Here is a 63,845-nt window from a genome sequence, read left to right on the forward strand (position 1 = left end):
GTAGGCAAACAAGAAATTGGCGAATCTAAAGATTTGAGAAAATTAGAACTGTTCTGTGCGCGTGCAGTAGCCTGTTATTTATTGTAAAATAATAACAATAATAATTTTGTATCGAGGTCTTTTGCTTTTCAGTCGGCCCATTTTTAGGTATAAAGGACGTTTTCGTAACGAATCGGAGACGCTATAAGCCCACGTGGCCTATAGCCCAGCATGTACCCACAATGTGATCAAACTATTTTAGGCCTAATCCAAAGTAGGCGGTTTAGAAATGTCCTTATTTATGCAAGCAAAGTGTCGAAACGCTTGGACAGAAAATCTGTGATTTCTGTGATTGTAGCTCTTGTGACTAATAACGTTAATAATTACCTATATAGCCCGCAATGTAAATGGTTTGACAGAGATTAAATATGTGTGCTATGGGGATTCTGCGCTCTGCGATTAAGCCCATAAGTGGGTCTAATCAATGGTATAATGGAAAATGTTATACCCACATTTGTTTGCTCAAAAATATCTAATCACTGCCTTATTATTCCAAAAGACTTTAGACGTCTACACGTATAACATTTTATAAGTAAACGGCATGAACTTACGATATAGCTTCCACCAACATCCCTGTGAGTCTATTTTGCCGCCAATTGATCCAATAGCTTAGCCTAACATTCAAAGATGTGGGAATGGGCGGCGGCTGAAATTTCATTGAAATTAACTGTAGACCTATAACGGTTATTCCTTTGTGCCAATAAATGCTTACACGTGCTGCTTAGCCTTCTATAGTTTAGCACGCCATTAACGCAGTATTTAAGAGATAGGCTATAGGCCTACCTCGGAACCAGACCGACTTCTACAAAGACACTATATATGCACACATCAAGTTCACCTTGTGATTGTAAATGTCCGCCTGCTCTCTGGGCCTACAAGTGACTTCGAATGTGCATCGAGAGAGGGAGAGAAAAAAAAACAGAATTGAGTTTGAGCTTTGTGCAGTTATGCCGCCCTTTATACATTTGAGCTAGAGAACATGGAAATGTTAAGTTTGACCGCCCTGACCGCAAAAACATATTGGCTGTTATTGCTTTGGCAACTTGTTTGACAGCCAATCTACTTTATCTCCCTAAAAACAGCACGTCGCCGATTGAAATTTATATGGACCCCGGTCTGCAGTTCGTAAGATCTTATGGCAGCACATTACACATCACAACTAACGCTATTAAGTATAGCCTACAAAGACAAAGTTATTGCAAAGCATAACTTTTATACAGCTTTCCTCGAGTTTCTGAATGAATGCCCCCTCTTTATGCGTTGTGTCGTTACGTTCAAGCTGGGGGGGGGGGGGTGAAATTGTTCCTGAAAGCGTTCGCCACGTAATTTGAACGTCCGTCAGTGCTGGGTAATGACTAGAGAAGCGGGCGGTAGAATGTCTGGCCATTGTTTTGACGCTCAGCGGTGGTCTACTGGTCTTGTATCCTACAGTGTCTGGCCTGACCGCTGGGCTGAGTGGCTCACAACACACCACCACTTGCATGACGGCTCTCGTGTGTGTTGTGATCGCAATATGTGCACTTATGTTATGGGAGTGGGAAAAATGGGTTTTGGAGAACAAAGTCAAAATGATGTGTCTGTTGTGTGTGACAGAACCACGGGTTAATTCAACAATTGACCGCGAGGCCTTTTAGCCCATTGTTTCCCAAACAGTGGGTCGGGACCCATTTGTGGGTCGCGGACACATTTTATGGGCACCTTTATCCATACATTTTGTTTTTAATTGTTATTATTTCAAAACCTTTTCAAAAAACATTACAAAAAATAACAATCTTGCATGATTTTCGGTAATTACATGAAGTAATAAAAGACAAATCTAAGACATTCCATAAATGATAAAACAAATGGTATACAAGCTCTCAACGCGGCGGGGAAGCTACGTGTTGTGAGCTTGTAGTTCTGCTATTTTCACTAGTTTGGGTCCCGGGCAAATATCTAATTTCTCTTTTGGGTCTCGAGACTCGAGCTAAAAAGTTTGGGAACCACTGTTTTAGCCCATTCATCCGTCATCATGAATCATAATGACCAAGTCTGGTGTCACTGATAGCCTATATAGCCACCAGAATCAAAATCATATCAAGGAAATATACAAGCAGATATACAAAATATACACCAGGCTAAATGTAATACATTTTTTATTGAAAACCGTCATATGCTATACATAACGCACAATTGATATAATCTGAAGGTGGCAAATGCAATCCTTTAAAATATAAAATGGTAAGCTACGTGCAGGCTAGTTTCATATCGCTTATATAACCTATTGTGTTAATTAAATCAAAACAACTTGCTATGTGCAATTGAGAGGTAACAGGTAACGATCACGGAATATTATATGTATCAGTGCTTACATTGTATTAGGCCCATTCTATTATAGGATATTGCTGAAAATAAACCTGATGAAATGTTTTTAAAGTTTTATGCAATCATAGCTCTTACACTATTACTTAGGCCTATTTCCATTTTTGTTTATGCAGATTTTATAGATGTTAATCGGTTGATTGGGGATTAAACAATGACGTGAATTCTGCGTGGAACTCATTCCTTCGTTTTATCATTTAGTCAGTATCAAGGGCATCACCATGCAGCTCCCAGAGTACACAACTAGCAGAGACAAAACACCTATACAACACCCTTGCACTGCCCATTTGCCCATCTGTCGACAGATTGAATATTGCTCTAACTGTTGAGTTTTGATATCTAGGCTACTCTCAATCGTCTTTTGTTGCACATGTAATGTTGATGCTTTTCCCCCTGCACCACTGCTGTCTCTGCAGCATCAAATGCTAAATATGTGCTAAAGCCCAAGCTAGCTATAGCACGTGAACTACACGGCTGTAACGCCTGAAGTGGTTGAGAATATACATGAACAAATAGCACCTGTCAGCAATAGGCTATAGCTTTAACTATGGTTAAAGTAACATATATAGGCCTACTCTCCCTATAGTGTATCATTGATCCGTGCGTATTGGGTTCATGCAGCTTAAACGTGAGAATTTTAACTGATTTATTCTATTTTACATATATTGTGTGAATATTTTTTATCATTACAACGTCAATTGGTGGGGAGTGGTGCATTTGTTTAGTTAATTAGGCAAATGCATATTGTTATTATTGCTAGATAGGAAAATAACTGAGTTGGCTCTTTTACGCATTGCATCGTTCGGTGCTACTGGTCCCGTCAAAGTTGAACCTTTCAGCACCACAAATGCTGTAAAGTGTGAAAGGATATCTGAGCAAGCCCAATCTCATGTTGCACTTTGACAAGGTTGATCACAAACCCAGTCAAAGATAGGCTACCAGTTCCCGTTTTTCGTCAACACGGTGCGGTCACAGAGCCACTGGTCGTAAACACCAACACGCACCAGACAGCACACAACGACACTTCTATCCCGCTCCTTCTTCTTCACAGATCACATCGTTTTCACACGTATTCGCCAAACCTCCTCTAAAACCCTGCAAATGCAAAAAAAACATTCCGGTTATATATTTTCAACGCCGAGGCACACAAAAGTGTGCACCGCCCAAGTGCAAGGTTAGCATGGTTTGCGAGAATAAAACGTATAGGAGAAAACAAAATGCCTGTAAAATTTAATGTCTTCCAAAGCAGGAATTCTCACCCCTCTTCCGTCCTTTTCAAGCACTCAGACGGTCTCTTCAAAGACTGAATGGCCCAACAGGCTTGATGGCGAGACAGCAACTTTCAACTTGACCTTGGCCTCTAGCCGCGACTACCTTGTATGTAAAAACACCGCACGCAGTGCCAAGCTATAAGGGCTGTTTTCTGTCTTTGCATATTGTAAACATGTCGGAAGTTGAGCGTCTGGAATAGTCACCAACCCGTGACGTTATATCCGAATTCACTCATTTTGTTCACTTTATACAGCCTGCCAGGTGAAAGAGTGGGCCCTTTACTATGAATGTTTACTTACAATATTTCCCATCTTATAAGGACACACAAGCAATGCTTAAACTATCCAGATATAGAACAGATTATTTCATAGTCTGTTGTAGATCTGGTCCGCGCAGACATGACAAATCATATATGTTTTGTATCGAGGCAAGGCACCTGGTTATATTTTGTTCATGTGTCCATTGTTTGTGCAAGATTAACATTACACAATGTGTTATGCTTTGGGGAATGTGTGAAAATATCACGGACAGTAGAATATATGTACATGGCCTATATACAAACTAAAGGTATTGTCAATTTGGCACTGCAACAGACAGTGCGCATGAGCAATGCCCATTTGCTTTGTGATTAGCATGAGTCGTCCATGTTTGGGGAATTATAGGCTATATGGTATGCATTTCAATGACTATTTCAAATGTGTAGTCCAACATTCAATGCTGTGAAACTGCACTATTATGATATTATAGATATGTTCATGCTTAATTACGTTTTTTCTCTCAAATCTGTTCAGTGTCGTCTCATTTGACATGCATAAGGGAAACTAATTGCCTTGATAGGTATGTTCACCTTACTACGCCGCATTTTTCTACATTTAATTATCTGCTGTGGGAGATGTTTATCGTCCTCTTTGCATAGCCCTGTCACGTGGTAAAGCCCTGTCCAATGAGCACGCAATCTTGGTGCTCCCGTGCGCGTCAGAGTCGCTTACACTCTCGGAATCAGTATCTCCTTTTTTCAGTCTCTGAGCTTTTTAAAAAAGAGCCAGAAGCCTCAATGTTGGATGTCGTGCTATGACAACGTCACTGCTCCTCCGTCCTCGCTGGGTCGACCCGTCGGTGATGTTCCTCTACGACAACGGCGGCGGTTCCGATGAAGTGAGCAAGAACATGGAGGGTTTCGCTGGTGGCAACTTTGCGGCGAACCAGTGCAGGAATCTGATGGCGCACCCTGCCTCCTTGGCACCGAGCACCGCGTACTCGTCCAGCGACGTGCCCACCTCTGGCATGGGCGAGCCGGTGAAGCAGTGCAGCCCTTGCTCGGCAGCCCAGAGCTCGTCAAGTGCGTCTCTTCCGTATGGATACTTTGGCAGCGGCTATTACCCGTGCAGAATGTCGCATCACAGCAGCATAAAGTCGTGCGGAACGCAGCCCCCCTCTGCGTACGGAGAGAAATACATGGACACGTCCGCCTCGGGTGACGATTTCGCCTCTCGGGCGAAGGAATTCGCCTTCTACCCGACCTACCCCTCAGGCCCATACCAGCCTGTGCCCAGCTACCTGGACGTACCCGTGGTGCCAACTATCAGTGGGCCGGTGGAGGCCAGACACGAGCCACTGCTGCCCATGGAAAGCTATCAGCCGTGGACTCTCACCACAAATGGATGGAACAGCCAAGTCTACTGCGCTAAGGAGCAGCCCCAGCCCAGCCACATGTGGAAGAGCTCGATACCAGGTAGGCTACATAATCACCAGCCAAGCTTTTACCTTGTTATATAATAATATACTGGCAAAATTGAGTAATTTAAAAAAGATATACGTGTATATATATTAATATATTAAAAATTTCTATTCAGTAAAATATGTAGACCTGCGGTAGTTATGTTTTGCTAAATGAATTAAGGGTAGTTTTAAAATGTATTTTCCCCCCTTCTTTTATCGCTAACTCTTTTGTCTTGTCCTTTACCCATTCAGACGCGGTCTCTCACGTTGGAGGGGACGCGAGTTCATACCGACGTGGAAGAAAGAAGCGCGTGCCATACACCAAGGTGCAACTGAAGGAACTTGAGCGCGAGTACGCCGCCAATAAATTTATCACGAAGGACAAACGGAGGAGGATATCGGCTCAGACCAACCTGTCCGAGAGGCAGGTCACGATATGGTTTCAGAACAGACGCGTAAAGGAGAAGAAAGTTGTCCAGAAAGTGAAACCAATCAGCTAGTTTTTTTTAAGGACAACATTCGTGGAAAATAAACTATTTTACACACACACACACACACACACACACACACACACACACACACACACACACACACACACACACACACACACACACACACACACACACACACACACACACAATATAACACTTTTGGATTGAAACAACGAACTGTTTCCTGACTGAACATGATTCATATGTGTATGTTGCCAAATGAGTTCCCGGAGCTTTTGGAACAAAAAAAAATGTTGAGCCTGTAAATGCTTGGAGAGCCCACCATTTCAACCATTGTTGTAAAATATTGTTCACACGGACTCATCAAGTGGGGGGAGAAAAAAAAGAGAATATTTGTGACTGTTTTTTTCTTTTTTTGCATGCTCACTATCAGCTCAGGAAAAAAAATCAGAAGGAGATTCAAAAGAAGTGACGGACACAGTACGTGAACTTGTTGGAATTGTTAAATATTAATCCATTCCACGTCCTTTTTAAGAGCTATACTCACATGCTTATATGAAGTTTAGACTCATCGGATTCATTCTTCTCAGCCATACCAAATCCCATGGTGCAATTCGTATTATAACGCTTAGATAATCGTCTGGGATATGTGTGTTCATATCAATCATAGATTCTTTTTTTTATGTGTGCGTATTAATGTGGTTGTATATAGAGTAAACTTTCCGGCATGATATCAAGACCATTTGTGTGTCACTTAATATGTCGGTGTTAATGCCCGTCCCTTAATAAAATATGGACTTGGTTGACTCCAATTTGCGTTTGTATATAGGCCTATTAGCCTACAATTGCGACAGAAATTACCAATTTATTTCACATTTTATATTTAATCCGACCTTAGTTATGATTATTTTAGCTACAGAATTAGACTTAATTGTTCCACCCTCAGGCGTTAATAATGGTTTTCACTGCATCGGGCTAATAGGCCTAAAGCTTGCAGTTGAAGTCACTATAGTCTAAATGCTTGTTTGATACACACACTATTGTTTTGGATTGTGGTTCTGAATTATTAATCCTGGATGTGGCCTTACATTCCACTTGACTGAAAAGTGTTAGTCAACAGTCAACGCCAGCCTGAGTTGTTAGAAATATAAGCGGACATCGCCATCTAGCGACCAATTTGTGTCATACCTCGATTAGGATCTTGTTTCACTTCAAAACATTCCATACTGTAAAACATAGCATATATTAATATTATTATAATAATACAACATGGAGATGTATTCTGACAATAGGCCTACTGTGTATCTACAAATTATTATGGCGGGATGAATGATAAGTGTAGTAGACCAGTATTTTATTTTATTTTCGCTTAATAACATTTTCAGACACTTATAATCTAAATCACATTCTTTTTTTACGGAGCCTATGGAATGGACACATCATCTTAATGAAGATTATTACATCATTAGACCCATTCAAAATCAAGACATTGAGGGATTAAGTGGGCAAATCTAAAACGATTGTCACTCCCAACATTCATTTTTCTACCAATTGTGTTCCTCTGATTTTGGTAGGTAGGTAGAATATATATAATAATATAATTGAATATAATTCGACTCTGAGGAAGACTAAACGTCGAAACGTCAGTCACCCTGTCGCTCTAATAAATGAACGTGCAGACCAGTTGAGTGCTCCATCTTTTTTATCTGGGTAGTCATTTTTGAAGTGCCCAGGTAATATGTCTTTTTGATAATTCGTAGCAGGTCTGAGCAATTCTTATTCTTTTTAAAGGTAAAACCCTTCCCTTCCGACGAATTATGTTATGTGATTTAAGGCCTTAGGTTGGCTGTTGATTGTTGTTGTTGACTTCTGTAACCCGAGTCACAATACATAGGTGGTTTATTATGCCTATACCATTTTCTGAAATAAAGAGTATAGATTACACAGACTCCAACAAATACATTCAAATGATATTAAAATAAAAATCTAAAATATGGAATCAGAAGATTTTTGGTCAATTAAAAAGAGAAAGAGAGAGAGCTGCGAATGTGAGGCGAAAGGCGCAATACATGCAATAATCGCATGACGGGTTACTAAAAACATATTTGTTTTGAATAGGCTGGTTCATTACATTTCAAACTTCAGAAAGACAAATTAATACTTTGTTCTACAGGCATGTAAACTCCTGTCCAGTTATGGAGGCTGCATTGCTTTGAACAGTATTTTGAAATATAAATAATCATAAATTGGATTAGACTATTGCATAGCGGATAGCTGATATCATGGTCCGCTTTTGGATGAGATTAAAATACCACATGGAGCACATGCAGGTGATATTTCACTTAGAAGGCTTATTGCTGCAGATCAACATTAGCATACTCTTTCATAAATGTGAGAAAAATATACAACACATTGTATGAATATAAAGAGAAAGCACATGTCTAATAGCTATGGCTTCTCCCCAGCAGATCTACACCTCAGTAATTTAACAACTTCTTCAACTTCTCCCGAAATAAAAACGGCACCAGGACACTTTGTGGGCCTACATTTGCTTTGAATTAAACCATTGTATTAATCCTTATTTCTGATCATTCGTATTTTCCAATTGTTAAGGAATCGGTATAATTATTAGTAATTGACTAGGCTATTAACTGACCTATTAAACTATAGGTTTAATGTAAATTTAAAAATAAACTACACACACACACACACACACACACACACACACACACACACACACACACACACACACACACACACACACACACACACACACACACATTCATTTCTATAAATAAAATAATGAAACACAATAAAGGAAGATTAAATTATGAATATTCAAAGTGTGACATTTGTTGCCGGTATTAAGAATATATTCCACGAAAACATAAATAGCCATGACCATGATCTAGAATGGAATTATTGACAAAGAACATAATAGTGTTTTTTTTTAGCCTACATCGCATTGTGCGCGGCAGGTCTATTGAAAGTCAAACATGTTAACCGGTCACCGCCGTGTCTGTGTTGTTTTGGCCCATACGTTTTATGTGTTAACAGCCCATCTATTCATTCTTAACTGGTATAGCTATAGCATTGGTCTATGTTGCGCTTATATGTCTAAACCCAACCTCAGCCTGTGTTTACTTTATTTAGATCCAGGCTTCATATAGCTTTACAAATGTAGAATAGTCTGTTTAGGCTGCATGCAGCTCAAATCCCTCGCTCGATATGATCACTATATTGTAGATTACAGCCGTTCGATCATAATTATTCCTGTATTTTCACATACCACAATTCAAACATCCTTATCTTGAAACTTATACAACTAGGCCTACATACTATTTCATTATTCTTATTAGTAGTATATATCATCTATATATCAGCAAGACCTTATTTAACAGTTAGCACCTGGACTAGGCTACAGCCTACTGCCCTACAAAGTCAAAAACAATGTTCTTGGACACACCGACTAATTTGTGTAGCCTATCTCAAAGGTCAAATTAGCATTCGTGATTTTGGGGGATAAAGAATTACCTCAAGAACAGGTATACAATTAGTGTAATGCCGATATTTCATTTGGCTGACCAGAGACACTTCTAAACCCATTTATCAGGGTTTATTTATCTTTCGTGGTTAGGTCTATACTGCACTTTGGTTTCGTTGGTCAATATAGGCTAAATCAAAGTGCTTCCACAACATTGATTGATTGAATATTTTTATTAGTCGTAAATGTAAACACAAGGAGGTACAGTAACTTGGGCTAAAAGGATAACACACAAAAATGGGGATTGTTTCCATTGTAGGCATATTACATGTAGGCCTATTGCATGTGTTAGGCCTACATGTATCACACCAAGGGCATAAGACACTTTAAAAACATGGTCTTTAGATAATAGGAGGATTTTTTTTAAAGTAATGCCTAATTAATAGTAGCTAGTAATAGCAATAGCAGCGGTAGTGGTAGTAGTGGGAGGATAACAGTGGCAGTGTCTATAGGCTACTTTCTTAAAAGAACAAAATGTAGCCTTTGTTTTCAGCATCTTGCCTGTTGCTTTAATTAGGCTATATGTTAAACGTGTTTGAGAGCATGAAGGCAACGTCAGTGTTTTTGTACTGAGTAAATATTGAAATGCACTACAGGCTGTCGGAAAAGGAGCATTAAATCACAACTAAACTTTGGATTTGTAAATGTAGTTTCATTATATCAGGATGTCCCGTCTGTACATGATATCCTTCAGATTCTGACCATGTAAATGGCAGACTGTGACCAATTTAAGCCATGCATGCACAAGCGATATCTGAGACATGGCCATACTACGTATGCGGGTGGGGGTGCAACGTCACCGCGTCCTCTGACGCAGCCACGGCGGCGCGCGCACGTGTTGTAGAATGAGACGCGAGATCCCCTGCGAGATTGGTAACTTCACTTCCTGTAATCCGAAAGAAACGGCCTGACCTTGTTGGTTTGTAGTGAAAGGGCTCGCAGCCCATTGGCTGCAAGAAAGCAAAGCAGCGCTTCATTGGCTTGCTGTAGACCAAAACAAACCTGAAAAGGCCGCCCCCTCTATGGTCTGTCTGTACACAATGGCCATAGCCATTGCCATTGTACAAAGGCTCCAATGCGCACAATAACATTCCCCCGCCCAGCCGACGGTCTTCGCAAAATACTACCATCTTTGTCTAGATCGGCTTTCTAGCCTCTGATTGGTAGAAAACTGTAGTAGGTTGGATAAGATTTCATTATGGTGTAGGCCTATATTTACCCCTTTGGCAGATAAGGTTTTGCTGCCACCTTAAGGCAAAATATGGAACGACGCTGCTAAAAAAAATGCTGCTAAAATGATTAATGAAATTGTAAAATTATAATTATTCATTTCCCTTATACACGAAAAGAAAAAAGGACCCGCGTACACTTTTGGGGAGCTCCGTACATTACTTGCGGGCTTGCTGATTTGAAGTTAATGGCAAATGGGGAAATGAAAGGAGTAGGCTAATGCATGTTCACTTGTGAATCTTTTTTGCTGCACTGTCAAATCATCCTGACATTTTTAGAGGCTGTGCCATTACACGATTCCATTTCTTTTCATAACTTGAATGAAATTGGCCGGTTTTCATTAAGGTCATATTGTTTTAATGCATCGTGGTTGAATGGATGTTGCATTCTCACATGCATGCGCCTATATTCCCACAACAACATACACCACTTTATTCCTATATGTGAAGAAACTTCACCATGCATATATGCTTAGCTATCTTTCTGATCTTGCAACTAGTTGAAATGGCCAAAAAGCTGATGTGGTCCGGGGTCCATCTTTCTCGCCGGTCTGTCACATGCATAAATAAAGGCCGCGGCCAATAGGCTACCATGCTCTTTACATTGACCTTCGCTGTCTCTCGGCGTAGGCTAATGAGGGCCAGGCTGCAACCTCCAGTCAGTCGGCGGCAATAATACCTAGTATAGCCTATAGCTTTCTGTCCAAGCCCCACAGCACGGAGCGTGGCCATCATCTTAATACACCAGAAAGACCTTAGACAGAATCTGATCCAAGGTCATAACAGCGGTCAAATAGAAGCACTTGACCGAGATTACATGAAAGCCGCCTCCGCGTTGCATACCATAATCTAAGCAGTTCCTTGAGCCAGTTTGGCTCGAAAGTAGCCTAATTTTAATGGATGCACGGATTGATTTATTAATATTAGCCGATAAGCCATAATTTCACGCCCATATTTTTGTTAAGATTATTATAGAAACTCGAATATTATGTGACCATAATAATCATACAAACTAGCCTATACCACAACAATGCCAATGCGAAAATTACTATGCAAACTACACAAATTACTAAGCTTATATGGGTTGTTTCCCCATAACATAATAATGAAGGGAAACAAGGACTCTTCAAACTGCTCCACGGACACGATTCACGCGAATCAAAGTTATTTTCTATTTAGTGTTAAAGTTATCTGAATATAAATGAGTTACATATTGTATTGAGTGATTGATTGAATACTTTATTAACAGTTCGTATAGGAAAAGCACAGGACAGTACAGTTCAGATACAAGGTCTATAAGGATTTAAGCCGCATGAAAGCAGACTTGACTTATTTGCATTGAGGTCCTTTCTTATTCATTTAATCGAGACATTAAATTAAACAGCAATATATGCAAAAAACATCATATAAGAGTCAGAAATAACGTAGCTAATGTTAGATTATGCTATATGATGTGGGCAAATAAGAGACCACGAGACGGTGTGTTCAATAGGGAAATGTTTCATATGTTTAGTTGTTTACTAGACAAGATTTTTGTATCTGCTGTTTTATCGGGCACCATGCACGGACAGCGTTGTCCGAATCACCTTCAACTAGTTTTTAGAACGATAGCCAGGTTGAATGAGCGATGTTCAGTCATTCGCCACTATTTGCTTTTCTATAATGTACATAGACTGTATAACGCACTTTATACCACATGTGATTGTTGGCTTGAATTAAAAACAGGGCATATGCTTTCGTACAGAACATTGTTCCTTGCATAGCCTATACTGTTTATTTGTTCATCATATACGCTAACTTACATGCTGAGGGTGTGATCCTAAAATAGGCCTATACACGACTGCTGTTACGCAGTTTTAGCCTTACTGGCGTTATAATGTGTAAACCAAAAACAAAAGCCGCTAAGTTGCGCAATGGGTTGATATCAAATCTATGGCATAAATTATTGGAAATGTAATGCTATAATATAAACATACTCGAGTGGTATTGCATTTGCGTATTATTGAAATTGTATGCTTTGAATCGCCAATTCATTTAAACAGTTGCAAAAAAGAGGAGGAGACACTTGTGGGGAAAAAAAAGTTAAAATGCCTTTAATTGTTTGGCTAATGCAATAATAAAAACCCCACCTAGGCCTACTACCCGTTGCGGCAATTGTCTTCTTCTGTGACATGTAAAAAGATATTAACCCAGTAACCTAATTGATAATACAATAGCCATCTATCCATTATCCTCTTTTTTCCCCTCCCATGAAGCAACTTTGAGTACTTAGAAAAGCGCAGTATAAATCTGATGTATTATTATTGTCTTATTGTTTCCTCCACACTTAACGCCCAAGCTTTAAAATCCAGATATTATCTTTTTGTTTGTCGACACTGGCCTACTGCCATCCTCAAACAAAAATCAAAAGAGAAAACACGTTAAGTGCATAACTTGAAAGGCTGTTATTTACACAAATATTCTCCTGGAATCTCTTTTCTTTATTAAAATTGCACAGAAGAGGGTGGAAGTTGTTATATAGCACTAATTGTCAATGGTTTTTCTGAGTAGACCTTTCCAACACGACGCACCATCAAATCCTCGCTTATATCAAGACGTGTTCACCGTCCTTGATGAGATATTAGGCAGTAGTTTAGACATAGTGTTATTCAGCTCATTGAGCATTCCCCCCAAAAGTATTTTCCTCGTTAAAGACTATAGTGTGGTTTTCTTCAGCTGGCGAATCTACAAACCTCGGATCATCCTTTTATGTCCAACCACATTAGTCCTTAGGCCGTATTTCTCACATTTGACAATTTGGCAGATAACAATAATTTGGACTTTATCCATTGGTTTGTCAAAGGTCCTCCCGTTGACCATGGAGTTGAGCTGTCTTTCCTGTCCGGCGCCGTACTGTCCTCCCCTGTGTGGTCCCTCCTCTGGCCTTCTGTCGTCGCCATCGCACTCGCCCCACATTTCTGTCACCTGTGGATAAATCAACAGTTTTTCGCTGATTTAAACAAGTTAACGCCTATGGGCGTATTGCCTTATACGTTAATTTGTACCAATATATCTGCGACTATTTGTTTGACGTTTCCCTCAAGGTGATTTTAGGTGTAGGCCATATTATATCCCCTAGCTTCTCCGTGCTCATACGCAACCCGATAACCGGCTAAGTCTCATCAGACAACATTCAAGTTCAAAAGCATATTTCTCAAATAGCCTCAATATGCTTATAGCGGCCGTGCGACAACTGTAGGACTAGAAATTGTGTGATATTATATGAATAATAGCAAAATGTGGCTAGTGTAGCCTATATGCCTTGTTTTGATATATGTGTTAGGCTATGCGCTCATCACGCGCATCACGTAGGCCTATAGGCTATAGCCACAAGCCAGCACCTTTTCCATTAAGTGGCTTTATTTCATATTCCGTCTTTATATATAGGCCTACATGGTGTATATTTCTATCTTTTTTTATGGGCGTGGTAAAGATTAAATAGTTGCTCTGATATATTCCTATATTCCTTCAGTTGGATATATACGCTCTTTTGATTTCAAGATTGGTAGCTTACAATTACGATATGAGTGGTAGGTTACACATTTTTACCATTAAATGACAAAGGGGCCAAGAAGGGGGATACCGTTTTTTTTCCATCTTGGAAGTTTTAAACGGCAAAAACATTGCTTGCAAGATAGCGAAAGGTCTATTAACCGTAGAAGCTGCCAAAACACAGTTATCGTCTTACAAGGTTTTACTTTTATGGTAACCTGCACGGGTAGTCTAAATGTTGTAGTAGCTTAGTCATTGTCATAAACATTAAGCTTTCCCCCCTCGCCAAGGCTGAATTCGAATCTTTCTTAATTCACTTGTAAAGCCTAATAGTTTTAACCACTATGAATTGAGTACAAAAGGACCCAGTGTAAACAAGCCATTGTGCTTTCTTGGGTTTAAATCCTATTAGTAGACCTTGTTGTAACTGTGCTTTTCCTATGCGAACTTCCAATAAAGTATTCAATCAATCAATCAACATTAAGCTTTCCCTCCTCGCCCAGGCTGCATTCAAATCCGTCTTAATTCATTTGTAGAAAGCTTAATAGTTTTAGCTCAATTTATTTTTTTGTGTCGTAGACTAACGCCTTTCATAAGAACATCACAGCGGATGGAAACGGAAATTAATACAAGGATGTTTAGGCCAAAAGTGTCACTACAGAAATAACATTTAGCTTTTCCCCTTTTGGCAAAACTCTTTCATAAAAACATTCATGCAGCTCCTAGGACCATTGCGCTTTCATTTCATTCACATAAAAAAAAAATCTGATCTTGTGAAATGTTGAACGCAGATGTTATTGTACAACAGAGAACACTATAAATTCGGTGTTTAATCATAACAAGCCTCCGATGTAACACGATAGCAGTGTGCTGTATCACTGTCGCTTATACTGTTCAAAGGAGGTGAATTGAGACAGCATACACAGCCTATAGGCCTGAATGTTAGACTATGCTCATTTGAAGTTCATTAAACTGCACCGTCGTCTCTAAGTTTTTTTTCCCCCCCCTTTTCATTTCTTGGCACATTATCGATCCAACTTGTAACCTAAAGCCTAAAGCCATGCGCACTCTTACTTTCCCCCTTGTTTGGTACATGGTAACTGCACGCGGGCAGGGAGCGTAAACGCAAAAGCAATCGCAGTAAGTCCATCCGGGGCACACTGTGCCCTTAAATGGTCAGAGGCTCTTCAGAAACAAGGCCCTCCGCCGCAGGCGGCGACCCTCTCCCTCCCCCGAACTTGAAGTCGACCGCACAGACAAAACGCTTTGGCGTTGAGAGCATTTACGCTGCGCCATATTGTCTCTGCTTAACTTTTAAACGACAAAAAAACTATCGGGACGATCGCCTGTGGACCAGCAAAACAGAATCTAGGCATATGTAAAAGTGCTGTTAACTATTTTGATAGGTATATGGTCAAACTTGAACTATGTCTAAGTTTTTTTTACATTTTCTCAAATGTCTACACATGCAGCATAATGGGTTTATCATGATATACATGGTAAAAGTAAGTTAAGCTCTTACCTGCATGTTTGGATTCGTAGTGTCTATTGTTTTTTTATTTTCTACGTTGCAGGAAAATCTCGGCTGCTGACTTTGAGTCCGTGTAGGTGGCGACTTCCTATCACGCCTGGCCAGTTTTGTGGTGTCTGGCCGAGGAGAAAAAAAGACGCTGTAGAACACTATATAGGAGCTATAAAAACGCAGGTCTGTGCAGAGCTGGCTTTGGTTTTCCAAGGCACCCTGTGCTCAATTACAGCTTAAAAGCTCCAACACAAGTCGTAGAATTTGTCTGGATTGACTGAGAGGCGGAGCGTGTGGTCGCATAGACTGCAGTTGTTTGTGACCCTACAATTTATCCAAATAAAATGGCCTATCAAAGAAGACGACGGATGACACAGATTGCATGGTAGTCCCCCCCGTTCCTGATACAGTCACCGGTTTAATTTGTACCTGGAGCTTCATAGCAAAGGGGATATTTTAAGATTATGTTACATACAGGCCTATGTGTGCCACCAAGGCACAACTTGCAGCCCCATGTGCACCGGCTGGATTTGGGTAAAGCGCGGTGGGGGCACAGAGAGTCCCGGCGGTCCTAATCCATGCGCAGGTCTCTCATTCACAGCACATTAGCGTCAGGTTGCAGGCTTTCCCAAACAAGCTCGGCGGTGGCCTCTTGGACTGAGGTGTTCATGCGCAAAGTGATAGGCCTACATCTATTTCTGCAAATACTACATTATAAACAGTATATTTATTAGACAAATGCAAAAAACTAAAACAACGTATAGTAACACTTTTATAAGTGTTGTAGATAATAAGCGAGGTTCAAAATACTACTACTTTCCGTTTGAAATGCATGCTCATTTATTGTGCTGCCCTGAAACCTCAAATCTACACCCACCCCCATATAGCCTATAACCAGCCGCATATTTCCACTAATGACATTACAGATTAAAAATTGATTTTAAAATGGCTCACTGGATGAAATGTTACTAGATTATTTTGCGCAATAACTGTGAGATATAGCAGCGGTCGTTTTTAATTTCGGTGCAGCATTGCCCTCGTTGAAATGATGTTCCGCCTTTGGTCTTTTTCCTATATATCACATGTTTATATCTACAAAACAGGATTAAAGGCATTTTAAAATACTGGGTAATAGAAGATACATGACATGGATGGAAAAATCACTAGGTGAACACCTAAAACATGTCTAGTGATTTCTAGTAGGCTATCTTTTTTAATGCATATTACTGGTGCATATTCAAATAAATGTTTGCACCCAAACAGGGTGGAAATGGAGCCATATACTGGTCGATTGATGTAGACCTACTTTCGGGGCACCCTATAGGCTAGCCCACGTGCGAGTCTAAAAAGCAAAACGGGAGTTCTCAACATGGAATAGAAGACTATTTAAAAAAAAATTGCAGTAAAGTAGTGGGAATAGGCCGTAGACTTTGATCATCAATTCATGTAGATTGTATTAACCCATGGTTTTCCGTGGTATAGGACATATTGATCTCGTATTCTTCCACTGCCGTCGTAAACAAAAAAATTACGATTTTTAATTTTTTAGAAGCTGTTCAACTCCATTGATTCGATATTTTAGAACCTGGTTGATAATTAGGTGAATTAATCTGAGATAGGAATAGTTTTTGCCGAAAGTTTTGCCGTCTATACAGCCAGGGAGAAAACATCAAGCGTTACTTGAACATGACCATGATAACCAAATGTTCACTAAGCCAAACGCAGTGCTGTAAAGCCTTAACTAATGATGGCCAAACATTTCAAAGACAGACTTCAAAACCGACCGGGTTGTTTACCTATGCGCCTATTGCCTATTGACTCATTTGGTTGATGTTGTTTGATATGTCTCGGACTAATCATTTGAGCCTTTAGTTTCAAATTGTAGGCTCAAAATGTGTATTTTATGAAATGGCCACTAATGCGTATTTTGTCCACGTTTATCGTGAAATAGGCTACTATGACATTAAATAAAGCACTAATTAGATGCATTATCAAAACGCACACCCCATAATAGGGGGAACTGACATTCAAAGTAGTTAAACCTTCGATTGCGATTTGTCATAGGCTATCCATTTTAACAACCGTGCGTTTATATTTTTCTCTGACTTGCTGCATGTTGAGGAATTCATTTAGGACCTACATAGCGATAAACCACCAATGTCAAGCTCCAGGACATGCAGTAGTACGTCTCTTACTCATTCACTCACACACACACACACACACACACACACACACACACACACACACACACACACACACACACACACACACACACACACACACACACACACACACACACACACACCTAGGCTACACCTTCAATGAATAACTTCATTTAAGATCACACACACACACACACACACACACACACACACACACACACACACACACACACACACACACACACACAGCACGCACACACTGCACGCACACTAGCTGAAAATCTGTCAATTTCTGCCGTCGGTCACGTGACCTACGCCTCCCTGGAATGGATGGAGATGGCCCTCCACGTCAGCTTACGTCTCAAAATTTCTGCCTCGCGAACCTGCTTCAAAGAGGCACGAGCCACGGCGCTTCAGAGCCATGTTCAGGGCGGCTATAGAGGCGAACCCCACATAGAAAATAGTAGTAAGTGAAGGAATGATGGATTTTGACGAGAGGGTCCCCGTCGGATCGAACATGTATCTACCCAGTTGCACCTACTACGTGTCGGCGGGGGCTGACTTCTCCGGTCTGCCCTCGTTCCTGTCCCAGACCCCGTCCACCCGCCCCATGACATATTCCTACTCCTCTAACCTGCCGCAGGTCCAGCCCGTGCGGGAGGTGACGTTCAGGGACTATGCTGCCATTGACGCGACCGCTAAATGGCAGGCGCACCGGGGGAATCTGTCCCAGTGCTACCCCACCGCGGAGGACATGGTGCACAGGGACTGCCTGTCGGCGCAGGCGACGGCAGTCGGCGACATGTTCGCCAAAAACAACCCCGCCGCCTATCACCACCACCACCACCACACGGGCGCGCCGGGCTCCGCTGCCGCCGCGGCTGCTTCCAATTTCTACGGGAATGTGGGCAGGAACGGCGTGCTGCCCCAAGCGTTCGACCAGTTTTTCGAGACGGCGTACGGGAACACGTCGGAGAGCTCGTCCACGAACGACTACACGGGGGACAAAGCGGCCAGCAAGCAGCCGAGCTCCGCGCAGGGGGAGAGCGGCGCGCCGCAGTGCCGGGACACCGAGGGGAAGGAGCCCCGGGAGGAAGCCAGCAGCCCAGAGTCATCTTCCGGCAACAATGAGGAGAAATCGAGCAGCGGCAGTACGTATTAAAGTCAGCGCCTCGGTTATGAGAGAAAGTTTGCAATCTAGCGCGCTGCTGTTAAAATTTTTATATGCTGTTTTATAAGCGTATAAGGTTTATTGAGGGCCTGTAGATTTCCCCAACAAAACTTTGTTATAAACTGCGGGATCACGTGCTTGGAATTGAAATTGGCCGTGAAAGACATCAGGGCCAGTGATTTTTCTAACGCTCCCTGATGTTTGCAGGAAAAAAGAAACTATAGTTATGGCTATGTATCATAATACACCGTGGTCTTAATTCCGTGTATCATAAATGTACTAGTTTCACGGTTTCTTAGCGTTAAAGGAGCGCTTGCATGTAATGAGGGTGGTGCCTCTGGTTTAGGGTTTAGCACATACTAGCCCTTGTGTTAAAGCCATTATGGAGTGTGCATAATATTCTAGCATTGTACATTATGCATGTCCTCTTGATTTCATAAACAGAACGTTTCTTTAAAACAAAAATCCTAATAATATATCATCCAATCGCCGTGGCCACTAGTATTCGAGGGAAAGCTTGATGTTTTGTTTTGTTTGGGAAAAGGTCAATGCTACAGTGTGTTGTATAGCAGGCCAATCCAATGGTTTGTACTGCTTTGTAAAGCTTTCAAATTGTGATTATATTTTTTTCACATGTCTCCCAAAATATAGAAATAAGACAAACCTGATTAAGCCTTTATGGAGATGTTTTTCGTCCATGCGTAATATGGATGCATTGGCGCATAACCCCTTTGACTAACACATAGCCATGGCTAATTTGAGCTGTTTATATTTTCTATGACCGGTATATACCCTTCTCTTTTCTCCCCGCAGATGGACAGAGGACACGCAAGAAACGGTGTCCTTATTCCAAATATCAGATCAGAGAACTTGAACGAGAATTCTTTTTCAGTGTATACATCAACAAGGAGAAGCGTCTACAGCTCTCCAGGATGCTGAATTTATCTGACCGTCAGGTGAAGATCTGGTTTCAGAACCGTCGCATGAAGGAGAAGAAACTGAACAGAGACAGATTACAATATTACACGTCCAATCCTCTGCTGTAGGGGTGTGTATGGGGGGTGGGTGGGGGGGAATCAAACGCCACAGCTGCGATCCTCTGGTGTGGGGACTGACGGAACTGATTGACGGGCGGTGTCTTTTGCCTCAACAATGGCCGCAACAGCAGCAACAACATGCTCGACGGTTAATTTCAAGTTCGAGGACAGCTGTAAAACATGATTTGAATCATTTAAAAGGACGAGCATGAATCGAGGCCCTCTAATGACTTTATTTCGCTCCTCAGATTTCATTTGAAAATGTTAAAAGCGGAATTAGTCTTTCACTAAAAAGCTATGCCGCTTTGTGAAGGCTCGTACTGTTGTGAGTCACAGACGCCTTGTTTAATTTTCCTTTCACGCGGGCAACATTACCAGTTCTGAAAATGGACTGACCCAGTGTATTTTGTAATCAAAAGACGTATTTTATTTTTTTATGTCTTTAAGTCAGAACAAGTTGTAACGTGTGGTGGGTTTCGTGATGGTAAATATGGGACTTAACTGAGACTAAAGACTTTGGTGTGACCAAATAATGCGTCTGCGCGGATGAGAATGTAATGTGTTTTCTGTTTGTGAACTTTATTTATTTTGTAGCCACTTGTTTACTATGTCATTTAATGTCACGGCTAACCAAGTTTAAAGTCCACCAGTAACAGGCTGTTGGGAGTCCCTGTTCACTTTGGGCTTACCACAAGTTGTATTATTGACCTTCGGTATTGACCGATGAGGGCTGATATTTCTATTTGTGTATAGCTTTCATCACCATTTTCCACATTTGTTTTGAATTTGTGGATTCTATTAATACCAATCATTTGATAATTAGTTATACAGGCCAAACCAGAGATAAGCTTGTAGTAGATCCACGGGTCGACTTGCACTGAGATACAGGCCTAACACACTCATACAGGTTATATGCAATGGCCTTCTCGGTATGTCGACATTGATTCAACACGACAGAATATTTTTTCATTACTCAGTGATCCTTTGGTACGTTTATTGTCTAAATATAATACTTTAAATACATTTTCAGACGTCTTGTCATTGGTCAGGGTCATCGCATTGAATCAGTTGCAATGAAATGCCCAAAATATTCTGTATTATCATATATTTCGAAATTAAAAATGAAAAGATTATTGAAACAATTGACATTGTGCCTGGTTGTTGTTTTATAAAGCCGCATCCATTCCGTTTATTGTGTTAACGTAGGCCTATAGGCTACGTTTGTGGAAAATGGGAAGGGAAATTCCGCGCCGCCGTATACATTTACGCGCGTAGAATATAAAAGGAAATTCATCTTGACCAATTGTGTAGCATTCATATGTTTGTACATAGACACAATGTAAAAACGGCGTAATTACCAAATCCTATAGTGCCCAACCTATACTGCATTATTTGAATGTAGGCCTACGCAAATACGAAAATAATGCGTTTGTGTTTGTCAGGCAAAAATAAAGGAAGAACATTTAAAAAATAATAATCAGGTTTATATATGAACTTGTCATCCTCATCTCAATGTGTGTTTTAGCGACATGCTTTCCTAAAATGTAAAACACAGTCCACAGTTACACTGTATAGTTGGCCATTTTTTTAGGAAACATAACGGCTATATATGAACTTTCCTATAGCCAACCTTATGTAACTGTGTGTGGACTATGTTTTAAAAGGAATTTCACTAGGCTAAAATCAGTGATATAGCCTACAATGTAGTGAAATTCACTGGCTTTGAACTTCTTTCTCTATTCCACTCTTAATAACGTCTGTTGTAAGCATTTATATTTTGTGTGTGTGTGTGTGTGTGTGTGTGTGTGTGTGTGTGTGTGTGTGTGTGTGTGTGTGTGTGTGTGTGTGTGTGTGTGTGTGTGTGTGTGTGTGTGTGTGTGTGTGTGTGTGTGGCTGGGTGTGTGTGGCTGGGTGTGTGTGGCTGGGTGTGTGTGTGAGAGAGAGAGAGAGAGAGAGTGTGTAGATGTGTGTGTGTTTATAACCTGTCATTCACTCATTGGGTTTGAAAATACTTTTCTAACAACGTTCTCCTTTAGCGCGGACCGCCATATTTGCTGTTGTTATCACTGTGTTTATGGGAGCTAGCCGCAGCGCATTGGCGTTCATATATGACAGTCAAAAGGGCCATAAACGCGGGGAGAGAGGCTGAAGTTTATGGTTGCTTCTCTCTGCCATAGTCCGGCCTTGCCTCGCGCATCCTTTACTGCGCGCTGGAATTCCGTCCCTAATTACGGGACATCCTCCCCGTTGCCGCAGCAACGCAACCATAAAAGCTGTCTGAGAGTCTGGAGCATTTGTACAATTGGAGTGCAGTGCAATAAACTGTCTGAGACCCAAGGTTATTAACTGTGTTACCAGGGAGGCGAGAGCGACAACAGGGAGGGGACGGATAGGAAAAGCTTCTGCTTGCCCATCGACTTCATTTGAGAATGTTTTCCCCTTTGCGCGGTTTATCCATGCGCCTCGATTCGGGGGTGGCGGTGGTGGCGACGACTGGACTGACGACTACCTGCTCCTTGCCGCCGGGCGGCGCTAATGGGACCAAAGTCATGGCCGTGGATCTTTTCGTCTGCAGGCGCTCACAAGAAGAATCCCTCAACATTCAACATTCATGCATGCAGGTAAAAGTTGTTTACGCGCAAAGCAAAGGCTGTGTGAGTTGTTCTGTGCCATCAAACACTGTCTGTGCGTGAGTCTGCTTGTTTCAGTATAGTGAGACTGATATTGCACGTGGAGGCAATGTGTTTGCCCCTGACAATAGCAGCTAATATGGTGTTTTAAGGTCCGTGTGGTGGGCTATATAGTATTACTGGAGTGGAGGCCCTAATAAGGCAACACATCTGTGCCAAGCCTCCATGCTGCATGTGCTATTCATTTTGCTGAGCTCGGGAGTATTTATGGTTGAGGTACAGCACGGTATACGCGTGTACCTGGCTAAATCCGCAACACAGCGGACAACCCATGCAGCCACGGCACGGCTGTTATGCGTTTGGGTAACTGTGCCCTAATTATTTAAAATGAAAGTAGTTAATGTCCGTCTTAACGACAGAGCAGTGAGCGGTTTGGATGTTGGATACAAAATTAGGCTAATGATTCCATTTTCTGATGGTCTCCTCCGTGCTAATGCACCCTCCTCTTAAATCACAACAACCCCGCTTTGCGGGGCCTTTGCTCACTCACTGGTCCACAGGCTTTTCATCAAGAAATCCGTCTCTGCAGCATTTGGTGCCCTTCCAGAACACATCACTCTACGCGTGTGCCAAGTGTATGAAGGATGTGATTGAGAAAGTAGATTCGATCACCGATTGTGATATGGCAGATCGTGTCTCCCTTTCCTTCCTGTCTTTCAGAGGAATAGCGAGAGGGGGGAGGAGGGGGTGTGTGGGTGTGGTGGGGGGGTATTCGGTGACAGTCCAAGGCGTGAGGGGTTATATCTGGACCTACAAGCGTGTGGACCCAGAGCCTTTCCTTTTCCTTTGTCTCTTGTGAAAAATAAATGCTTCCGCTGGATGTAATAAAACGCCGCATTATTGTTCATAACTGCACTCGGGACGAACATGATCCGGCTCAAACGGCCTCTCCGGCCACGATTATATGGGCCTGATCAAAGCCAGTGGTCAGAGTAAACTGTTTTAAGGAAATAATAGCTGGGCAGCTGTGAAAATGAAGATTTAATAGGTGCAATTAATAACTGTAACACAAAGATATGGATAGGCCTCCGTGCCAATACAGCACCGTGAAGTGTGTGTACCAAAACAATTTAATACTGGGCGCACATAATTAATTGATGTATTCGGTTTCCGTAGTGGCTCAAGTGTCTTATATAAGTACAAGGACCATTTAGGAATTTAAACCTATTGTGTTTGATTAGTGTGTGTCTGTAGTAGTAGTTTTCCTATTCAAGTTTAAGGGAGTTTATTACTAAAGCACAAATGGTCAGCGCGGCTTTGACTATATATAAGCCTATGCGCACGAAACCCTTTAGTCCCTTTATCCCCCTTGTGAAACAATATAGCATATATTGAGCCTATATTGTGTTATCTACATCTACATATAGTACAATTATCATATGTAGTATCAAAAAATTAAACAATAATATATTGTTTTGGATTTTTTAAAGTTTTAGATCCGATTTGTTAATTTCCAGCGCCAACGCGCTAATGGACAAGCCAGCGTACTTTCACTGTCAAATGACCTGCAAATTGACAGACTATTTGAAAACTCAAATGAGCCTAATTTACGCATTTCTCCCAAATTTTACCCTATGTGGACTCCAGGCCACAAACAAACCCGGAGGGCTCGCCGCCACCTGGCCCTGGTAATGGCAAAGCTGGGTGAGATTAACTTCAACCTGGAGCGAGCACATGGCCAAGGACACTGCGAAATAGTGGGAGAGTTTTATTGTGGTCCTTATTGCACCAAATTGGACCGGCAGGATGACTTGTATGTGTGTAAGCAGTCTGTCTGCATTGCTGTGGCACCCTGGACCGCATTGGCCCTTCCAATATGTAATAAGTTTGGCGCGCAAACAAATATTAGTTTCCATACACCATGGCGTACTAAGTCTTGTTTAAACGTGGCTCCCCGGTCATATAGGGCAAAGCTTGTGGTGACACGAAATAATATTTACATGTTCTAACAGTCTATAAACGAAAGTAAAGGCTTTTACTACTTCTTACCACGCTGTGCGTAATGATCAGTTTGGCCCGCAAGGAACCATTATCATTTTTAAATAAACACTGGAACTAAACTGACGTAAAATGTAAGGACATGTCTTGTAAAGCGAACTGTACATATACCTGAAGTATAACGTATGTACATTTTCCATTTATTGTCATACACATTTACATTTGTCGTGTGACTATCACTATGAAATTAAAAATGTAATTGGCTTTAGCAGCTTGCGATGTCAACATCGACGTAGCTATTGTGTTTCTATTAAAGCATATAATGTTGAATTAACACAGTACGTTAATTGATATGCTTTTGCATAAGATACTATCGAAAATGCAACATTTTGCAGACTTTCAGCATTGGTCTTGTTTGCTATATACGCACGACCCTATTTATAATTATGAATATTCCCATAAATCCTAACCTCCGCGCTAGAATGGCAAATAGAGTAAAACTGTGCATATGATTATAGTTTACAAATTACAAGTTAATACAATGGTAATAATATGAGGACGTCAACTGAAGATCCGTGTACAATTTTAGCAACTGTTTGTCTGGAAAAATACTTGATCGCCTGTTATTCAGTCGACCAGGTAAAATGTCAGGATTATCCTTAACACCACTCCTTTTTACTGCAGAGGGACGCATAGCTACTATCTTTATCTTCAGGCAAGACGATGCGCCACAAAAAGTATCTCGCTAACTCCCATGCCAAAGGCGAATGTTCTACAATTAAAACATTTTATCACCATCCACTTCAGTGGCTTGTTATTTTATGCCTTTGTTGTTGCATGGCCTTCAGTAACCCACTGCTTTTAATCTCAATTGGCTAGTATAATGGGATGCTTTATTTAACCTCTGCTGGCATTTTTTTATGAGTTACAGTCATGTTTGAAACGAAGGGGATTTGGTTTTGGGGTTTTCGGACTTGACCACAATCATGTTTTGATTTATTTAGAACTATATCGGTTTAACAGAAACTGATTGTATATCTTTTAGCATTTAACTTTTTAGCATTTAGCCTGTAACATGGTCTTTATGGCAACATTTGAACTACAAATGGGGACAACACAAACTTATATTCACTGAGGGGGTAAAAATAGGTGGCATCTGCAGTCTGTGTGTATATTTCGCCTCTTTGCGGGCGTCCATGAGCGCAATTTTAATATGTTCTTAAGTTTATATTGTGGAAGACTTCTCTGCTTTTATATAGGGTAATGGTGGTGCATTAAACCGAGGTGAGAGAACACACTGATTGCTGTGCTGTCTGCTTTCTCTGCCTCAGCCCCATGATGGATATGACTACGTAGCCTCGGAGTGGGAGGGACTGCCCGTCTCTAAGCCTCTCCATTGGCTTCCCAGGCAGCACAGCAGAGAGGGGGGTACCTCTAATCATATCCAGCATGTTTTGCACAAGAAATGTCAGCCAGAAAGGGCTATCTTCTCCCTTCGCCAAAATACACCACAATAATGTCATGTTCGGACAGTCCGTCAGGAAATGCGTTTTTAGTGGATTCTCTGATCAGTGGCCGCACCGAGGGCGGTGGAGGGCACTACCCAGGGAGCGCCGTGTGTGTGCCCCATAGCACTGCCACAGATGTGCCTTACGGACTACACAACTATGGATACTTCCCAGGTATGGGTAAGCGGACCGAGGTCGGACCCCAGACCATGGTGCCCGCTTCGGGGGCATACATGTCCAGCATGGAGATGTGGATGGACGCGCAGAGGTCATGTCGAATGGAGCAAGAGCAGTCGGTGGGTCCCCAGGTCGCGCCCTGCTCCTTCCCGCAGAACATTAAGGAAGAGAGTGCCTACTGTCTGTATGAGCCGCAGAAGTGCCCCAAAGCCTCCACCGCCGAAGACCTCACGTACTCCCGGCTAACTACAGCTGGCGCCGGCTCGGGCTCGTGCACAGTCACGGATGGAGGTGGCGGGGGCTCTGTGCCTGTGCCGGGCTACTTCCGCTTGTCTCAGACGCACGCACATTCTCATAAACTTTACAACGGCCCCCAGCCGAACCCTCCTTCCCATTCTCATTTTGGCCTACACCCCCCTGCGCCCGCTCGCTTCCACACTCCGCCGACGCCGACCTCCGCTGCACCAGCCACGGCGCAGGAGGGAAGAAACACCGAGGAGCCCGTCTCCTCGGGGAACGGAGCCCTGCAGGCGTCGCACGCACGGCCGGCGGAGGACGAGGCACGGGAGTCGTCGGATGCAGAAGCTTCCTCTGCTGACGAGGCAGACGAGGCTGACAAAGAGAGAGCGACAAAGGCCACCAAAGGTGAGCGCTGGGATCATTTAAGGTGTGGTTCTTCACACAGTTGTTTGGATTGCATGCTATGCAGGTATGCGACGCTTGAAGGATTGCCACGCACCTGTCAAGTGAAGTTTTTAGTCAACTTTATGGCTCCAGCAACAATTCAAGTGGTGTTTTTTGAAGGCTGTGTGTATATAAACAAGTAGGCTATTACTGCCATTGCACCAATATTTTCTAGTTGTTTTGTATTATTTGTGTATTTGTATTGTATTTTTCTACAAAAGCAGGGCTATGATCTGTTAATCTGTTAATAGCATATTAACATCCAAATAGTCAATGCGCCTTTAACCCAAACATTACACTTAAGAATAATGAGTCAAAGTGACAGGGAACTTTTTACCTAAATTCAAACATTAGCAAAGATAAATGTGAAACGTTAATATAGGCTAAGATGGATGTAAACAATATGTAGTTTGAAAGATATTTTTTGCAGCTGCGTAAAACTGCATAGGGCACATACATAAATAGGCCTAAGTCCATGAGCCATAATGTCTTTATCTTCTACCATGTTTTACCATGGCGTTGTTGTGCCGTTTAAACTTTAACCTTTGTTCGACCACTGGTGTAAAAATATAATTGACAATTATTCTAAATTATGCAATAGTTAGTAGCACGTTTCAAGTTTGTACATGATTCCAGCTACAGGCTAAAGTCAAGGGAATCAAATGGGGAGGCCTATATTTTACGCATACCTTCCACACACACACACACACACACACACACACACACACACACACACACACACACACACACACACACACACACACACACACACACACACACACACACACACACACACACACACACACACAAAGGGAGGTGGTATAGGAAGAGACTATATGGCTATAGTCCTAGACAGTAAAATGCTACACAATGTGAATTTAACTCTTGAGAGCTAAATTGACCCAAATGGACCCTTATATTCTTTAATTTTGAGGAATTTGCTATGCATATTACATATAATTCCCCATTCATGTCATATAGCACATATAATAGCAGTCATGTAAACAACTCCTGTGTTATTATCATGTTATCTGCTATATTTCCCCCTATAGGAGACTCAAAAAGTGAAAGCACGGCCAACTGGCTGACAGCAAAAAGCGGCCGGAAGAAACGTTGCCCTTACACCAAGCACCAAACGCTGGAGTTGGAGAAGGAGTTCTTGTTCAATATGTACCTGACTCGCGAGCGCCGCCTAGAGATCAGTAAATCGGTGAACCTCACTGACAGACAAGTAAAGATCTGGTTCCAGAACCGCAGAATGAAACTCAAGAAAATGACGCGAGAGAACAGGATCCGCGAACTCACGTCCAATTATGGCTTTTCGTGATGAACAAGAAAAAGGGGGGAGAGGAGAGGGGAGGTGGATGAGATGAAATTTTGGTGGAAAGTATAATGACTCAAATGACTCATTTCATTTGTGGAGAGAGAGAGAGGGGAGGGGGTGGCATATTTTCAGGCTAAGCTAACATAAAGCCCAATGCATCGTCCTCTGAAGCTACTGAGAAAAACAAACACAAAAAAAGAAGAAAAAAAAAAGAATCGTGAATGTTATGGGTTCACCCTGTCTTTATGATGTTGTGTTTTGTATATTGTTGGTTCCATTCTGTTATTTCTGTCGTCCAGTTGGATATTATATGTCGTCAGTTGAATTAAATGAATGCAATTCAAAACAGTCGTTCCTACGGAACATGGCTCCAATTCAAATACCTTTGCCAAAATAGTCTTATTTCTAAATTGAGTTATCCTAATATAAAACATGTTTATTTTGTTTCAATTGGAATTGCATGGTTAAACATTTAAGCAATTTTGATCACTGAAACATGATGCCTATATACACACACGGGATTAATAATTCCCCATTGGTCATTGGTCATTAGTTAGTACCATGATATAGGCCTATTCTATGTATGAGCTAAATGTATAAATTGAGGGGAAAACTATTGATTTAAGGGCGTAAACCGAGGAACATGTGGAGGAATGTTTTTATTGTACATTACGGTGTAAATATGACCTTGTGTTTTTGTGTAATGCTTAATAAATTATCAGTTCGCATTTAATGAGTAGCATCTTACATTTTTACCATTCATTTGTACTTATAACCGGCATTTGTTTATATATTTGGTCTGTCTGAAATTCGCAAACAGAGATACAAACAGCTTTGTCTACAGCGCTATATTCTATAGGCCTATCCTATATTTCTGGGTATTATTACATGCATTTGTGACCAAGATAGCTGCAATAGCAGCAGCTATGTGTATGTTGTCTTGTTTGGAGGTATAAGCTAAACATGTTTCCAGGGCCACTGTAATGGCTATCGTTAAATAATGAAGGTATTTCTCCTATAGCCAGGGAGGCTATAACGTGTCTGGGTCGTCCAGCTGCATGCCTAGCCGGCTATTGTAGAGTTTTATGACTCGTCTGTATATGACGATTCTCGCTCTCCTCAAAGCCCAGCTTCAGTCGTGAGAGAGCCTTTAGGACGGAGAGGAGGCCTGACACGGTACCGTGCTAGAAATGTGGACTGCATAAGAGCCGAAATGTGGATAAAATAGTCATTTCTGTGTTAGTTTGGGAATGCTTGGATTCACTGTTGGAACAACGGGTAAGTCGTTTTACTATTGTGAATGTGGGATTTTGCGTCTTGCTACTCTTTAGCATACATCACTAGCGTAAACAACGTAATTGCATTGTACTTATTTATTTATTTCAATGCTGACTGTTTTGTGCACTTGATGGTGGAACCCACGACGCCGATGATGCATTGGGACTTGTCTGGCGTGTTTTACGCGAGGCCCTGGATATCGACTGTCGAGTGGTTTAGGTAGTTTCATGTTGTTGGGATCCATTTGAAACCCCTGCAACACGAAACTGTCTTAATTGCCCCAGTTATGTACACCGAACCCTGTCAGGCGAGCAAATCTGGAACATAAATGTGATGGGGAGTTGTTGAAAGTGGAGGAAAGGTAGGCCTATTTTGTCACCATGCTTATAAAAGCCATGGGCTTAAGTCGGAGAGCGTGGCGGCATGCTGTGGATTTCTAACCTGTCTCCTCTAATGTGTGTTCTCTTGTCCTTTTCGACTTGGCTTTTCTCTCTCCTTTTACATTAAGCCTCGGTAGACGTGTATCCTATATGTTTAACTTGGTCGAAGCTATAGCTATAATGCATCGTGGACTTGGAATTAGCGTAAAGGCTAAGATGTTTTTTTTCTCTCTCTCTCTCCTTCATGGCAGTCGTGACGCAGACACGTCAGACAAGGCCTCGGTTACGACCACTGCAGTGGAGGGGAAGGGGAAGTTGAGTGGGCAACAGCGACCTCAGTGGCGCGCCAGAGGGTTAATAGTACCGGATGCTTCCACTGCGCAATAGTGTGGCCGACACAAAAGAGGGGAAGGGCTTTATGGCGATATTTAGATCCGCCAGACAGGCTGTTATCTGCGGGCAAAAGAAGTGAATAGCCCCTGCGGTAAACCGGGTCCGTGTTAAAACACCCTTTACTTTTACTGCCTGAGAGCCATTGGGCTGTGTCTCCATTTTCCCCCCCTTTTGAAGGTGTTTGTCTACTGTGTTTAGTGCACATATAGTGTGTGTACAATCCTTAGCCTATACTATTTCCCTGTGTGTTTTGATGTCTCTGGGACACGTGATGGCTTCATATCAACATGGTGATAGAATTGTATGGCCCAACAAGACGTACCTTTTGTATTTGCCCTTTAATCTAAAGGCAAAGCCAGTGAGCAGGATTCCTTCGAGTTGAATTGCCTGTGGCCTTGTGGGGTGTTGGCCCAACTCCCTGTTTAGTTGCTGGTAATAAACATAGCACACACACAGCACAATGTGCGAGAACTCATTGGTGGTTGTTTAGTATGCCAAATTAGCTTTGATCCAGTTAGCTTTAGTGAACGTAACTTGATAATTATGTCTGATCCTCGTTTACGCGCGCAGTCTCGGTCACCTTTGGGTGGATTACTCTTAGTAGGCTTCTTTATTTCTTTTTTTAAGGCATATGTTTAGGCATTGTAATGGAAATTCTAACTCTAAAGTTGTTTAATATAGGCTGCATTAGGTTTGTTTGGTTCCCATATTTTATGCAGAATTAAATATTATTGTCTTCGCTGTACTTGAACAAAAATACGTAAATAGCATTAAAGAATCAAAATGGCGAGATAGACGTATTTTTTGCAGTACAAATCCATATAAACTCACTGCTCATTCATTCATTTATTTTCGTTGAATTTTAGGCTATAATACATACATTTTAGTAGGCTACTAATGCTTGTTTTCTTTTTTTCCTTTCTTTTTTTTTCGTGTGCGCGCTTCCCCGGCACCTCGCAATTTTAAAAGTAGGTTAACCACGTACACCACATTAAATATGTTTATCTTTTATTTTACTACCACGTTAAATTGTGTAACGTGGCTGCCTATTGGCATATAATTATTTGTTCATGTAAATGATAACAGTATAGCCCACACCATTATACGGCCTTGCAAATAAGACAACGGAGATGTCTTGATAAGACAATTAGATCCACACATCTATTAGCTAGTTTACACCTTTTAAATAGTTAACATGTTTTCCCGTAGTCTAAACTGTAGGCTGGGTTGATATGCCGTATTTTACGATTTTATATTTACATTTTTTAAATGTTTAGGCAGGGCGCACTTTCTTAATCTATAAATGTTGGTAATTTAGTGTGTTCTCTTGCATTATTGTGTACAGTTATAATTGAGGTTAGAATGGAATGAGTTTTATTACAGTTGTTTTGGCCGTCTACCCGTGGAGTGATGGTGTGAATGTCTAAATCTGTCCATTTCAAGTACACAGCCAAACTAATATCCCAATGAGGATAATAATACTAATACTACTACTAATAATAATCAGTAATAATAATTGTTCATTGAATTAGCCTATTATAAAGCCGATATAGCTTGTATCTCTTAACTAAACATTGTATAACAATAGTTTAATCCCAAATGCTTACTGCTATGCTATATACATGCTATGCGTGCATATAGGTCAAATTATAAAGCCTATATAGCTTGTATCTCTTAACTAAACATTGTACACCAAATAGTTTAATCCCAAATGCTTACTGCTATGCTATATACACGCTATGCGTGTATATAGGTCAAATTATAAAGCCTATATAGCTTGTATCTCTTAACTAAACATTGTACACCAAATAGTTTAATCCCAAATGCTTACTGCTATGCTATATACATGCTATGCGTGCATATAGGTCAAATTATAAAGCCTATATAGCTTCTCTTAACTAAACATTGTACATCAAATAGTTTAATCCCAAATGCTTACTGCTATGCTATATACATGCTATGCGTGCATATAGGCCAAATTATAAAGCCTATATAGCTTGTATCTCTTAACTAAACATTGTACAACAAATAGTTTAATCCCAAATGCTTACTGCTATGCTATATACATGATATACATATAGGTCAAATGATGGCTCTTATGATGTAGCCTATACGTTATTTGGCTGGTTGGATATACATTTTCTTATTGCACGTATAGGCATCATATCCCTATAATCCCACATTAAAATGAAAAGGAAGTATGTGTATTATTAAGCATAAAGAACCAAACATGCAGCAGATTAGAATATGCCTCATGAGTCATGGCTTAAGAAATGGTCCAGGTATATTAGCCTACAACTACTATTTATAAATAATTTAAAACCCTGGCGCCAGCTTCATCATAGCACACGCACTCTTGTGTTTTGGGTTTCTTCAATATGGCGGTGTTTTTAAAAAAAGAGAAAAAAAAATCCATGTGTTTTGTGTGAGCAACGTTGGTAGGGTGCTTACGTGTCTTATAAAATACCTCGTAAAATAAGCCTTCCAAAAGCACACTGTTTCGTTTTGGATAGATACGTGGGCAATTTAACAATTTCACTGATTGGAAAAGGGGTATTTCCAAATCTGTGCTTTGCTTTACCTTAATTATATACAGTGTTGCGTATATCTCACGGATTTGCGTGTCAGATGTTAGTCGTATATGTTAATTCTTTGCTTTAAAACTAGGGGTTGTTATAGGAGAGCCCCGCGAGCGTTTAATGGCCAGAGGGATTGATTTATCCTTTATTGTTCAGCCTTTATGATCACGTGCGCCCCGCTGCCCAATGGGATGGCAGCCTGTGTCCCCACTACTAGTCGACTGTAGTTCTTTGAGGAGCCAAGTTGCTACTTGATTTCTTCACATTGTTATTTTGTAAGGTCGGGTTTAGTGCATGTGTGTATGTGTGTGTGTGGGTGTGTGTGTGTGTATGGTGTGTGTGTGTGCGTGTTTTGTTTTTTTGCATGTATCCGTGTATGAGTGCGTAGATGCGAGAGTGTTGCTTTTTTCCCATTTGCCATGTCGACATCCGGAACACTTAGTTACTACGTCGATTCCCTCATCTTGCCCGAGAGCGAGGAGCTCTCGGCGCCGAGATACTCCTCCGGCCCGGGGGGGCTCCAGCACTCCAGGCAGCCCCCCTCCATCGGCGACCACAATGAGCTCGGGGCTTGCACCTTCCCCACCAAATCCCCGGTCTTTAGCCCGTCCTGGAGCCACGTTCCGACGCAGTTCCCGGGCACCGTCTCCTCTGTTTACCATCACCACTATGGGCACCCCCAAGGCCCGGTCGGCGGGGATACGGACGGCCGCTACATACAGTCGTGGTTATTGGAGCCTATGTCCGGCTCCTTGCCTATGACAGGATTACCGGCGAGCCATCACTACGGCATCAAGCCGGAGGGGCTGGGGGCGCGGGCGGACAGCGCGCTGCCCGGCTCCCACACCGCGCTGCTGCTCTCCGATTACGCCAACGGGACGGTGGCCACGGCGTCCCCGGTGGAGAAGGACACGGTGCCCAGCGGCCAGGCCGCGGACGTCGTTGGGGAGGTCGAGGAGAAGCCGAGCCTCGATCCAAGTAAGTGGTTACTGCTTTGTATTCAGCCATGCTAATGCGTAAAAGTTGTATGTGTATTCAGTTGCATGTGTGGAGTGACGGGGGTGCCATTCTAAACGTGCCATTCTCTCTCGTGGGTGGTAGTTAATATGCCAAGGTCTCACTCACTCTCACTATATGACCGAGACACTGTAGTAGGTATCACATTTAAGACAGCTGAGGGAGGCTCGTTTCAGCAGCGTGGGCCTCTATTATAGCAGCCCCGTTTACGGCGCACAGCCATTTTCACTCTTCCAAAATGGATGACCATTTTAACATCTGTCCTGTTATGTGTGAGTGATGTGTTTTGATATTTGGGCCGTCAGTCACCGGACCTCACCCCAAGCTCTCGCACCCCCTCTTTCCAGATAACCCCGTGTCCAACTGGCTCCACGCAAGTGCCACGAGAAAAAAGCGCTGTCCGTACACCAAGCATCAGATTCTGGAGCTGGAGAAAGAATTCCTCTTTAACATGTACCTGACGAGGGACCGTAGGTACGCATTAGCATGGCTGAATACAAAGCAGTAACCACTTACTTGAGGCTCAGCTTCTCCGTAGGATAATTATTATTAACTAGTATAGAAGAGATCCAGTAGAACTAAAACACAAGTCATTTTATGTTTGGTTTCGCTCGTGTGTTCTACTCTGAAAATAGCAGATCTACAAGCTCACAACATTCTGAGCTTGTAGACCGGCTACTTTCAGCGCCTGAGGTCAGGCCCGCTTTCAAAGTTATAATAATAATATGATAATTAGAAATACTGTTCCTACGAAACAGTGTGGGCTCGCTCGTTACTATATTCTGCAGCGTGCTAACTGTCATGTGAAGCTCAACCAATACTCCGCCTTTCAGGCGAGCCCACACGCCTCATTGGCTGACGGAACACGATATGTGGCGGAAATAATGACGAATCCTTAGTGTTTTCGGCTTCGAAATGTCTGCGGCGGAACTCACCATATAAATAATGAGGATAACATAGTGTTCTCGCCTTTCAGGCGAGCCCACAATTATTATTTCCGTAGGATAATTATTATTAATTATTATTTCCGTAGGTACGAGGTGGCGAGACAATTAAACCTCACCGAACGTCAGGTAAAAATCTGGTTCCAGAACCGCAGGATGAAGATGAAGAAGTTTAACAAAGATGGCGGACCGAAAGACGAGTGATTTAAACGTTATATTTCGGATATTTACGGAGCTTTTAGGTGTACGAAAGCTCTCCAACTCTGCTGGACTATGTTTGTAGACCTTTGTCTTTGTTGTTTTACCTTATAACAGAAGCTGTTAGGCCCATTTGTCTTGTACAAAGCATGTCTGGCTTCAGATTTACGCGACTACCTTTATATTGCACAATTTTACAGTGCCCATTCGTTTTTTATGTTGATTCCAATTAATACCTCGTAAAAGTAGCTGTGCATTATTTGACCCTGGTCATTGTGCTCGTTTGTGTACGGATGTTTCTAGCTGTGCGTTCCCTGGTTTGTAGCTGTTTGGTGTCTAGATCCGAGTCAATTGTATTATAGTTTGTAAAATGTACTTAATTTTATTGTTGTTTCCCCCTTATTTGATAGGGCATCATTATTGTTATTGGTAACCATGAGTTTGAATCTAACATTGAAACCATAGACAAACCCCGACATGACAGCATTTTGAAGTAGGTGCATGAGCCACAGAAGCCACTTGAAAATGCATTATGAAATGATCAGATGTTAGAAGCTATTTAACAATGACCTTGTTTTTGACTACCTAGGTATCTCTCAACTACCTACAATAATCCTATTTTTCCCGACGGCAGTAGGCTATATAGATTGCTTGCGAGCTATGTCTCAATTTCAGGGAGTAACGTTTTGAAAGGACATTCTGTTTGTTAGAGAGAGAGAGAGAGAGAGAGAGAGAGAGAGAGAGAGAGAGAGAGGATGGAGAGAGTGAAAACAAAACACTGTAGGCTACTTAAATGAATACCTCATGGTCTGCTGACCTTTCAGATTTTTTTTCTTTTTTTCACAAATGTAATTTGTATTTTATTTATTGAATAAAACAAATTATATATGCGAATGCATGCACGTCCCATTCTTATTTCCTTTAGGTCTTTTGCATACAAATATTTTGATAAGAATAAGAATAATTATCTATTCAAAAATAATATTTTGTATTGACATTCAAATGGCTTCAATTAGGCTACTGTGAGTGTAATGAACGGTCATCCATTTCTAATCTAAAAAGAAATAGTCCATCTAGTCTAGATGGACTATGCTATATCTGCTACATATGCTATCACTTTCAAAATGTATTGAATTTGTATGGTTATTTTTGAATTGTCTGTTTTATTGCTACCAATAGCGTCATGATCTGAATTATATTATGATATAACTGAAATATCTTCACACACACACACACACACACACACACACACACACACACACACACACACACACACACACACACACACACACACACGAGAAAATATATACCCATTCGTATAGGACAACATGGACAATATACATACACATTGGCAGTATTATGTTGTGTCCAATAGGCCTACCAAACTCCGTAATGGCAGGCGCACAGATTGCGTGTTGTTGGACATTAGGCGGGCTGAGGATTACGCACGAAAAATTGTGCATAACCACACACACACACACACACACACACACACACACACACACACACACACACACACACACACACACACACACACACACACACACACACACACACACACACACACACACGCGGAGGGAGAGTGAGAGAGTGAGATCTTTGGCTATTTCCGAGGTGTGGATTTCGGACTGAGCCGAGCAAGTGCGTCTTGGCAGAGGATGTTGTTAGCTGTATACCGCCATAAAAGACAATTACCGCTATAACCGTTTATGGGGTGCAAAGCGCTGCGAGGCGAGAGGACACAAAACAAGGAAAGACGTCGTGAGCTCCAGACAGCTGAGGCCTGAAATAATGTAGCGAATGTATTTCTGGTCAGCTTATGACACGGAGACCTATAGTGGCCCCTTCGCCTTCTCACAGCCAGTAAGCTATAGAGTAGCTTACAACCTGTTTATAAACTGGCATAATCGTTTTCAGCCCTTCGTATTTCAATCCGTCATAATCACATTACCGCATATTGAAATAAAGCCTACTTATATGTGAATACGTGCGAGGCAAGCGTGGTTTAAATTCAACAGTAACTAGTGAGTAGACCCATCCCTGAGTCTGTCTTCTTCATGAACTCTTGGGTTATGGTTCCAGGCTTCATGTCCTTGCATGTTGGAAAGTATGTTTCCAAACCGAAAACAGTCTACAAGCATCAACATAACGCAGCTCTACTTAGAGCTGTAAACGTCCATTGTGGGCCACCATTGTGTATTTAATTGTCACCAGAGCCTTTAGATAAATCAATACACTATTAGGGGTATTAGTAAAGTTGTACTTTAGGGAAATTAAGCCTAGTGTTGTTGTGACGCGTTAGGGGACACAGATGGACCCAAACTTCAAAGACTCGACCAGAGACAGTGCAATAAAACTCCTGGCTCAGCTATACTGTCTGGCATTCCAGTTTTAATGGCTTTATGGCCGTCCAGACACAATTAGGCCGTTTCCAGAATGGCACCCATTTGTTTTTTTTCTCCTCTTTCTGTGGGACTGCACTCAGGACAAAAGGCTCCAGCGGAAATGATAGGCTTTATTGGACTCTAGCAATAGTTGCGCGCTGGACTCACGGTCATTTCGAGCGACCCTTTGTCTCTACCTGCCCTGGGAACCTTACATCCTCTGTTCTTCTGCGCCGAGAGCATTCTAAAGAAGAGGGGGCCATAAAGCTAACTGCTCACGGCTAGTTTCAAACGCTATATAGATCCGGATAACATTCATTCAAAGATTCAGATGTCCAAATCTATTAAGAACCACTCGTCCTTTGCCTATAACGAACAAAAATTGCAACTGAATAAACATTTATGCGTTTTTATTTATTTTATTTCCCCACCTTGCTATTCTTCTTTCCTATAGTAGGGGTGGGTTGGGGTGGCGTGGCAGGGGGAAAATCCTTGCGCATTGCACCGCCACCATGCCGCAGTACCAAGGGGCTACCAGGCGATGGCGACAAAGTTCCATAATATTCACTGGAATTAGAATGAGTGTAACTCTCCTCTAGGATAATTAACCCACTCCCAGGAACATAACTTTTTAAGAGGCCAACAAACTGATTTCACACCTCGTCTTTACTTTACAGTCTCACTGAAAAAGCTCATCATTTGGACTGTTGTACGTTGGCTAAGTGAAGCACCCACCAAAGTAGCCCAAGAGAATAGTGTTTACTTTAGTATTGGAAAAACGTTTATGATTATTCCATATACCTTTCTTCTATTTATAGTCTTTTTCGTGGACTATGTTTTAATGATAGCATTAACTGGTATATTCAAGCCAAATTGGATTATGGTCTAGTTTACTGCATGATAAACCATCTGTATTTATAATTTGGAAAACTATTTAATAGGCCCCAAAACATTTTAATCAATGGGTCTACAATTTGCGTAAGACTAAGATCATACTTTAAGACAATAAATGGAGAATTAATAGTATATGCTTCAGTTTCATAACATGGGTATTTCATGGTCGATTCTTGCAATCACTAGTTTTAGACCTGCGTTTTTTGTTCGGTTCTTGCTAATGTTATTTTGTTTACAAGCTAATCCTATAACAGCCTAAAGAAAAGAACGCCCTTTATTGTTAAGTTCTGAATTACTGAATACAAATAACAAATATTAGAACAATTAGTTACATATTTATATATCATATATATATAAATCCTTAGAACGAGAAAAATACAATTTAATACAAACGCGAAACACACACGAATAAGCATTGTTGTACACAAATTAGACCAACACATCACAAGCACAATTATTGTTGGTGCATGTTAATGCAACTCTAATGGAGGACAAATAAGACGACAGGCTCCATCGCAGCATTATAGGCTACATTAACATTAGTTAGTTTGAATCATTCTGTCATAACACAGGCTACATGTTTTTACATGTCTTCTAAAACTTGTTTAACATTTGTTTTTGTTCACTTGAAGGAATCCAGTGGCCACAAATTCCCAAAATATGAAGTTATAGGCTGTAATAATATTTTGGGTTTATTTTGATAACAGATTCATGCAATTTCTCCCTGATAAATGATTTGATATGTTTTGTAAGTACATTGACACACAAACGCGTGCATGTTTTGGCTATTAATTGCAATGGAATGGTACACATGCCTGGATTTATTTTCGTTTAGTTGACTAGGCCTTGTTTAATCGTATCAACAGCGTGGAGTGTTAGCCACATTTATATTTGGTACACATTTCATTCTTAAATTACATTTAGTCTTTAAAAAGGAAAACAAGAACCACTTTTCGACATGTATTATTACCCAAATGATAAAGCGAAGGGAACCAGAGAAAGGGAAAGACAGAGAAGATGGTGGAGAGTGCAGTGATTTTATTACAAGTTTAATGAAATCGTTGGGATTGTGTAGCACCCCCCTTCCTTTCTCTTTCTCTCTCTCTCTCTCTCTGTGTGTGTGTGTGTGTGTGTGTGTGTGTGTGTGTGTGTGTGTGTGTGTGTGTGTGTGTGTGTGTGTGTGTGTGTGTGTGTTAATTCTATTCTGCAGACTGCGCCATAACGAAATCTATGTCCGCGCGGTGATTGGATAACGGCGGTCAACCCTGGAGTCACGTGGTGAGTCCTTTGGTCCTAGGGAAAATGGGGTTTGGTGTAAATCTAGGCTGTATTGCTGTCATATATCACACTACCTCGTAAAAACGACACTGAGGATTCTGGGCCAACATATCAGAGAGAAAAAAAAAATATGAGTTCTTATTATGTGGATGGTCTTTTTAGCAAATATACGGCGAGTAGTTCTCTTTTCCCAAACGCAGACCGTGGTTCTTGCACCATTGGACCCGGCGGAGAGGACTATGGGCAGGCTCCCGGCGCCGCGGCTCTCGCGTATCCACCGTCCCTGCCGGGAGTTTACAACGTCAACAGTGCTGTGTACCAGAGCCACCCCATGTTTACTGCTGGCTATGGCCAGGCACCGGACGTGCACAGCCTGCACTGCAGCCCGTTCGACCATCAGAGCCGTTTGTTTGGCGACAGCTGCAGCCAAACGGGGCCGGGGACCCTCACCTCGGCCACGGACAAACACTACCGGATGTACCCCTGGATGAGAGCCTCAGGTATGTTCTTATGACATGGTTCTTCTTGCTGTTAGAAACGCTCTCTCAAGTGAAAGTCTTACACATTTTACAAAACATTGGGGATACTTACCTTGGACCTTAATGGTTCAATTAATTTTGTGAAGCCATTGGTATTGCATGGAAAGAATCGTAAAACTTTTATTGCGCAAGTAATGAGTTCTGTGGCCATAAATTCATTAGCGCACCGCTTCTGTAATGTTCATTTCGCAGAGACCTTGCCGCCGGGGTTTTTTACCTGGACTCTTATTACTCTCTCAAGCCTGTTCTCCCCTTTGCGGTTGTAAAAAGACCAGCCTGTTGTGTAAATCAGCTCTCCTGCTCTCTGCAGAGCTGCCTTTTTAATTGGGTCTGCACAGCAGTGACTATTGACGTTTTCAGAAACCTGTTTGTCCACGTGACTTGACTATATGCATGGCTATAGTTTTGCTAAAGCAAAAATAAATTACTAAAAATAAGTAGGGTGAATACCATGCAAACAAAATGAAAGTCATGTTTCCCCCACCGTAATTTGTGTAGATGTGTGAACACTGTAATTGCATTATGGCCTGTTGAGTGTGCAGACCTATATGCAGTCATTTTATTAGAGAGGCAACACTGTGTTTCAAAGGAGCCATGCCATATGGCTATCCCAGCACGACCACTTAAAGAGGTGCAAGCCCTGTGCTATTTCCTCATATGAATTGGGCGTAAATAGAACAAGAAATGATGGCTGGGCTAAAATAAGCAATGCACAACGTTTCCCATGCAAAGTATTTATTTGATACAAATTGCAGCACTTCAACAGTTACATAAAATACAATTTACAAGGGTTTCCAAACTATGATAATGCAGTTCACAAACACTCAGACAGCTGTAGCATGCAAAGCAGAGTAAAATGGCCACACACACACTCTGAAATCTTTTATCTCTCACAGACCCAAATCGAAAGCGCGGACGGCAGACCTATTCCAGGTATCAGACCCTGGAGCTGGAGAAAGAGTTTTACTCCAACCGCTACCTGACCCGCCGGAGGCGCGTGGAAATTGCGCACGCGCTTTGCCTGTCCGAGCGTCAGATAAAGATTTGGTTCCAGAACCGGAGGATGAAGTGGAAGAAAGACCACAAGGACGAGGCGACCTCGAACGACAGCACTGCTAGCGGCGAGGCCATCGCCGTCCTTGGGGACGTCAGGGACGGTGATCTGGGAGTCAGCGGCCTGTCCAAGGCCGAGGAGGACACCAAGGGCAGCGGCGTGGAGCCAGGGACGGCTGCCAATGGACAAGAGAAAGACGTATAGGGGCAATTAATATAAGAAACACTCCATAAATGTTTGTTAAAAGGTTATATAAAGAATGTATTCAACATGCAATCGATACAGCCTCTTCGACCATGCTATTTAGAGCTTCCTAATTGAAGGAGCGACTACTGAAGGCACTTAACAATATTTAACAGCAAAGCCTCTTTATGTCAGTCAGGGATGCCTTTTCCAAATGACATAAAAAGGCTGTATACACACTTGAAAGGCAACAGTTACTACCTATTGAGACTATAAGATGTTTTATATGTACAGTGGTGGCAGTCTGTAAGGCTACACCCAATTACAAATTATTTAGCTAGAATATTTTACCTACAACATTCCTTGACAAATAATGATTGCCCACTTATAGACAACAAACGTAACTTTAATTGCAGATTATTATTAACAGAGCCAAATATTAGGGAGGGGATTTGCCGCAGGCGGTTGTATTTAATAAAGGAACGAATACAAAATTCTGCGTGCCTTATATCGAATGTATGAAAGGTTAATTTGCCGTTATTTGAGTGAGTTTCCGTTTTCGAATTCCTGACTTTAATATAGCATAGATTATTGTAGATTTCGCAAGACGTAAAACCGCTAATATATTATTATTACTGATGTAATTTGAATATATACATAATATTGTCTTGTGTGTAATGTACCAAGAATGACAGAACCATTCCCATTGTTTGGAAAGGACACATGTAGCCTACCTCAGATCCTATGAAAGCCCAGTAGCCTAATGTATTGTCTGTGATCTATCAGTGATAGCTTGAAGTGATTTGAAGTCTTGTAATGCAATATAGTAATAATAATAATACAAATTATTATTATGTTGATTCATGGTCTTAATTTTCCACATTTGTTTTTGTTTGTCAATTTTGTCCATCGTAAATGCACGCTCTTATGTTTTGTTTATCATGCATTCCAGTTATGCGCACCCATGTGTTCAATAAAAAGCCTTATTTTTTTATTGACTGTACTCATTTTAGTTCAACAGAAACTGTTTCATGTAGGCTATATGTACCCTGATGTGTAAATAAACATTTCAGAAATAAATAAATATTTATTTATTTTCTTCACACCCACCCACTCAACAAACAAAAAGAAAAGACAATTGTGGATAACTTATGATCAATCATTATTTGATATTATAGCTTGGCTGAGTAGAATAAGCTGGTATCTGGCTATGTGCCATTTGATTTCAATGCATTATATGTATTTTAACTGGCTATAATACTGTAATAACAGGCTATGGAATGCATTGGCTTTGTAGCCTAATACAAATATTATAATAACGAGGATAATAATGATAATAAAAGGTTCACATTGACCAGTAAGCTAATGGTTAACAGTGAGTTTCAACATGTGTGAGGAAATACGTCGAAATCCATTAGACTTTTAGGTAAACAGAGCAGTTGAGGAATTCGAGCTATGAGAACACTAGATGGGGCAGGCCGCACATAAGGGAAATTACTGTTGAACTCTGCATGCATTCCCTCTTCCCTCGGTAAGATGGCGTCTCTCTGTGACCTGCCCCCTCCCTCCTTCTCTCTCTCCCTCCCTCCCTCCCTCCCTCCCATCGCCTCTCTCGCTCCCCCTCTCTCTCTCACTGGGTCATAAATCCGTTGTTGTTTATGAAAATTTACAACATAGCAATACAACTTTACGACTCGTCCCGGGTTACGATTGGCCCCAGTTAGTCACATGGCAAGCAGCCGTGAACATGAACTTTTTTATATATAATTTCCAATACCAGAATAGAGCAGCCTTCATTTAACAGTCTCGGTGTGCCACAACGCACTCATCCTTTCTCCTACTCGGTAGCCTATACTCCTCTACCTCCATGTTTCTATACATTCTCCTTCTGACCTTTGTTTTTGTATAGTTTTCTTCGCCCTGGGACCTCGGCGCATCGTTTGGTTACATTATCGCCCGCTGTCCTGTTGGGTTTAGCACAAGGACGGGAATGATCTCTCGAGTGCGTCACGGACCCCGGGAGCTCCTGCGTCCATGCCTTGGCTCAGGAGACCGTCCCCGCCGGTCACCGTGCGCCTGCACCTGCGAGGGAATTCGCAGGTGCATCCTTGCCATTCCCAAGCCTCAGGACCCTGGAGATGCCTTCACCAAGGTAAGACAATTCGTTGTTGTCATTTGTTCCGCTGGTTATTTTCACTCATTTATCAAAGAGCTGCGGGTTATGAAATTAGAGAAAAAAACAAAATACTTTTAGATGAAGTAGCCTATGACAATAGTCAATTCAAATACCCATGGAAAACGTAATGCTTATGAGGAATGGCATATATTTGCATGTTGGCTATTTGATATGGATGGCCTAGAAATTGTGTGACAAGTAGGCTTATGCAGTGTGTGTGTGTGTATGCTCTCTGCAGTGTTCCTCGTGTCGGGATGCACGCTGTCCAGGCTTAATTTGTTTGTTGTTAGATTTAAATGAGGACGAGGCGAGCTATCAGCTGCATGATTCATTGGGTGGACTGAGGCCAAACATATGCGCTTTGTCGCCCTCTTGTGGGAAAAGCTAGACATGATGTGACAGTGGCTGCTGCTCAGCCTCTCACACATTGCCCTGCTTGTAGTGTTTAACGAACGTTACACAAGCCAACCGGTCTCTGTCTATGCTGCTGTATGCTGGCCCAGTGGTCTGTTTTTTACTGTTTTATTCTGCCTGTGTTCTGTTTTTATCCTCGTCATCTTATGTTCTGGTAAATCTTCAATCAATGGATGTTTGTTTGCGCGGGCCAAAGTTTAATATAAACTCGATTGGTTTAACGATGTCAAATCTCAGAATATCATATTAGTAATCATAACATAACAAAACAAGACAAGACAAGACAATAATTTGTTTTCAGAGGTGATATGAATTGACGCCTTATATATAGAGATAGGGTTGGATATTTGATTATTCTGTGTGTGTGTGTGTGTGTGTGTGTGTGTGTGTGTGTGTGTGTGTGTGTGTGTGTGTGTGTGTGTGCGTGTGCGTGTGCGTGTGAGTGACATATAGTATTTTCTCTTTACACTGCAATATCGTGAAAGAATAGATGACTGTATTATAGGCCCAATCATGAACATTTGTTGTAGGCCTATTGATTAATGGAGTACAAACGATCATATTATTTGGTTCTATAGTTCCACGACATTTACAACGTTTACAAGTTTCTTACCAAATATTGTGAACGCAACTTGCACTTGTCATTTTCGTTCGGTTGTTAATTCATGAATTTAAAATTGTACTGCTTTTTGGAAACGTAGCACAAGTTCTATTTTCTGCGGTTCAGACGAGGTGTTCTAAAAGTGTTGTTTTGTGGCTTCAGGTCAACCTGCATGTAAAACTGCAATGTTTAATTATGTCTTCTGGAAATAATGGGTCGAATTATCACTGCCCCCAGTATAGGCTAAAGGCTAATCCATAATATGTACAGTATTGCGTTCGCTTGGTGTTCACACGTTGCAGATTGTCTCTAGACGCGCCTGCAGTGCAGATGCCTCTTGCTCGAGGCCCGGACGTCGCACCAGATGTTGGAAACTATTTGAGCAACCACTAAATCTTTTTTTTTTCTTCTTCTTTTTTTTTGTGTGTTATTTTCTTCTCTGCACCAACAAGAATGCTTGTAGTTTCACCCCGCGGCACTCCCAGGCTCCCCTGGGGCAAATAATTCTCGTGAGAACTTGCTTGCTATTGGCCAGTGATAAATCAGCTGTTTTGGGCCATGGCTATTTCAACTAACACCCTCTCAGAAACAACGCATTAAAACACGTTCACGGGCCAAGCTGCATGCCAGGCAGGAACACATGTGAAATTCCAAAGTGCATGGAGTATATTGAATCATTGGGACTATGTGCACACTCAGATGCGGGGCGCATATAGTCACGCTATGGGTTATTCTCACCCCTTGGTTGGCACATCTGCGCACAATAATGCCCTGTGCCATCCGGTCTGTAGCACGGAGCGCCCACAGGACCAGAGCCTACAGAGCCAGCCAAGCAGCTTGCATGCGGCCTATATATGTTGTCAGGAGGAGAGGAGAGGTGCTGGGTAGAGCGGTGCTATACAGCGATAACATGGGGGAAGCCGAGGCACAAAACCAGCCCTCGGAAAGAAGCGGTGCCATAAAAATGTCAGCGAAGAGAAGGTTCTGATGGAATGCACTGTGGAAACATTATCTTGGTTTTATATTTAGGCTGTGCGTGTCTTTTGCTCGGCTTTCGGTTCAGTTCACCTCTCTCTTCCCAACATTTTAGGTTTCACAGACAAGGACACATGAACTAACAATATAATTATTTTTTATAGACTAATCTTTTTAATGTGTGCATCTATCTATTCCATAAAAATAACATATTCATAACTAGAACATATGAGAATATGTTACATTTTGATTCCACTATACAGTCAAATGGCATAGGCTAGGCTACTAATATGATCGTTTTATTTAATCTTTGTAGACAAAATATTAATTCTACAATTGTATTTATTATACGCATATTTTTTCCATTTGAAAATGTAGGCCCACTGCAATATCACTAGCAGCTCTCTAGAACAAAGACGGAACTCTGCCGAGCAAGGCCAAATGAAATATGTTTCATTCATTCATGTTTCGAAAATGTGAGAATGTGGTCTGTATTTAGAGTTTATTTTCTAAAGACATTAGACATTTGGAAGTAATATAACATGCTTTAATGTATTTCTTAGGTCTCGTTTTCATGAATAAATAATTCTTGCGCAAAGGGAACATTACATGATAGAAATATTATTCAAAAACTCTCTTTGCTCCTGAGACAAAGAAACGTATAGGCCGATCATGCGCAAAGTAACCAGCATGATCTATAAATATTATTCAATCAAAACTATCGTTGCTTTTAAGACAAAAGATGTTGGCCTATCATTAATTTTTTCATCGACTCTCACAAAGTGCTATAGAATAACGTTAAGTGTATAGTTGGATAGGCCATACCCTGTCGACTGTTTAAAACTGTGAAAAAGTTTAAATAACAAAATGTTTCCTCTGAGTGCGACATAAATGATCAAAGTGCCATATAAATAAGGTTTGTAAACCCCCAATAATGTATTATTTCGCCACAATAGATGGCCATGAATGTCCGTTCGACGTGTGTGTACAGTGTATTTACATTTTTTATTAACCTTTTTATTAATTCCACAGCAAATAGTCATGAGCTTTCTTCTACATGTGAAATTAAAAACAATAAAATCACGTATAGACCTATTGTTCAGATGAGTTTAAGAATCTCCCGAAATGTTCAGAAGAACCGCAAGCCTATTGATTAAGTAATTATCTGGAAATCTCTGCACATTGTCGCTCATAGCCTGCTTTTTTTGTTTGAGGTCTCTGTACACTAGGACGATAAAGCTTGCATTCTCAGCACGTCACTTGTTGTATTGTTTGGGAACCCATTTTCTTTGCCGCAATGGTCGTTAACCTCTGGATGACCCTGTTTGGAGCCCACGCAAAAAAAAATGGGCGCAGACAGGCAGTGTTGCGATTCAACCAGAGGATGGCGCACGACGACAATTCAAAACATGGAAACTTGGCTTGGAAGAGCCCCTCTTCAAGCGCGCGAGGATGCGCGTACCCTTTACATCCCACCCAGATTTCCTCTGTGCACGAGTTTACCTCTGGAGGTCATCAAGCAGGATTTACGACTGGTCAACAAAAGCACGTGATACTCAGCCGTACCCCATATTTGGGTGTCTACGTAAGAGAGAATCAAGTACATGTCCTACTCATTTCCATAATTCATCATAAATTGTGCAAGGGTGCTATAGACCGCGCTAAACCATCAAGAGCCACAAATCAAAGCACACACGTTTATTATTTTCCCCACCAAAATAAAAAAGAACAACACCTACAACGAACAACACTGGAATTGTCAACAAATGAGCTCCTATTTTGTGAACTCATTCTGCGGTCGCTATCCCAACGGCGCGGACTTCCAGTTACATAATTATGGAGACCATAGTTCGGCAAACGAGCAATACAGGGACTCAACGACCATGCATTCCAGCAGGTATGGCTATGGCTACAACGGGATGGACCTCACGGTCGGCCGGGGCGGCACCGAGCACTTTGTGGGCGGCGAGCAGCAGCGGACGCCGGGCTTCTCGCCCGCTCACTCGGCGGCTACGACGTCCTCCGTGGAGCCCGCCAGGTACACCCAGGGCGCCGGCAACACCGGGACCTCGTCTCTCTCCCCTCCACCTGACCCTCTGCCGTGCACCCCGGTCGCCACGAGCTCGTCTCCGGTCACCGAGTCTCAGCAGCAGCAGCAGCAGCAGCAGCAGCAGCAGCACCGAGCCATAAAGAACTCCATCGCGAGCCCCTGCTCCACCCCGATCTGCTCGAGTTCGAACGGAGGCAGCACGCTGCTGAACCGGGACTGTGTGTCCAACAACAAGGCGCCCAGCCTGGAGGAAGAGAAGCCCGCGGGAAGCGCACAGACAACTTCCCAAAATGTCAGCGACTCGAGTCAGCCTCAGATATACCCGTGGATGAGGAAACTACACATAAATCACGGTAAAAAGAAAATCGTTTTGGTGATTGCGATCTACGATCTTGCGTTTTGTTTTGCTTTGTTTTATTTTGTTTAAGTGCATTGACACCGTAAGCTATGTGTAAAGGACGTTTGCCCATGTATTTTTAGTCGGTGTTTGTTTTTGCCATAAGCAGGGCATAACTGGATGTGACCATTTTCGATTATAACTTAATGACGACAATAAAGAGTCAACAATTTGCTTTCCATTTAGAGCATTGCACCTATAGGCTGCGTGCCACTGGTTCACCTGTTTGGGGTTATTGCTATTCCAAATGATCACACGCACTGAAAGAATAAGCATAATAAAGGATTAATATAATCGCACTTTAGGTCAAATTATTGATTGAGCATTGTTCTCTGAAATTTGGGGAAATATCCATGAACTGATCAGATTTGGCATATAGTTATATTATCAATGAAAATGTGCTATTCACGTTCGCAATGTGTCTTCGAAAGGTGTGTTTTGAGTTCGTGAATAGATCAGTAATTCCTTTTCAACTTTACCACTTACTTTTTGGCATTCTTGTATAGTTTTTTAACATGACTCTGTGCGTCAAGCATGTAACCAAAACATTACACACACACAAAAAAGTCACATTTGGCCTAAATATTGGTGCACTAATCTGTCCATAATGTGTGTTTGTTTGTTTGTTTGTATGTGTGTGTGTGTATGTATGTATGTATGTGTGTATGTATGTGTGTTTGCCCTTATCAGAGTTAGCAGGACCGGAGGGGAAGAGGGCGAGGACTGCATACACACGCTACCAGACCCTGGAGCTGGAGAAGGAGTTCCACTTCAACAGATATCTGACCCGACGCAGGCGGATCGAGATTGCTCATGCTCTCTGTTTGACTGAGAGGCAGATAAAGATTTGGTTCCAGAACCGGAGGATGAAGTGGAAAAAGGACAACAAGCTAAAGAGCATGAGCATGGCGGCGGCTGGCGGGGGTGGATATCGGCCTTGATATTGGGTTGACTGATGAGCACTATGTAAAGAATAAAAAGATACAATAAAAAAGTAAAAAAAGAGAGAAAAGATTACAAAGATTGTGTTATCTTCCCTCCCAAGTAATAATAAAAAAAAAAAAAAAAGAAGTGAGAGACTCGTTATGGGAAGTAATGGGCAGAGGGCATCCCACACGTGTCCAAAGTACCAGCCCTTCAATTCCGTTATATATATTTTATTTTGTTTTTGACCGCGCCTAATGCATAAGTGAACAAAAACATGTATTCTGTACAGTTCTGTCTAGATTTAGAAGGAAAAACAATAAATGAAAATAAATGTTTGTTTAACTTATTTCTTGTTCAGACAGGGGGAAAAAAATAAAAATAAAAGACGAATGCTTGAAATGTTATACCGCAAATAAACCTGTAAATGTTGTGTAATGCACTCAGAACAATAGCAACCGAATAAAAATAGTGGGTTGGAGAGGTTGAGCTGCCTTTGTGTTTAGCCTTCGTTTTATATGTATGTAAGTATGTATTTATTTGTTCGCTGTATTGTATCAAACTGTCAGATAACTTGCTTCCTATAACGTAGAGACCATTGAAATGAGCCTTGTGTGGTTATTGTGTGCGTTTGTGAACACGTAAAGAAAGGGACGGTGGTTCCGACCCAATGATGTATGTATAGTATATACACGGCCTGTTTTGCGTTGTTCACCTGGCGCAGCATCTTAGTAAAGCCATGTTTTGTCTTGTTTTCTTATATATTTTTAAGTGGACAAACCCCACAGTGATTCCCATTTGCATATATAATATGTGTATAGCTCCATCGTGATAAGCTTTTTGTAAATGTTTTTAAATGACTGGAAATCGAGAAAATACTATAATGATCATGGCAATTATAATAAACTTTTTACTGGACCGGCAACACTGCATCGTGTGTATGATTGTTGTAAACACATATTTATTATATATTTATGCCCTTTCTATCGTGCCCTTTTTTCTTTTTCCTAATGTAAATGGAAAAAGCAGAGCCATAAGTTTGAGTTCAACATTTATTTGCAAGTTAGGCCAAGCAGCATGGCAGGATATAGGCCTATATATTGTACGCTTAAATATGTGCCCCATTAAATGATAACCATGAGCGTATAGCTTTTAAAACGTCCTTAACAATCCAAGTCCGTGAATTCAACAGGTAGCCCGAAACAAATGTTACTCACCTTGGTGCGTGCCGTGGACAATAGGTCCTTTGGACAGTGCAGGGGCTCCAGGGGCCCGCGCGTCCCCTGCGCTCACACACACAGGGCTACTCCCAGGGAACCATGCAGTTCGACTTTTTTCTAGCTGTAAACTTTATTTGGCCGGTTCTGGCTCTCTGACATTTGGGTGCTAAATGAATGGGGGTTTTGTCTATGAATTAGATCGTAAAAATCATCCGGAGAGCGGCCAGATAGGCTCACTGGCCATAAACGGTCACGTGGTGGCCATTAAAGTAAGTTTTATGGTTTTGGGGAGTTGACAGTATATTGCACATAACATATAATCGCACTGACGCGCGGCTTGGTCTGACTCTCTCCTTCGCAGGGTGTAAGTGTTACTTGACCGTTACAGCCCGTCCCCTCAGCTCTCACAACCGCCTCGAGATGGACCGGACGCACGCGAGGAGAAGGACCATGTCTCGAGGTAAGTTTCTCTGCAGTCCTATAGTGCAGCCCTCCTCCGAATCTGGTTCTGGCGGCTGCTCGCGTGCCTCGGAACAGCCACCCCGTGTTAAACAGCGTTATGATTGTATTCGCTCGCTCTCTCTATCCGTCCATATTAAGTCCATTACGCTAATTTGTCAGTTGTGTAGTGCTGAATAGCACTGGTCTCGGCAGATGTTGCGCAGGGTTGGGTCCGGCTCATGGCTATTTAATTGCTTCCTTCCCCGCGTAACTTGTTTCCCTCCATCTGTGGTGTAAGTCATAATCCATTTTTGCATGTTAGATAATTAGCTCTCTGTCCATATCCACCCCCTCAAACTCCAGTTGCTGTAGCTTTATTACACAGGAGGATTAGCAGACCAGCACAAGCTCACCAGAGATTCTGGGCGAGCCAGAAAAGTAGCCTAGAGCTGTGTGAATTTGGGCAGATTCCATTGATAAAGCTGTCCGGTTGTGCAAACATACATATATTTGTTGGGGCCTAATAGCCGGGTGTGTTTCGGTTCATTTCGATATGGTTGGGCTACTGTTGAAAAGTTGCAGATTCTGTCTGTGAAAAGTTTGGGAGCTTGTGTTGCGCGCACGGGGCAGCAGCAGCGCTCCACATGTTGATACGCTAATGGCTTTAATAGAACAGGCAGTAAACACTGTCAAGTAAACACAACATGGGAACAAAAAGCAGCAGGGAAGACGGTTTGAAAAGGAATTCCGTTTTGTGTCAGCCACGTCATTTCGTGTTGTGGGGTTGTTGTAAAGTTCAGTTCAGATGACCTCTCAGAAAGTGTCACTCTCGCTTTGTGGTGACCTCTTTCTGCGGGCCGAGGTGCGTGCGTCCGGGCCGAGGTGAACCCGGTCAACGTAGGCTTTCGTTCTATGAAAGCATGTATATGCCCAGAATGGAAAAACGAGTTATCTTTCAACCTTTTGACATTTACTGACGCATTCACCGTATCAATTGTTTCCCTGGGATGTTTTAACTTGTTGATGGAACACGTATAGTTGACGGTGTTCATTATTTCAAAAATGGTTGCCAATACGCATACATTTTAAAGTTTTTTTTTAAATAGCTTAATTGTCTATAATTGTGTAATATATAGATTGTAGGCCTACAATTATATTCAATTATTTTTCAGGTTTGTCTGGATTAGTTGACTCATAACAATTCAACCCCCTCTGTTTCTTTAGCTGTATTAACGCCATATTTCTTTGTTCGTTATAATACAACCTGGCATTGATGCAGACGCATTCAGCGCAAACAGTGGATTTGATTGTCGTCCCAAAAATTGCAACAAGATCTTTTTTCTATTTAATTAGAGTTAAAATATTTCAATGGTATTAAAAACAAAATTGCTGTCGGAAGAGTTCTATTTAAATTCAGGTCACATCTGAGAATTAATTGATATTCTAGGGGCACACGAGATAAAGTCCACATATACGACTGGACTTTCCATACAGCCAAAGTTTGCAGGCTGCACTTGCTTGGCACTTTGATAAGGACTGATCCAAACCATATTGCTCATTTCCCATTTCCCCTTTTTTCGCCTCACAAATGTTGCTATTGTCATGTAAACAAGACACCATAGTTCAACGAAGTAGCATTCACATCCCCTTCGCCGTTCGTCTTATAGGCTCGATGGGCCGATCGAACATACAAGCATGTACTTTCGATGAAACAATCTGTACTACTGTTAACGGTGTGAATTAAGCCCACTGACATCCTTTTCTTTTTTTAAACGAGAAATGTCTAAATAGGGCCCCATATGCTCTGCTCAACAGCCAGCTGCATAATGCCAGGCCGAGGGAAAAGAAGCCATTCCCTGCGCTAAAGGTTCACAGGGAGGTCAGCCCCAGCAGAAAGATAAATCTGCATCCTCTCAGAGCCACCAGCAGAGCTCGCTTTAGGCCAAGTTCACTGTCACCCTCCGCCTGTTCACCTCAACGAGAGGCAAAACACTCACACACACATCCACCGCACAATACACGCCACAATAGCCCAGCCACAACCACGTTCGTACATTTAGAAGTAGGTGACTGGTCTTATTCCGTCGTTGTCGGGCAGAAACCTCGTACCTCCAAGTTTCACATTTGTAAGTTTTTTCACTAAGTAAAGACCTGCTTCATCATACAAGGCCGTCACACAAAACTAGTGAAAACAGCAGGTCTACAAGCACACAATGCCTCACGTCGCGAGGCGTTGTGTGCTTGTAGATCGGCTGTTTTCACTAGTTTAGTTCATTTTTGAAATGATAAATACAAAACGTACGCTTTTGGACGTACAAGGTTTCCACCCGACAACTACGATATGTAAATGACTTAACGAAATGGGTTGCCGGCAGGTAGTGATAGCATGCTGTGTGTATTGCAACACCTATCTCATAATATGCACCGAAGAGCAGGAGAAACAAGTATAATTCACATTATATGCTTATAGCCTAATAAAGATATTTTTGGCTGCATTGTTTGATCGAACCCCAATCAATGCCTTTTACATTAGGCAGGCCAATTAGACGTGTGCACGAGAAGCGTATTAGATCGATATTTTTACAACAAGATTGCATACATTAGAAATGCATTTTTTTGTGTTACTCGGGGATTTCCTCTAATTATGATATTTGTGTGAATAATTACCGTAATGACAACAGATATGGATTGTTAAAATCAATTTTTTCGTTCCAAGGGGCCAGCTATAAGGCTATATACCTCGCATGGGCGGCCGCCTCACTGGGGTGGGACTGATGAGGGTGAGATAGCGAGAGAAGAAGAGGAGGAGAAATTGGGGTCAAAAGTTTACGCGCTGAACAAGTCTCCGTCATCTGTTCACTCGGAGCTTGATGCCAGCGCTATAATAGCGATCTTGACTCTCCACACAAAAGATAGAATAGCTTTGAATTACATATGTTGGACGGTGCACTCCAGGTGAACCCTGGATGCGGCGTGACCCCGCGTCGGGGACCACGGGGAGGAGACCCCCCACCCGTCCCCGGCCCCAAGATTGAGTGGCTGGCGTTTTATTAGGGCGGTTGATTGGTGAATTTCCTTTGAATAAATTGCATTTGATATGTTTAGGGGACGAGGGCGAAATTTGCATTCCGAGGATTGATACTCTCGACCCGGTCACAGGGTAATGGGTAAACCCACCGCCCCCAAATTGAGCCCCCAGACCCCTTAAAAAACATTTAGTCCCTCTCGCCTGCTGAAAGGGAATATTTAAAAGACAAAAATGGTAAAAATGTGTGTGTGGGTGAGATTTAGTTTAATATATAACTAATATAGCAGAATATTTATTCTTTTACACAATCTTGCAGATTATAGAGAGCGCTGAGACGAACTTCAATGTATTTCAGTGCTATTTGAAGAAAAGATAGGCATATAGTTGAAAAAAATGTACAAAGAAAGCGGCAGCTCCCAATTCGATACTAAAATGATAGAACTTATGCATTAGGCCTGAAAAGGCCCGTAGATAACGCGCTGTGCTAAAAACGTCACACAGTAAAGACTATATCGCAAAACACAATGTTCATTATAGTTTAAGTTTAGACCAGACTGAAAATATTGTTTTAATGTGTCTAAACTTTGTTATCTGAACACATATGAGAAATACAACTAGGCTACATGAGTCCTGCTTTTCGCTCAACAAGCGTAATCGCTCAGTTTGGTATTCTTTGGAACAAGGTTGTCTATTAGAAGAAATGAAACAACACTGCATTTCGATGTAAGAAAGCGAAATTAATAAATAATCTGCTAATTGTTAAAATTAATGCGAAAAGAAACACACAAGAACACACACACAAAAAAATGTAGGTCAACTTTTATTATAGGCCTTAATCATATTTACACACTGTAGAACAAGGCTTATTATGTAGAATACATAGCACCGGGCAGAGGTAGGCCTAATGACAAAATGCTAAAAAGAAATAACAATGGAGTAGAAGCCTATTATAGCGGGCGCCACTTTCGAATCGACGTTTCTTTCTTGTTGTTTTAGGCTACTTTAAAGCTGATATTTGGCTTATGAATCCCTTTGTCATAGTAATCATGACTCGGATGTTAAGATTAGATTGTCACACCTACAGCAAACAAATATGTATGTTTTGTTTAATTTTTTTAAACCTTTAATATGTTTGCGGTTATAATCCGTGTCACTTGGTGTGTGTGAATGTTATGCACGTCTAAAATACCCAGTGTATATGGTGTACCATGTACAGTACACACTTCTGAAGAGAAACATGATGTTAAGTTCTATATTTTTATTTATTCTTTTTTGTGGGTCATCGTCGTCACTTGCCACTATAGCTTGCCAGGGCAGAAAAGTTGCTGTGCATATAGACCTTTATTTGAGGGATTTCACTTTGTTTCCCCCCCAGTCGTTGGACCTATACAAATATGTGTTATAGTTGTCTCATACTCAAGTGAAATGCTGCAGCTGTTGTTAGATTTCATGTTTCTAAGTGACCATGCCCAATAATTCAGACAGCTTGTTCAGTGCGCACGTGCTTCATGCTTTGTGGGTGTCGAGTGGTGCAGGGGGTCCAACGCATGCATAAAAACGAAACGAGGTTTCATCCCAGTACCTTTTTTGTTATTTCGAGATTTGGCCACGTGTTGGTGACAAAAAACGGTTAATAGCGAACATTTAGCTCATCTTGAATGCAGAGGAGATATTTAACGAAACGAGGTTTCATCCCAGTACCTTTTTTGTTATTTCGAGATTTGGCCACGTGTTGGTGACAAAAAACGGTTAATAGCGAACATTTAGCTCATCTTGAATGCAGAGGAGATATTTTACTCGCCCGTCTGGGCTCCATATAGACAAGAGACCTTGTGAAAGCCATATGCAATCTGTCACTATCGTCACAGCACTTCTCTGATAATCTAAATTTACAGTAAACTGTCAGCATGATATATATATTGCTTAAGTAGACCTTCACTTCACAGTATACCCTTGGAAAAGGAATAGCACGCTTGAAGGTACACGTATTTAAACCTATACGATAAAATCTGAAATAGCCTTAGGCCTACGATTTCTGTTTCTGGATAATTGTCTCCAATTATGTATAGTCAATTACTAAGATAGTGCGGCCTTATTTCCACTTTCCAGCACCAGTTCTTTTCAGAGATGCAACTTTTTAATCCAAGCATTTCTGAATTAGATTAACTTTCATTTTCCTATTTTTTGGTTTGTTCAAGAACATTCAAGTGGACTCTTGTAACAACGGTGTGATATTAATGGGACTGATTCATTTATTTTTATGACATTTTAGTTGGGTACATAAACAGCCATGGTGGGAGAGGTTCTGTTAGTAAACTATTCCTAGTTGGGAATTTTCTGAGCTTTGTCTACGCAGGCCTTTGCTATACAGCTACAAGTAGAATGACCTGTAAAAACAGATAACCGTCATTCACGCTAGGATAGCTCACTGTAAGTGGATAATAGCCGAGCTGACCTGGCCCATATTTATACAGGCAATATATAATACATTGGCAGTCGACTGTAAATTTAGATATCATGTGAAGTCGTCTTACCGTGGACATTACGTTGATATATTGGCGTTCAGGTGGTCTCACGGCTATAAGGATATGGCTACACGTGGATACTGCTATGGCAGAGCTGTCCACTGTCATTCTCGATCAGTTTTGACGCAAGATTTAGGTCTACCTGCCCTATAGGCTACTTACAGCAAATGTCGACTTCATGGTGTCAAGATTTGAAAAGTGCTGATTGTATTGCTGCATAAATAGCTCTGATTAATAAACCCAACAACGATTCTAAAATCCGTCCATTCGGCCAGTGCGCGTCAGCTATACAGTACATCCTCAAGATAGAGACAGCTCCCACGTCTTGTTTGGATGACCGAAACAGAAGTGAAGCGAGTTTAGGTATATGATAATGCAAATTGATGCAATGCGTCCATCTGCAGTCTGTTTATTGCTGTTTATAGCCAAGATCACCCGCTCACATTTAGCTTCACTATGGAAGCAGGCTACACCTCGACGAATGACTTTTTCAAATGGCTTAAGGGGTTTTGCACTTTAAAAAAAACACTCTTTCGGGACCTTCCTGGGTGTTGACCCACGCTAAGTGCTCCCCCACATCACCAGAGTTGAACAAACCCTGGAAAACTGAAGTCCAAGGCCGAGGGGTGAACTTCAGGTCACTGCGTCTAACAGATATGAAAATGTAGCCTCTTTGCAGAAGGGCACGCCTTGTTGTTTAACAAAGACTGTCAATGCCCAAGATTAATCAGAAACAAAATGGAAACGGTGTCACTTTGGGGTCAGGCAGAAGTTATTTCTGTTTAGGGGAGCGAATAGAATAGGGGAGAGAAAAAAAAGGGGGGGAAAGGAAAGCTTTCAATATTTCCGAAGTTTGGCCTCTTTCACGATGCCTGGGCCTTCTTTAGATGGACAATTGCGGACAAATTCTGAAGGACTGCTGGTGATTTCGGGGAGCTGTACAGTGCTGTGCCTCGGATTTGTCCTGTAGCAGCCGTATAGGGAGGTGCAGAGGAAACGGGTCGTAGGGATGGCTTTTGGTGAGGCTCTGATGATGGCACAGAAGGAATACGGTCAGAGGATGCTATTTTGCTCTGTTCTCTTTTTTTTTTGCCTTTCTTTAGTTGTGGTGGGAGAATGATGTGTAGGCCTATGAATGGGATAGTTCTATGCTGTTTATTACGCCATTATTATTGTTATTACTTTTGTTTGTGTTGCTATAATTAGTGGTAGTATTTTAATTATTACTGTGGGGTTTCCCTAAATATGACATTTGAGTGAGGTTAATGTTCTGCCGACACACTGTTGCTACTTGCTAGTATTTGCCTGGCCGTTGTTTACAGTAGTAGACTGGTGCAATAGGAAGAGCGAGAATCTTTCTCTGAACTGTATTTCTATTTAAAATTGTATGACATGACATGGTTGCCTTTGAAAAGGTCTTGTAAAGTTTATTTGATATATGTCTGCATACATTTGGTGATATACATTTTGTATATTTAGAAGGAAAACTGAATTGATTTAATTTACCTCCCTCGTAGTAGACACTTTGTTAAATGCTTTTTATAGCTACTTTATACTGTGTCGTTGGTCATTGCTTTTGCAAAATGTGTGGCTGGAAAATATTTGTTCATTGTTTGGCCGGCTTCTGGGTAGCAGTTTGCAGTTGTAATTGGAAAGAAAGTTATCGATACAGTCCCTTTCCACTTCAGTACGCTGTAACACACTACATTGTGTTTGTTTTCACAAGGAGAAAGGCGCGAGACCTCGCCATCACACACCCTCGAACGTTTTATAAGTTATGAAATGGCAATGTGTGACCAAACACAATTCAAAAGTCTTTGTTATGCTTAAGGGATCTGGAAAAAAGAGAATTTAGGATTTTTAGATATATTTGGGCCTCATGGACAGACAATAGACTGATGTGGTTTCATTTGTTAATAGAGTTGGTTTGGGTCGTTATTAATTAAGGTTTTATTGATGGTCAATATGCTCGGCACAACTTGATCCAATACGGCTTGCTTTATATTCTGTGATACTTTCAATATGCCACAGGTACATTCATATGCAAGCGTTTTCTCTGTTTTGTATGGTTTATGAGTGTATTTTTAAGTAATTCCAGTAACCAATATTCACGTTGTTTGCCACCCCCTTCAGTCCTTTGTTTCTATAGAATCTGTATTCTTTCAGGGGTTGAATTTGATGCATCATTGTCATCTCTTTTTCAGAGGATGATGATTTTAGGAGGAAATTATAGCCTGTTTGCAGTAACCTCGCCTACATAAGTTTGATCCATGCAGTAAACAAGTTTCTTGATTGGGTTTTCTTTATATACTCTGATTTAATAAGGAAAACACCAACGTAAGCTAGTCCGAGCAATTTTCGTTGTGCCAATGCCATGCTTTCCATTGGTTCCTGTTTACATGATGCCCACAGGAGACACTGTGATTGGTGGCGGTTTCCACGTGACCAGACAACTTTGTACATTTGACAGGGAGTAGGAGGGTTTTGTGGAGATCAGAAAAACGACAGCGCGATAAAAATTAGTATTGTTGCACTTCACAAATTAATGACCATGAGTTCCTACTTGATAAACTCGAACTATATCGAACCTTCCTTTCCTCCATGCGACGAATATCAACAGAGCGGATACATCCCTGCCCCTGCTGATTACTACGAACGGCCAAAAGACACGGGCTTTCCCCACCACGACGACGCATCCTACCCGAGGTCAAACTACACAGAACCGAGCTACGATTACGGTAATGTCCCGTCGAACGGACTCGACGATTTCACCGACGGGCATCACGCACAGCCCCAGCCCGTTCCACAGAACCACGGTCCTCGTCTCGCCGCGGCTCCGGAGAGTGGCGCAGGGGCGAATGCCAGCAAAGACTGCAGCCACGCCAGTGAGGCATATCCCGGCATACCGAAGGGCAAGGAGCCGGTGGTTTATCCCTGGATGAAAAAGGTCCACGTTAGCACAAGTGAGTAATCGTCACAGTTAAATAGTAGAACCACTGAGAAACAACCATTGGAACATACGCAAGCCCATTGAGGCAGCACTAGTAGCACCCCTTACAACAGCAATTTACGGCTATTGAGCAGCAGGGTCGGTAATTAAGGACCCTCGTAAATTTTATTGCCTGTGTTCGTCTGCCGGGGCCATGCGCCTTTGTTGCTTTTTAACCCAAACTACCTCCACGACTGGACCCAAGCCAAACTGTAATATCCAACCCCGCTGTTTGGTTAATCATTTCTAAGCTTGATTTGTCCCTTGATGCGAGCGCCTGTACACATGGCATCTCCAAATTGAGGTCGTTTCCCGCAACAGAAATGACACGGAAAACGATTCAAACATTGCGACATTATAATACCCCCAAAAGAAAAGATGAGGGGGGAAAACGCCTTTATGCTTTTACATTCTTTTTAATGTGTCCATAGTGGAGAATCGGCGGTTTAGTGTGGATCGAACGCCATTAGTCTCACGTAACACCTGCTTGCTTGCATCTGTATTGCTTTTTCAGTCAGTGCCAGTTACAATGGAATAGGAGTGCCCAAGAGGTCCCGCACTGCCTACACCCGCCAGCAGGCTCTCGAGCTCGAGAAAGAATTCCACTTCAATAGGTATCTGACCCGACGCCGGCGCGTGGAAATCGCCCACACCATGTGCCTGTCCGAGCGCCAGGTGAAGATATGGTTCCAGAACCGGAGGATGAAGTGGAAGAAGGACCACAAGTTGCCCAACACCAAGATCCGCTCCTCCAGCTCGGCCTCGTCCGCGACCTCGGGAGCCCCAGTACAGCAAATCAAAACAGGCCAGCAGCTCGTTCCCACGCCGTGCGTCGCGAGCCTATAGTGCATGAGACCCGCGCAAAAGCCTCCCCTCCTAAAAACCCAACACAGACTGAGAATGACAAAATAACACAAGTGGAATTTTGTGGACCGTTTTCTTCAGTATGTTACACATGGTGTTATCCCGTCTCCCACCCATCACCCCGCCTTTGGCCACTACTGGGCCGCTCGCGTTCTCTGCAACCCCTTCGCCCTCACAAGTCCACCCCATGTCTCCGTCTGTCCACTCCCTCTGCATATAAGCTTGAAAATCACCTCTAATTGCCCGAGAAGGCAACTGAAATGTATATGTATTTGTTTATAATTATGAGAGAAGGATAACGCACATTCAAGACGTATAGGACCTGGATCATAATGTATCATTATTACAGAAAAAAAGAAAAGAAATGTAAATGGGGTGAGAGTAAGTGGGAAGTCATTTTTCTATGTCCTCTATGATTTTTTTTTATTATAATTATTATTGCTCATGGAAAGTTCTAATATACTTGAAAGATATTTAGAGAAGCTCTAGGTGCCCTTTAGAAAAGCAACCAGCTGTTTTTGTTTAGGGCATCACGTTCAGAGTAACACAATGTAGTTTGTGTGTATGAATGGGTTGGTATACTGTTGAATGTAGTCCGGGTGACTTTCACATCTAATGTACATAGACAAATCATAGCAAAGGCACAATAAGGAAACACATTTCGTCAAGTAGAAATATGTCTGTTCGTGTTGTAGGCTGTACATTTTGATTTGTGATAGTGCGTCTTATGTGGTGTTGTGTTCTTAACTGTGAATATTTGTGTGTTGTCTAAAATGGACGTTGTAATGTAGGCTAGTCAGTGTAGACCTAAAGGTGTTCTTGTGAAATAAATATGTACTTCAATTATATGGTTGATATATGACTTTGGATATTATGGTGTAGATATATGTAACATGTTGACCCTCGAGTTCAACATTGAATGCTATATGGCGGTCGTGCGTAATACACGCAATACGCCTGCTCTGAAGACGTTCGGTTATGTTTCCAGTGTCGGGGTTAAACATGATTAGCACTTGTACAATTTTAATTTCATGTTGGTTATTATTTTTATTTTATTTTGCCATAAAAGAAAATTGATTAAAAATCCTGAACTGTAATGTATTTGAATATGCTGGGAAATATTGTGAAATGACGTGCGTAAACGTCAAATTGTGTCAGTATTATGTAGATTTCAATGCGTCACACCTTGAAATTATTTTGTAAGAATCTGCTAACTGAGTTTGACTCAAGTGAAATCCACTTGGGAGCTGCTGTATTCCCAAATATCTGTAATCGTGGGTGATGAAAAGCCGTGCAATACTGGGCCTCTCCTTTCATTTACTAATGCTCAAGAAACAGTTTAGAAGAGTTAAATTGCCACACAGAACCAATGCTTTATCGATAAAGGGATTTTGGAGTTTAACTTCTTCAGTGCAACGTTTGTTCTAACATATATTTAACAATACGGTGTACGGTGTGCCCTGCGTAAATTGCGTAGGCTGGGCAGACAGGCCTAACTTAATTCGACTCCGGCACATCTTTGAATGCTCAATTGACTTTACTGCCCTATCTGTACAATATATATCTTTTTTATGCCCATAAATGTCATGTGCCTTTTTATAGACGAAGCTGATTTGTGGGTGCAGTGTGTACATGCCGATATAAGCTTCTGGGCTTTAAGTATTAGGCTGTGCGCCAGCGAGGGGGTAACAAGTTAAAACCCCCCAAAAATGTTCAGTGCATTTGACCACACATGTTTTCGCGTGCATTTTTATACGGAGATCTCCTCAAAAGCTGGAACCTCGGTGCAGCAGTGTGTAGGGGTTGGTCACTACCTGCTGCAGCCAAACAATAGAGAGTTCACCCAGAGGACATGCAGCATCTAGCCAATCACCGACCCGGAGCACTTCGCTTGACCCCTGACCTTACGACACACACAATGTTCAGACCATACATCAGTGTTAGGACCTCCGTGGCTTTTCTTCTTTCTCATTTTATATTTGCCCAGAGACGACGCGGAAACAAAAACGATGTGTATAGGTGCGAATCTGTGCGCCGCTAATTCATTCCAAACTGTTCTATGAGACTGCATTCATCTGCTATTCGTCACAGAAACACATCTGTCAGGCCGAGTGTGCAAACTGCAAATAAGAGAAGAAGCACGTCGCGGTCGTGTACACAAAGTAGACATTCTTTCTGTTTAAAGTGTGTATATCAGAACGTCATGGTTCCGCAAGAGCATGTGGAATCTCATATTCATAATGATAATAAGCTCATAATAAACCCTTATAAGTATAGGTCTGCAGCAGGGCTACTTTGACATGCAGGTGAAGCCTGATTTATACTGCTTCTTGTCTTGCACCAAAGATGGCAAATCTACAAGCTCACTGCACCTCCCATTATATTGTGCGCTTGTAGATCTGTTATTCTCGGTGCGAGATAACTAATACTTAGTTGCACTGGCGTGCAACAAAGTATTACTCAGGCCTAAAAGTCGTTGCAATATTATGTGAAATCCACAAACTGGCACAGATATAACTTCTTTTGCTCTGCACAATATCTATCTGTCAATTATTGTGATGGTATTCATCCATGGGCCATGGTGAAATATGTTAAGTTTATATATATATATATATATATATATATATATATATATATATATATATATATATATATTATATATATATATATATATATATATATATATATATATATATATATATATATATATATATATATATATATATATAAATAATCAAGCCTAATGGAACATAACTTACTTGATTTCAGACTTTTTGTCATAATTATTACAAGTCTACTTGCCCCTTCAGGTGCTGCTGTGCAGCACTTGGCAGAGACATGGAGATTGTACAGAAGATGGCGTTAGATTGGCACAGGTTTTACTGTGCCTCTCGAGCTGTCGAGCTGCTGAAATTACATATTTCAACTCATTTGATGCACGAATAGAGGTCACTTCCAGTGTTCTGAAATTTTAATTTGCTCATCCACGTGACTTGTTGAATAATGAATGCCCTCGGGTCAGAAATAGATATGAAAATCTGCCGTACTATATTTTCATTTGAAGTGAGCCTCAGTTGGGTGCATATCTCGACTACATTTGTGTTCTGTTCTGTCCGTCTGTTTCCCTGTGGACAACGATCATCTTGCTACTTGTGAGTAGATTTGGGTCTATTTTTCCACTCTGTGGGGGATTTCGAAATGGCAGACAAGAATATTCACTTGTGGTGCTAACGTTTAGTGGTGCGGCTTGGTTCCTTGTGCGCATTAGGCAGATTAGTCTCATCAAGCAAGTGGGTGATTAATTTTGAAGTGGACTAGTATGCTCACAGGGCTTACCTCTATATGCATAAGATTCATGCAGCCGTCACAGGTTTTACAGTTATAGTTCATGTACTTGTAACCAGAGCCAAATTATTCAAAGTGTAACACAGGGGATCAGGGGTCATTATGCCTTAATATTTCAATATGCAAGTGGCATTAACTTCAAGTCACTTCACATCACTATAGACATGTTATACCATTCTTCTTTGCATTAACAAAGGAAGTTACAAAGTTTTTCATAGGTCACCACTTGTAGATTTTCGGAATTTAACGTAATAGGGGCAACGAATAGCTTGAAGTCTTAACTTGCAGTCACAATGTTCCACGAGACTTAATAAATTTAAATTGGAAAAAAGAAAAAAAGTGACGTCCACCTATAGGCTATTGTGCTCAGTCACGTCACTTCTGTGTTAAGTCCGAAATACAATGTCTTAAATTC

The 63,845-nt window shown here is 41.7% G+C and overlaps 7 protein-coding genes across 7 annotated transcripts; all 7 read left to right on the forward strand.

The window, feature by feature from the left end:
• Window positions 1–4,680: 4,680 nt before the first annotated feature.
• Window positions 4,681–5,891, forward strand: hoxa13a (homeobox A13a; the record flags this gene model as incomplete). The annotated part of the gene is made up of 2 exons (XM_080734932.1): window positions 4,681–5,404; window positions 5,644–5,891. Exons 1-2 carry the CDS (start codon window positions 4,744–4,746, stop codon window positions 5,889–5,891), a joined length of 909 nt encoding a protein of 302 aa, XP_080591058.1. The 5' UTR covers window positions 4,681–4,743.
• Window positions 5,892–18,157: 12,266 nt separating this feature from the next.
• Window positions 18,158–20,048, forward strand: hoxa11a (homeobox A11a; the record flags this gene model as incomplete). The annotated part of the gene is given in 5 exon segments (XM_080735149.1): window positions 18,158–18,185; window positions 18,188–18,232; window positions 18,235–18,293; window positions 18,295–18,982; window positions 19,816–20,048. Coding segments are annotated over 5 exon segments (1,053 nt in total).
• A 6,084-nt stretch (window positions 20,049–26,132) lies between these two features.
• LOC308292701 (homeobox protein Hox-A10-like) lies at window positions 26,133–28,363 on the forward strand (the record flags this gene model as incomplete). The annotated part of the gene is made up of 2 exons (XM_080735115.1): window positions 26,133–26,997; window positions 28,089–28,363. The coding sequence occupies 2 exons, from the start codon at window positions 26,133–26,135 to the stop codon at window positions 28,361–28,363; spliced, it is 1,140 nt and encodes a 379-aa protein (XP_080591241.1).
• A 5,046-nt stretch (window positions 28,364–33,409) lies between these two features.
• hoxa9a (homeobox A9a) lies at window positions 33,410–35,155 on the forward strand (the record flags this gene model as incomplete). The annotated part of the gene is made up of 3 exons (XM_080735059.1): window positions 33,410–33,968; window positions 34,355–34,481; window positions 35,041–35,155. 3 exons carry the CDS (start codon window positions 33,410–33,412, stop codon window positions 35,153–35,155), a joined length of 801 nt encoding a protein of 266 aa, XP_080591185.1.
• Window positions 35,156–39,766: 4,611 nt separating this feature from the next.
• LOC308293098 (homeobox protein Hox-A7-like) lies at window positions 39,767–47,200 on the forward strand (the record flags this gene model as incomplete). The annotated part of the gene is made up of 5 exons (XM_080735528.1): window positions 39,767–40,205; window positions 41,141–41,496; window positions 43,391–43,633; window positions 45,464–45,549; window positions 47,128–47,200. Exons 1-5 carry the CDS (start codon window positions 39,836–39,838, stop codon window positions 47,198–47,200), a joined length of 1,128 nt encoding a protein of 375 aa, XP_080591654.1. The 5' UTR covers window positions 39,767–39,835.
• Window positions 47,201–47,404: 204 nt separating this feature from the next.
• On the forward strand, window positions 47,405–49,929 carry hoxa5a (homeobox A5a). The gene is made up of 2 exons (XM_080735723.1): window positions 47,405–48,050; window positions 48,785–49,929. The coding sequence occupies exons 1-2, from the start codon at window positions 47,414–47,416 to the stop codon at window positions 49,033–49,035; spliced, it is 888 nt and encodes a 295-aa protein (XP_080591849.1). The 5' UTR covers window positions 47,405–47,413; the 3' UTR covers window positions 49,036–49,929.
• An 8,848-nt stretch (window positions 49,930–58,777) lies between these two features.
• Window positions 58,778–60,550, forward strand: hoxa4a (homeobox A4a; the record flags this gene model as incomplete). The annotated part of the gene is made up of 2 exons (XM_080734795.1): window positions 58,778–59,195; window positions 59,736–60,550. The coding sequence occupies 2 exons, from the start codon at window positions 58,778–58,780 to the stop codon at window positions 60,065–60,067; spliced, it is 750 nt and encodes a 249-aa protein (XP_080590921.1). The 3' UTR covers window positions 60,068–60,550.
• Window positions 60,551–63,845: the final 3,295 nt, after the last annotated feature.

Source organism: Nannobrachium achirus (genome assembly GCF_963921795.1).
Source record: "Nannobrachium achirus genome assembly, chromosome: 10".
Taxonomy (NCBI): domain Eukaryota; kingdom Metazoa; phylum Chordata; class Actinopteri; order Myctophiformes; family Myctophidae; genus Nannobrachium; species Nannobrachium achirus.

Coding starts and splice junctions, on each gene's coding strand:
- hoxa5a (XM_080735723.1), top strand. CDS start 47,414: ATGAGCTCCTATTTTGTGAACTCATTCTGCGGTCGCTATCCCAACGGC. Junction 48,051..48,784: donor GAAACTACACATAAATCACG/GTAAAAAGAAAA, acceptor TGCCCTTATCAG/AGTTAGCAGGACCGGAGGGG.